Consider the following 72,089-nt stretch of genomic DNA (forward strand, 5'->3'; position numbering starts at 1 on the left):
CGTATTTGTTCCTTGGCGCCCAAGCGCCAAGTTCAGCGTCAAGACAAAATAGTACCAATCGCCTCCTAGAGCGACATGTGTAGCTCTCAGGACGCCGCTCCTGGAAAACATGCACCAATAGCAAACAACCACTCGCGGAGCACGATCTACCAATCGAAGGCTATCTATCCCTGCCAAACCTAAAAAAGTAGAAGGTACTGTCGGAGATTTGTCCCCCTGACCACAGGTATAAAAAGGTCCCTTCTCCTCCAATAGAAGGGATCGAAAAAATGCCACCCATAAACTCTTACCTAATACCTTTTCACCTTCTCTCTAAGAGACCAACTGAGTTGATTGTCGGAGCCTCGTTCCGGGACTGCCTCCCGGACGAAGACTGACGATCTTGTTTTCTTTGTTGTGATTCTCAGGCCCTTTATTTCCATCTTTCAAAGAGATGGAGTTAAGCCGTAGACATATCACAACAGTTGGCGCTGTCACAACTGGAAATTTCAAGTCCAAAAACCAAGCCAAAGGAGTCCTGTATATGTAATAGTTATAGCGATACTATTATTATGTTATGGTAATGTAAATTTTTTAAAACTATGTTACCCTAGAACTCTCATGAGCTATGAAATTATATGGGATGTTGAACTTACGTCAAATATAAATCACATAAACAGTAGAACCAACATATTAAAGTTTTCTATACATCAAGACCATGAACACTTCCCTAGGAAGTTTCCATGACCGTGAACTACTCCTTAGTGAACATGTTGGCCGTGAACAACTTACAAGGAAACACTTTGGCTGTGAACCACCCTAAGCCACTAGCCTAGGCCGTAAACATCATTTGAGGAAGGAAACCTTGACCATGAACACCATTCTAGGCCACCTTTAGGCCGTAAACCACCCTTGGTGGACCCCTTTTGGCCGTAAACCCCTTGGGGGATTCCTTTTTGAGCGTAAACCCTTGTCAAAACCCATTATGACCGTGAACCTCTTTCCAATTCAATGTGTTTACGGTGATGGTGAGCTGTAATGCGTAAATTCCCAATGCAAATCCCAGTAAAACATGCATTAACCCTTATTAATTTGACATTACCCATCAGTAATAAAAGCAAACATCCCATCCAATTCTTATCCCCATGTGATAGAGCGTAAACCTCATTTCTCCATTCACAACTTCATTTCCACTTCTGTGAATTCTCTGTAAACCCTCCCATACATTCAACCAAGTTCCAGGAACCATTTTCTGCACAATTCTTCCTAAGATTTGGTAAGTAAATTATGCCTAGTTAAATGATCCATACATTTAGTCATTTTTAATCTTCTACTTACACATAAATTTATGTGTTCATAACCTTATGCTAGCAAAAGTCCTCAAGACGTTCATCCAACACTTCAAGTGTTCTAGGCTCCAATTTCTCACCTCATCTCTCCCATTACACTATCTTCTACCCAAGGTGAGCTTCATACCCCTCTTTTGAGTTTTTCATTGTTTTTGGGGGAGGATACAAGTGAAGGGTCTCGTGAAATCATGGTATAATTGCTTGTCTATATTTGTATGTTGTGATGTATGTGTTTAAAATCATGAAACTCTCAATAGAAGTCCAAAATTCGAGATTTTGGTTAAGTCTCAAGAGCTTGAACTATTTTTCATTAATTATTGTTGATTAGAAGTAAACACTAGTATTTATATGAATTATCATTCATAAAATCTTATGTCAAAAATCACAAGGATTGCTCAAAGAAATTGTATAAACAAGAGGTTGGAACTAATATTTTGAAGATGTTAAATTATGAAAATACTAATATCTTGGGCTATTTTTGGCCATATATATATATATATATATATATATATATATATATATATATATATATATATATATATATATATATAAATCATTTTTGGAACATGGAATAAGTTTAAGTAATTAGTGAACACTTCGATTTATTAAGGATAAAAAATGGAATTATTGGATAAATAAGGACCTTTTTATATACTTCCTTAAATATAAGTCTAAAATGAGTATTTTAGAAGAAATGGGCCATTTTCAACAATCCTTGTAGTTTTGGGTCACTTATGACACTTTTCGACAAATATGGGCCTTAACTGATAATTTATAAAAAGAAGGACCATTTTTGCCAACATCGATAATATTGGGTCATTTTTGATAATCACGATTCAAAGTGGATTATTTTCAGCAAACGAAAACGAAATATCTAGTCAACAAGTACAATTATTGTTATTTATTTAATAAATAACAGATTTCAACTATTTGCACAAATATCTGTTAGTATTCTAGTCAGACGCACCTTCACGGTACCTATATATACTAGCGTACGTTTAAAGTCTTGTATGAGTTATAACCAGAGTCTCCTGGAGGGAGAGCAAGAATTTGTGTATAGATCTATACGGGGTTGACACCCCGCACCTTCGCTGTTCGCTACAGCTAGACCGGCCAGTCTAGGGTGACAAATGTCTTGAACGAATTTGGCACCTAAAGAACGTCTAGACAGGCACTCCGTCATATTAGTATGGTTATAACGACTCACTTAGAATATAACAGTATTATTTAGAAATTTACGCAAGTTACACCTTTCGATTATAAACAACTATTGTTTGGATACTTTAAACGAAGCTTTTACCACACAAGTCTTAGGGTTTTAAGACCACTATTTTGTACATTAGAAAATATAGGATTTTCTGGAGTAAACGATTTTATGCGATTTCGAAAAGGACAAACTAAAACACACATGCAACTATACTTGATTGGTAACAAGACTTACAACTGTTTTGACAAGAAAATATTGGATTTTCTGGTTTTCTAAACTATCACAAATTTTTATACAGAAATGCTTATGAGCTCACCAACATATTTTATGTTGACGCTTTTCAAACGACTTGAATTCTCAGGAAATCAGTAAGCAGGTTTATGGAACGCGGACTCAGGATTATTTTGCTGTAGTTTGGAATTTACTTACTATAGTCTCTTTTGTGTGTAATTTGAGAACAAATACATGATGTAAAACAATGTAAGTTTGTTATCTTAAGGTATGATGTTTGGATTGGCTATGTTTCATTTATATTCAATTGTTATGATACTGCATAATGACGTCACCCGCGTCCGGACGTTTCCGCCGTTCTGGTTCGGGGTTGTGACAGGCGCTATCTGGACATGCACTCAGTACGGCACAACCCACTTCACAACATCAGGAGCCGAAAATGATGGATTAAGGACCGATACGGCAGGAAGGTGACGACACTAGCCTAGTTAGACCAATGCAGTTCCTCGACAGAAGAGGTCCGTCGACACTGGAAGGGCAGCCGCTCACAAAGACACCGACGATGCCGCCAGTCGGCCCCACGGTGGAGTTCATCGCTGGTCTATGGCGACCTCCGCCCGTCGCAATGGAACATCCGGCCACGACTACCACCACAGCGCCTCAAAGAGCGCCAACCAACCAATCACAAAAAACAGAAAATCGACCACAACCATCGACGCGACAGGTGGGGACCAACGCCTGGTCCCCTGGCACCATTCTATCAGTCGCACCACCAATGCTTGCAGGTCATCACTCTTCCCCAATGGCTGCCATGTCACATATCCCGCAATTTGCACAGTAACCGTCGTTCAACCCGTATTCATACCACTACCAAGGCGTGTACCCTCAAACGCAACCACAAACCCACAACATTCAAGGCACACCAACGTATGGGATGAAGTCACACACTACGGGGCCAACAGAGTCAAGTTCGCAGGTGAATCAGCCGATACATGCATACTCCACACAGACACTATATATGCCTCAAGCAACCATGTACAACCACATGTACCATTACGAGTATGGCCATGGGTACAACAACCCATACCGCGTACAGCAGGCGATGGTCAGCGGAGCACCCATTTACCCATACATGAACAGCCTCGTAACAAGTATTAGCTCGACGTTCTGCCAAGAGCTATTACAGTATGAAATACCACATTCTGCCATGATCCCAGACATCCCATAGTATGATGGCACGACAGATCCTGACGAACACATAGACACCTACGAGTGGACAATGACATCCCTTCAGATGGACAAGAGATTTACCCGCACCTACTTCCCGATCACGCTATCGGGAAATGCTAGCAAATGGTTTAAGGCACTACTTCCAGGAAGTATCTCCAGCTTTGACCAGTTGAGGTATCTTTTCCTCCACAACTTCATGCAGTTGAGGAAAGTCAAAGGAGATGTCAACTCTATCATGGCATGCAAGCAAAAAGAGGGAGAATCCATCTGACTATGACCGGTTTACCCTCGCGACCCTGAGCGTCCCCGGTCATGATGAATTTCTAGTCACGGGCGCCTTCGCTTCTCCAACACCCTCCCTTGAAACCCTAATCCTAGTTTGAGCATTGTGAGCAAAAAGAAGGCGTTTTTAAGTGCTTTGGAGTGTTCTTGGTGTATTGGAGAAGAAGGAACTCATTGAAGAAGCGTTGGTTGCATTGAAGCTTGTAGATCTAGACCTTGTTCACCTTGATCTTTCTTTTGGAGGTATAAAGCTTGAATCTTTATGATGCATTTGTTAGATCTAGCTAGTTTTAGATGTTATGAACTTTTTGTCACTTTAGTGCATAAAGTTTAGATCTTGAAAGTTTATGACATCGTTATGGATAAAGTTGGAAACTTTATCCATCTAAGCATCATTTTGATTCAGATCTAAAGGTTGGATACTTGGACCTAATGGATTAAGTTGAAAAAGATGCACCTTTGGTCCCTTTGAGACTTAACGACTAGATCTTGTTTGTTGTTACCATTATAATGGATAAAGTTGGATACTTTATCCATTATAAAGCTATTAGGAACAAAAAAAATGTGATCTTGGCCCTTCTATCCCTTCCATGCAAGAGTTGTGATGTATTAATGGATTAATAAGTTAGGGTTTTAGCTTTTGGACCTTCCCTAGCCATGGAAAGTCATAAAGGTGGAAACTTTATGACTTAAGACAATGTTTTGAGGCTAGATCTGAGTTTGGGTGAAAAGTCCTTAATGGATTAAGTGCTTAATGAAGGAATGGGATCAGACTGTGTACGATGGGCGTACGTTGAGTAAGTTGGGCGTACTCGACTGCCTTGGACTTTGGCTTTTGTTGACTTCCATTGACCGTTGACTTTTTGACCAAGTTTGACCTTGGGTCAAACTTGAGGATTTTGGGCAATTGATTAAGATTTTATCTGGTTCTGGTGTTAGTGGATTTGCGGGAGCAAGCAGTGCAGAAGGGAGCATATCGCAGTGTTTCAAGTTTCTTCGATTCAGGTGAGTTTCACCTCACTGTACCCGTGGGTTGAAGGCACCAATGTCTACCTACTAGTTTTGGTAATCTTTAGTAGAAGGATGACATAGGGACTATATATAGTCATGTAGGATAGACTGAGGACTCTTGATCTAGGCTCTTTTACACGTTCCTTTTTTTGTTGTGGTTCCTGGTATATAGGATGTTGTTATGTTGTAGTGATCTGTTAGATTCGTATCTTAGTATATAGGATGTTGCTATGCGGTAGTGATCTGTAGATCTGTATGTTTACATGTACTTGTTGGTTATCATCTAGTGGAGTCCCCTAGGGATTGTATGTGGTCATGTAGGATAGCCTGAGAACCCGTGATCTAGGCTTTCTTGCATTTTCCTAGTTTGGTTGTGGCTCTAGAGTAGGATCATCTGTTCGGGTGGCTGTCTCACCTCTGGTTACCTATGGTTATGCATTTCATGGAGGATATCTGGTAGTGGGAGAGTGTGCCATGTGAGGATTAGTAGGCGGTAGTGAGCTGTGTGATTGTTTTTTGCCTATGTGCCTACTTGATCTTGATTGTTTATTTGTCGACATATGGTAGTAGTGGGTTGAGGTGATCCTGCTTTGTATTGTAGGCCAAGATACCCGGTGCGGTCCGGTTGTAAGCCGTAGGCACGGATGCTCGGGAAGAGCGGTTGGGGTGAGGCGGTAGGCCAACAAACCCTGGGTATTCCAGCCCAATGGCTGAGTGGACCCGATGCATGCTTGTATGTTTATCGTATGGGGTAGTTTGGGAGAAACTCACTAAGCTTTGTGCTTGCTCAGTTGTTTATTGTTTCAGGTATCATCAGTCGTCATGGGAAGGCAAATGAGTGACTGTATACATTCATCAACAACAATGAATATTCCACACTTTAATATTACTCTGATTTCAATAAATGTATTTGGAATAAATGGGCTTCTTCAAGATGGATTTATAAATGGGAAGCTCTACTTAAATAAAATGAAAATTTTTGGTTGTGAAAATGAGACATTACAATATCCAAGCTACTGGCTTTTTTATTTCTTCTTCTTTGGTTCTCACCCACATTAATTTGGTGCATACTTTTGATTCTAGCATCTTTAGACATTTCCTCTCTTAGAAATAGCTCGACTCTCCAATGTGATCTACGCTTTGGTGGCATCTACTACTCGCATATGCTCTTCTAGACTCATCCACGATTTTCCTTGATGGTTAGAGGAGGAATTAGACACATATTAGTGAATGTAGATGGAAAGTTAAATTTAGCTAATACCCATCTCAATTTATCAGACATCTGTGTAGGAATAAATTAAAATATAGACTAGAGAAATATTGTTGTTTGAGGTTGTCCGTGAAGCGATGCAGCATGTGTTTGAGAATCACTTCAGCAGAGGTAGATACATTTTAGTATTTATTATTATTTAAGGATATATAATTATGTTTAAACATTTAATAACAATTATCTACGCATGTGGACTCTATTGTGATATAACACCTTATGTTGAGACGATGTTGCGTAGGAGGATGCAAAAATGTCAATCTTGATAGGCAAGACACAATCTCTAGCTTCAACTTGAAGTTATCGATTAATTGAATATTGTAGTTGTACGTCTCGATTGCGGGATTTGTAAATGTGGGAAATGGAAAAAACGGTGTACCTTGTAGGCATGAAATAGTGGCAATGGGTTCGTTTAACATGCCAGATTTTTACGAACTAGTTAATTATAATTTGAATTTTCAGTGTATCGAACTGCATATCGAACTGATACAATTAATCCTCTGTTGCCTCCTCCTCAATGAGAATTACCAAATGATGTATCGGTCATGTTACTCCCTTTCTATTGAATAATTCTAATGAATCAAGTTTATTCTCCACTTTATCATTAAGTCTACATGTTACACCCTTATTCTAATGGAAAACACGACTTTCCGACCTCTAAATTTGGAGTGTGTTATGTCTATGGATACCCCTTGTTCCAAAGAAGAAAATGAAAAAAAAAGCTCAAACGGAGTTAGTATGTGAAGGTTATGAAAGTTCAAATTTGGGTCATTTTTCATATTTTTCACCGACTAACCTACTTTGGATCTTAAAAAGTATGACTTATTGAATTCCAAATTTGGAGTGTGATATGTACATGGATAATCCTTGTCGCAAAGATTACAATGAAAAAAAAACAGTTCAAACAAACTTTGTATGAAAGAGTTGTAAATGTTTAAAGTTTAAAAAAAAAAGAAAAAAAGATTTTCACGGTCCATATTTATGTAGTACACTACAATTTTCACATTCAAAAAATTTAAAAACCGCATCGTTTTGACAAACCTACGAAAATGATGGCTATTTTAGACATCTTTCAAATTTTGACAATTTTTTGGAAAAAGACTAGAGAAAATTACACGGTTGGTCCCTATGGTTTGGTGTTACTTGCACGCTTCGTCCCTGGAAAGAATTTTTAACTCGGACCATCCCTATAACTTTATTTCGTTACCCGCCTAGTCCCTTAGTTAACCTTCCGTCTTATTTGGGGTTAGGAACTACTCACGTGAGTGGCACGCTGGGGGCATTTTTGTCCTTTCAACCCTACAATATATTAGCGCCATTTAGAAGATGGATGGTTTTACGATTCCGATCATCGTCAAACCAAAACACACACAAACACACACTTGTCAGACGAATTCCCTTTCTTCTCTCAAACGAAAAACCCTAATCGCTAGCTAAAACTTTGTATGCTTTTCCAAATAATCAACAATGCCGGTTTGGAATTTAAGTGAAGCACGAGGTCCGATCATCAGTGAAGCAGAAGTTCGTCTTCAATATGGTAAGTCCGCCTAGTCCCTAATCTCTTTTTTATTTGCATTTGCTTCGTGAAATCCTACAACCCTAATCAAGTGTTAATCAAATTTTTTTGGGCATTTCCTTAATAGGTGATCATCTGACCATGTTTTGCATGCTATTAAACCATGGTGGAAAGTTTACTGATTTTCCTGGAAGGAAGTATGTAAACGGAAAGAGACATTACGTTGAGTTAGTAGACATCGAGACTTTCTGTGTTCACGATATTGATGACATGATGGTGAAACTTGGGTATATCGATGAAAACCTACATGTGGAGATGTACTATCATTTTCGAAGGCCACTTTGTGATTTGGATTTTGGCTTGTTTGCTTTAGCTTCAGATGATGATGTAAGGCATTTAGCAAAATATGTTGGTCAACATAAGCTAATAGAGGTGTATACAGAGCACGGGCAAACGAAATTACATACATACTCGATGTCACCAAACCCATCTAAGGTACGTATAGTTGAGATTGATTGTACCCCAAAAAGATTGTTTTTGGAATGGCATGATACACAAGTTGAGCCTAATGATGTGTCGACATTTGAGCCTAATAGAAACAACCCTCCTGTTTCACCTACTAGAAATGAGCCTTCAATTGACAATGTGGACATGGTACCTGATAATGCAATAAACATGGAAACTGAAATTGAACATAGTAGTGATGATAGTAGCAGTGGTGATGAGATCAACAGTGGTGATGATAGTGAGAGTCAAGATGGTGACTTTCTTGTGGACGAAGACAATATCATTGATGATGTTGAAGTTGACATGAGAGAATTCCACTTGAATGTTACCCAGATGTTGAGTGGATTGGAGGTGCTTCTAAAAGAAAGAATCATGTAGTTACAGAAGATGGGAATGAAGCAGACCTTGAAGTTATAGACAATGAACTTTTCTTGTCTGACTCTTCATCGGATGATGGGATAGAAGGTGAAAGAAACAAAAAGATTAAAGCTATTAGAAGGGCACATGAGAATGAGAACGCCCAAGTCAGTGAGCCTTTCTATTTATATCAGAAATTTAATTCGTCAAAGGAGTTTAAATATAGGGTTAACCAACATGCAATAGACACAAGAAGGGATTTGGATTTTGAGAAGAATGATAAAAACAGAGTAAGGGTTGTATGCAAGGGAACCATAACAAGCCTAGGTGGTGGGACCGGTCACGAAGTAGTCAACGAAGAAGGTAAGTGTCCTTGGGTTCTTTTAGCTAGTAAGTGGAAACGTGACAAGTATTGGACAGTTAAAACGTATGTTAGTGAACATAAATGTCTTCAAACAATAAAGGTTAGGGCTTGTGATTACAAGTTTCTTTCAAAGCAAATTCTACAACTGGTCAAACCCAAAAATTCCAGTCAAGGCTTTAAGGGAACAACTTCAACGTATCTACAAAGTAGATATTTCTAAGATGAAAGCCTTTAGGGCAAGAGAAGCAGCCTTAAAACTTATCAGGGGTGATTATGCCACTCAGTACAAGATCTTACAAGATTATTTGTTAGAGGTGCAGACTCAAAACCCAGACACCACTATCAAGCTTGATGTCGAAAGTGAACCAAATCCTGATGTTGAGACAAGAACCTTCAGACGCGTGTACGTGTGCCTTGGTGCTTTGAAGCAAGGATTTGTAGCAGGGAAGAGGGATTTTATTGGGGTAGATGGGGCTTTCATGAAAGGACCTTTCCATGGTCAAATTTTATCTGCTGTGGTACATTTTCTCTTATGTTGTGGTTGAACCACGTATTTTGATTTATTTTTTACTTTTATTTATTGGTTTGTATTGCACAGGCTTTAGATGGGAATAATGGAATATATCCTTTAGCATATGCTGTGGTTGAAGCTGAGACATTGAACTCTTGGACATGGTTTTTAACTCACTTGGGTGATGACTTAGGGTTGGCTTCAAATTCAAATTTTACATTTATATCAGACAGACAAAAGGTTATTTTCTTGTGTTTTGTATACTAATATCTAAAGGAAAAGATATCATTGACATAATGTATCTTTCTTGTAGGGTTTAAGTTCTGCCATCGCAGACTTGTTTCCTTGTGAAGAGCACCGTTATTGTCTTCGCCACATACACGACAATATGAGGTCACGTTGGAGAGGGGATGAGTTTAAGGAACTGCTTTGGAATTGTTCAACAACATGTACTGTGCAAGAGTTTGAAAAGGGAATGGAAGAAGTTAGAAAACTAAACCAAGAATGTTATGAGTGGCTTAAACAAATACCACCTCAACATTGGACACGTTCTCACTTTACAGGTTTGACCATGTTATATATTCTAATGTTTGATAACTATTGTTATATACTCTAATGTTTGCTAACCAATTTTACATGTATTCTATTAATTAATAGAGAGAGCACATTCTGATATTGTGATAAACAACATATGCGAGTGCTTTAATAGCAAAATAATAAAAGGACGTGATACACCAATTATCAATTGCTTAGAGTTCATCCGAGAGTACATCATGAAGAGGATTGTGAATGTTGACAAAGAAATTGACAAAGCAACATGCCCTTTGACTCCAACAGCTACCAAGCTATTGCAAAAGATCAAAGATGAGGCAGAGGATTATATAGCATCGTTTTGTGGAAATGGGAAGTACCAAGTGAGTGGACCTTGGCAAGATCAGTGTGTAGTGAATGTGAATCAACGAACTTGTTCATGCAAGAAGTGGGAAATAACTGGAATGCCATGCAAACATGTTGTATCTGCAATTTGGGACATGAGGAGAAATAATGTTGCAATTGGTATTCCAGAAACCTTTATTCATGAATGTTATTGGCTATCAACCTGGAGGAACATGTACTCTTTCAAAGTGGATCCGATCAATGGTAGAAGAATGTGGATGAAGTCACCTTGTCCAGCTACTTTGTTGCCTCCAAAACACCGTGTCCCAATAGGGAGACCAAAAAATAAAAGAAGGAAGCTAGCTACAAAAAAAGAGGATATGATCAAAGGGAATACAGTTTCTAGAGCACAAAAAACTGTTACATGTACCAAATGTAACAACAAAGGACACAATGCCAGGACTTGCAAAGGGCAGTTACCAACTGTTGGTGGTGCATATGGGAAGAAGAAGGGAAAAAAGAAGAAGGAGAAAGGAAAAGAGAAGGAGAAAGGAAAAGAGAAAAAGAACGGAAAAGAGAATGAGAAAGGAAAAGAGAAGAAGAAAGGAAAAGAGAAGGATCCATTGTAAACTCTTATATCATGTGATGCTTTTATTTTGGTTAAACTATTATGTCATGTGATGTTTGTATTTTGGTTAAACTGTATTGTGTTTAGTATCACCAAAACAATTGCAGTTGGTACTTAGACATTTGTTTTTGGTTAAACTCTTATGTAATGCTTTTGTTTTAATGTTATCTAATGGATCAATTATTGGTACTTTGACATTTGTTTTTGGTCATTTCATTTGGCATGTTTTTGGTCATTTCATTTGGCATGTTTTTGGCAGTGCATCTATTAATGTACCAAAAGATACTCTTTCTCTCCCAATTCCAACAATACAAGATGGTAATAATCCATTGTAATCCTTTATAAGACAACAAAGTGCAACTATTAATTGTACCAAAATATACCCTTTCATTAAAATGCAGCAATACAAACATGCTAATATTACCCTTGCATTAGATGATCTTCAACCAAAAACCACTACTGATATACCTAATACTACAACTTGTAAACAATTATCCCAAAAAACAAAATCCAACTGACAATTAACAACATTTTCAGGTTTCGATTTTGGATTTCAAGTTCTTCATTCTGGATTTCAAGGTCACGATTTTGGATTTGAAGTTCTTCATTATGGATTTCAAGCTCAAGATTTTGGCTTTTAGCCTCATGCGTATGATTTTCTTCATCTACCCACGAAATAAATCCACTTCTTGGTCCCTGAAGTTTTCAATAGCCTCGATTAGCACAAACTAGGGTTCATCCTAGAAATTACCAAAAAAAATTGATAACTCAATACCTGTAAAGGGCATGCATAAAAAGGCCTACCAGGGTTTCTCTTTGTTCCTGAAGTTCGTATGATCCCTACAGCTCCACACTTGCATTTCACCATAATCAATTTTGTGGATCTTCAATCTCCACGAGCAAAAGAAATGGAGTAGAAGAGGAGAAGTGGAAGCACCGATTGAGAAAATAAGGAAGGAGAAGTCGTTTTAAGTCCGTTGTAGGGTTGAAAGGACAAAAATGCCTTCAGCGTGCCACTCATGTGAGGAGTTCCTAACCCCAAATCAGACGGAACGTTAACTAAGGGACTAGGCGGGTAACGAAATAAAGTTATAGGGATGGTCCGAGTTAAAAATTCTTTCCAGGGACGAAGCGTGCAAGTAACACCAAACCATAGGGACCAACCGTGTAATTTTCTCAAAAGACTATGAGAAATTAGCTATTATGATCATTTTCTTTTCATGTAATTATTGTTTGGTAATTACATTCTCCTAGATCAATTTTCATTGTTACAACCAAATGGTAATTATTCCGATCATTTCATTTCATTGTGACTAACTTCGATTCCTTTTGACCGTCTTGTCATAGGTTGACTCTTTCGACTAGTCAATACTGTGTGTCACTTAGCGTATTCTCGGCTAAGTCATGCCAACATTCTCTACACGGTCCTGAAGACATACCTAAACTACAATTATTTTTCTATAGAAAGACGCAACAAAATTTTATCATAAGCTAAATTTACAATGTAAAAGCCAAAGGGAACTAGTATACCTGATACCAATTAAAAGATTTTCCAATATATTACCATTATTTGCTAATTTTATGTTATCTATATACTAAAAACCAAGGTCGGTCCCACTGACTTTGGTTTCATATTTTAAGTTTCTATTGATATTGTAAAATAATATTTTTCATCCTTTTACTTTTTAAAATGTCATTTTGATCCCATTGGATTTGAACTTTATAAAATGTCATATTGACCATGTTTAATTTTTAAACTTTTGTGTTTAGCCCCATCCACTGAGGTTACCACCCCTCAACTTTGTAAAATGTCACTTTGACCTCTCTCAACTTTGTAAACTGTCATGTTTACTCCCACTAATATATATAATCTTATTTTCATTAATAACTTTCGTTCGTTAAATTAAAATAACTAATTTTTTACGTGATTATTTCTATCTATGTGTCGTTCTAAATTCGAGGTGGTCAACTTCAACATAAATTTAAAACTTTCATTCGGCAATTTAAAAAAACAAATGTTTGTTAATGTATGTGTTGGTATAAATTCGAGTTTTTCTACGTTTCGATGCAATTTTGTTTACGTTTTTGTTTTTATTTGTATACACGCTTTCTACGTATGAGTCGGGTCACATATAATACGTTTTTGATTATTTGAACTTCCATTCGTTAACATAAAATATGAGTAAATTATACGAATCATCCCTTGTGCAAGTGTCAAAAGACACGTTCAATCCCTATTTTCAATAATTAATTCGTAATGTCCCTCATTTGGTTAAAGTTGCACGCCTCATCCCTTGTTAGTTTAAATTTACAGCTCCGTTCCTTGTGGGACAAGGAATGACTATTCTACCATTTTTCTTCTTCTTTTTTGATTTATTTGTTTTTCATAAAATTATTTATAAAATAAAAAACCTTCACTCTACCTTACCCACCTACTCCCCCTAAAATTCCATCCTAATATACATATATCCCTCTTTTTCTCTAAGATCTGCTCCCAAAACTATCATCATCACCACCACTGTCGGACCACCATCATCGGACCTCTACTGTCGGACCACCACTACCAAAACAACATTTTCTCTTCTATTTTGTTACAGATTCGTGAAAGAAACCTACCACACCCCACCCTCTTTCCCTATTTTGAAATCGACCATGGTTGTTTCCAGATCTGCAACTCTCTCGTCGGAAAAACTAGAGACTAAAGGGGTTGCTGTCGGATTATAGATTTATGAAAGAAAAAGAGCGAAGCTAGCGAACAAAAAATGAGATAGGAGAATATGAGAGGTAATTCTCTGTTACCATCTCTCCGGAGTGCAGATCTACAACCCTTTTTGCAGCTCCGATATCAAAATCTTTGTGTCTATCTTGGCGTCTCTTTAGGTATCCCACCTACATAAACATAAGGTGTGTGTGTGTGTATGTATGTATGTTTGTATGTTTTGGGTTTCTCTGCTCCGATGAGGTTACTGACTCTGGTGACTGACAGGAGGTTTGAAAGAGGTGCTCTACTGGAAACAGTTGAAGAACATCTGCAAACAACATTCTTGCATTCGTGTCACTTGGAGCAAGATCTGCACACAATTTCATGCATCGAACTCTAGATTCAAGAAACCGGCTAGAGTTGCAGGTTTCAACATCAAGGAGTCCTTTTATGCTGATTTTATTTGGTAAGAGTTTTTGGTGGCTTTGAAGATGTTTCCAACGATAGAACTTAAAGAGAGATGAAGAGATGGAGCGGTGGTGGTCGACGGTTTCCAGCAGATAGAAGAGAGAAGGGTTTTGTTTTAGTCAACATTGATTTTGATTTCGGGATTAGGTGTTGAAATATTGTATAAATTTAATTAAAAAAAGATAAATATTTAATAAACAATTTCTTTTAATGGATTAATAATTAACGATTAATAAATAAAATAAATAACGGAAAAACTGTCTTTTTATGTCCGTAAAGATGAAGTTTACAAGTTTTAAATAAACGAGGGACGTTCCGAGTTAATTTTTTAAAAATAAAGACTAAACATGTCTTTTGGCACCTGTACGATAGATGATTTGTGTAACTTACTTAAAAAAATCTTACTTGTTTACTTATATGTACATGTCAGTATAAATTCAAGTTTCTTTACGTTTCGACGTAAATTTGTATATGTTTTCTTGTTTATTTTTATATATGTTTACTATGTATGACTTTGGTCACATATAATACATTTTCACGTATAAATTGGAGTTGCTCACTCATATTGCCATAGTATATTTATCTACTAATAACCATGCAAATCATTTGAAAAGAACAATCAAATACCTTACCATGCAAATCATTTGAAAAGAACAATCAAATACCTTTATGTTGCATATCAAATGCTTTATATCAAAATTAAAACAACGTATTATATGGGCCAAATGACCTTACCAGAAGCCCACTAATTTCTTCTCTCTTATTGGGCCTTCTCTTTTATACCCAGTGTATCAAGTAATCAAACTGCCTAACTAGTCCCTGGCCAAACCAAAATATTCTTAACTTGACTTAAACGAGTGTGATCCTAAAACCTAATAACTAAGAGCTTCCAAAAGAGCTTATTTTAAGCCTTGCATAGACTCTCAAGGAGACTTGGCATCTTTAATCTCAATATCACTTGCAATAGTTATAATTATTTTTTTGGAACTGCTGTGTATATCAAAACTAGCTAGAAGCTAGCCAAAGGGAACAAAAACAATTAGTTTATGAGTGAGTTTTGCATATACCCATTAAAGGTTTTTCTAACTTTACGATTCCTACTACAAAACTAATTAAACGAGAAAGAAACAGTAGACTCAAAAATCATCTACTTCTTGTAATTTGCTTTTCTAAAAACAAACGCGTTTCGATACGTCCAAAGAACTCAATTTTACAATAGTTTCAAATTTGCAATAGGTACAAATTTGGTTGCAAGACCCTTAGTCTCATGTGACATAATTTAGATTGTCTAATGGCCCACGTGACACAGATTAATCTTTTAGAGCAAATTCTGTAAACCTTTTGGAAATTTTTCCATTTAAAATTAAATCAATTTTTGTTTTGTCTCTTTTTATTTCTTATGGAAATATAGAATTTCTTTTCGAAGAACCCTCACTCTTTTTTCTTTTTAAAAAGACCCTACTTTCAAACTTTTTCATTTAAATCAATTTATTTGTTTTTACTCATAATTTCTATGTTGTACTTTATTGCTATCCACGGTTTTCTTGATGGAGAAAGATAGGTGTTTGATTATATAGACGCTTGTTATTTTAAAGACTAGGGTGTGTTTGATACAGAGAAATGGAAATGCAGATAAAGAGAATTAAGCTGGAGAAAGAGAATCGATTCCACTGTTTGGTAGAACTGTGAATCCACTAGAGAAATGTTTTTGAGAATCATTTCTCTTGTTTGGTTGTATTAAGCAGCGAAATGGAAATGAGTTTTTTTTACTTTGTTTATTCTTTTTAAACAACATTTTTTAATGAAGTTACAAGTAGATTCAAACTAAAGAAATATTATCACACCACATAATGAATACAATATATCAATAAGAATAATGAAATAATAATAGAGTTGTTCAATTATTAAACATAGTTTCAACACCACATAATAAATAATGAAGTTTACATAAAAACATTGAATAAATTAATTGTTGGCACGCGTTGCACTCCAATCAGTAAACATAGTATTAGCAAGAAGATCTCGACGATCGGTCCATCCTTGCGATGTCTCTACGGTAGAAATAATGTTGTCATGTTCGTCTCCAAATTGTGTGTGACTTGCACGGATTTCTTGATCAATGGGGTCTTCGGTCATGGTTGTGCGTATGAAATTATGCATCAAACAACATGCAATGATTATGTGTGGCATAGATTCTATTGGATGGTATGCATTATCACGCAAAATAGCCCATCTAGATTTAATCAATCCAAAACATCGTTCTATTACGTTCATTGCTGATGAATGTCTCATGTTATATAATTCTTTAGCATTTGTAGGTGGTCGAGTCAAATCATTAAGATGGTAACGTTGTCCGCGATAAGGTGTTAAAAAACCTTCACCATTTGTATAACCCGCATCACAAAGGCCGTATGTTCCTACAATAGATTCTACATATTTAGTTAGACTATATGTTCCTACAATAGATTTCTACATATTTATGTTTTATGTATATCATACCATGAGGTATTTTAAGACCATTTGGTCTACTAATAGCATCTCGCAGTACTCGACTATCTGCTGTGGAACCCTCCCATCCCGCTAGTACATATATGAATTGAAGACCTTTCGAAAACACTCCAAGTACATTAGTACAAATCTCACCCTTGCGTGTTCGATAAGGTTTTCTCTTCGCTGCAAGGACTTTAACTTTGATATATGTTCCATCTAATGTTCTGAGGCAACCCTGTGCATAAAACAAATTATTTAATTAATATTGGAATTAAATAAATTTATAATAATTAATTACTAACCTTAAACCACCTCCACCTCTCGTCGGTTTCGTCATCGGGTATTGGCACAGGTTTCTTGTAGAACTCTTTATGTAATCGACATAACGCATCTAAGACTAACTTGAAATATCGACTTACAGTTTCACCTGATCTTTTGAATCTTTCTACTATAATTCTATTTTTTCGTTATGTGCAAGTACATGTAAGAACATAGCAACTTGCTCGTCAACTAACATGTTTTTGCTATTTTTCAACACCCCTCTTTGTTCAAGCATGTCACATAGTCTCGTAAATGCATATATATTCATTCTTATGTTAACCACACTTGTTTTATCACTTTTATAAACCATATCGTGAATACTATCACATCCATTATGGTAACTCATTAAGTATTTTCCCATAATATTGTAGCTTTTTCTAAACGATTCATAGCAAAATCATACATCATCCACCAACAAATCATAACATACATTGCATAAAATGCTCTTACGGCAGATGTACTAAAAATTTGTCTATTTCGTACAATCCGTTGTTTCAAATGTGTTCGTGTCATCTACATCTACATATATACAAACAAGGAAGAGTTAGGACAAAAGAGCTAAAAAAATGCTAAATTATTGTACAAAAATCCCAACAACCATTGTTTGGAGCTGCATAACTCAGTCAAAACCAAACCAAATAAGCTCTTCCTTAGTCTAAAATGTATAAAAGACAGAGGACTACAATCTGGAAAAAATAATGTCTCATTCCGAGTTCGTATGAAGATTTTATGATGCTTCTTAGTTGGACAAAAAATCAAAAAAATGTTGAAATATTATACAACATTCATAACAACTGTTTAGAGCTGCATAACTCAGCCAAAACTAAACCAAATTAGCTATTTCTTGAGCCTAAAATGTATGCCACACAAAGGACTACAATATGGAAAAAATAACGCCTCATTCCGAGTTCGTATGAAGATTTTATGATGGTTCAAAGTTGGACAAAAAAAATATTGAAATATTATACAACATTCATAACAGCCACTGTTTAGAGTTGTATAACTCAGCCAAAACTAAACCAAATAAGCTATTTCTGGAGCCTAAAATGTATACCACACTAAGGACTACAATCTGGAAAAAATAGCGTCTCATTCCGAGATCATATGAACATTTTATGGTTGTTCAAATAAGAGAAAACAATCTAAAAAAAACTAAAATTGTACACAACAAATTGCTTTTGTAAATGAAACTCAAGCACAAACCAGATGCAAATCACATGTAATAGTCAAAATTGACATTCAAATAACACAAAAATAGCATTCAAGCATCAAAAATTGGTTTTATCAAAGCAAGATTACCTTGAATTGGAGGAGGATGGTGATAAAATCGACAAAGAATAAGTGAAATCGCCAATGTTCCAATCGAGCAACGGTGAAAATCAGCAACAAATTGAAGTCGTGAATGATAATCCAATCGATGTACGGCTTTTTGTAGGGCCGATACAAAGACGTGGGCAATCGCATGAGAAATCGAGTATGCATTCGATAAAATTAAGATGTATGTTCTTAATGGGGTTTGAATAGAGGTAAACTCAAATCTCCGTTTTTTTTTATCTTATCCTCAGTCGATGTTTTTTTTTTTTTTTTTCTCCCATTTTCCCTCTTAAAAATAGAGAATTGTTTTGATGGAAAAGAAATTGATTTATTTCTTAATTTCTTATTTTTTTTATTAACCAAACAAGAGAAAAAGAATCAATTCCTTTTCCCTTGGTTTATTTCTGTGTATCAAACACCCCCTAAAAGTTTTGCGTCTACTTTCTGGCCCAAACAGAATTGTTTTTCATTTTCATGCCTACATTTCGATCTTCATAAACAAAACCCTTCACAATAAACTTATCATATCATAGATTTGCTTTTATGTGCCTTTAAAACATACAACACCATACTTACATTGACATAAAAGCAATATAAACCGATAAGCTGACAAAAAAACATTTTCAGCCTCCATTCACATACATCAATGTATTTGGGAAAGGTTTAATAAACTTATAAAAAAAACATATAATAACCATAGCCATAAATCAGCCATTTTATATATCATAAAGAAACTTACTAAAAACCTTCATGTGTTCAGCTTGTAATGAAATTGCAATCGACAAGCTCCCATCGTTAATCGGACTCGGTAACACAAAACTCAGCCCTTCATACGCAATTCCGCCGGGACCCATGAAAATCGGCCTCCCCCACCCAAAATCAGCGTCGTGAATCGGAAGTCTAGCCCAACTCGTTATCCCCAAATTAGGGCATCTAAACGAATGAGCACCACGAACAAGAGCCTTCAAATCAGGCTGTAATTCCAAGTAATCAAGCGCCGATTTCAGATAATCATTGTCCATCTTCACTAATCCGTCGTGAATTTTCCCGGCGGCGTACCATGTAGGCTGCGACATTAGCTCACCAGCAACCGCTATTGGAGTGGTTGTGAATATGACGTTTCCGAAGTACCCAGGCGGAAGCGACGGCCGGAGACGCGCGCGGCCGTCGGTGGCGATGTATAGCTTTGTGAGTTGGTCGTCGGGGAGGTTACGAGCTTTACAGACGCACCTCCAGACATGGCCGGAGAGCATTTCGTAAGAGCTGTAGTTGATTGTGTTGCCGTTTTCTTTTGATTTGGCTTTTAGGGCGTTGAGTTGGTCTCGTGTTAGTTTGAAAATGGCGACGGCGGTTTCCGGAGGTGGCTGTTCGAGTTCGCCGGTGGCGGTGGCGGTGGTGGTGGTTTTCATTTGGGGAGCGGGTTGGTATTCGACGTGGGTGAAGGTTGGGTTGGGTGGGTCCCGGGCTCGTAGGAGGGTTCGATCGATGAAAGGTGGGATCGTGAGGTCGAGCCCACGTGCCATGTCGGACCAGGTGTTGATGAAGTGTAGCCCAGACGCGCCATCTGCCGCGTGGTGTTGCATCCCAACTCCGAGTGAAACTCCACCACATTTGAAGTAGGTCACCTACATTGATACACGGCACGATTAACACAACACGAACACGATACGAGTTTTTCGTGTACGTGTTTTCAAAATTCGTGTTTATTTGTGTTTGACACGTATTTTAAATTCGTGTTTCGTGTCTTACACGTGTCAAACACGAATTTACCTGTTTAGACACGTATAAAACACGATACAAATTCGTGTTGACACGTGACACGTACAAACACGTATATACACATATATACTTTAGGGTTAAATTTTATATTTATAATATATTAGGGACCAATTTCGTAACAGTCAATAATTAATTTATAGCACTAGCTTAAAAAAGTCATTAAAAACGTGTCTATTCGTATTTTTTTCGTGTTTTCGTGTAACACGGCTAAAAAACGTGTCTATTCGTGTCGTGTCACGTGTCACACGAATTTTTTACGTGTCGTGTTCGTGTTTGTTATCCCAAACACGTTTTATAATTCGTGTCGTGTTCGTGTTTAACAAATTCGTGTCGTGTAAATTCGTGTCTGACACGAATACACGACACGTAGACACGGATTGCCAAGTCTAAGTGGAACATACCCAAATCAACCGCATTAATCCAACTACCATATTTTATGGTTATTTATTTATTATTATTATTATTAAATCCCTTTTAATAATTATTATAACATGAAAGAGTTATTCAACTATGAAATGGTCTATATCGAATACAGAGCACTGAGCACTGACTTTTATTATATAAGTATAATTGTAAACTAAAAGTACTTCTAATAGTATTTATATAAATATGTTGTACATGAAAAAACGTAAATTAAAATAAAAAAATATAACAAAATTTGTAAAACATTTGAAAAAAAGTACAAACAATTAATTTCGCATCGATTTTAAAAAGAATTTATACTAAATTTACTAAAATAAACTTAAAAATTAGACCAAAATTATAAAATTGTAATTTTTAATACGTTGTACATGATATAGTAGGTCATCGGAAAGACAATTAGGAGGAACACTTTTTCTAAATATAGTGTAATTTGTATTGATTTAATTTAAGTATTGAAACGTCATTCCTTGATTGGTGTACAATTATACCAAAGACTGACGAACACCTGATACAGAATTTAACTTTGCTGTCGTATGATTTGAGAATATATTATCCGATTAATTAATTCCATCCTGGGAAAGTTGCAGGTCTTTCTATATGATCTTTGCACGTCTTCGATAAAAAAGTATTGTAAATAATACCTGTAAAACCAGCAGAGGATACGATTCAATTCCTTGAGAATAATCAACCGCCGGAATTAGTTTCCGGAGCTCCAACGTCGGTGCAAAATCCCCGAAATCATCCACCATGCCGTCGGACTCCGCCTCCACGAACAACACACCTTGTCCTTGACAATCGATCTCTATCCTTCCATCTTCGTCTCTCTTCAATCGTCCTCCCATCGGATAAAACGGAACCAAAGCTTTACTCAACGCATCCTTCATCACATTCGGATCAAAGAAATTGGAGGCGCCGTTTGGCCGGTAGAAATACACACTCGGTGTGTGGAAATTCGGGACAACGAGATCGACATTTGAGTTCCATAGATTGATCCTCGGCGTCTCCTCCGCCGGCCTCACCATCGTCGATTCTCTCACCTCGATCTTCATCTCCTTTTTGTTTTGCTGAACGAACTGCGTACAAGGAAATATAAACCAAATTTCAATAACATCAACAAAACGACTTAATGCAGATGAAAATCGTTCCAAAAATAGAAACTCGGTGATATTATGTTCATTAAATCAATGAAACAACGAGAAAAGCGACATCAATAAGATCAGTTAGTGTTCATTAAACTCGATTTCTTCGTCAACTTGTTGCTGAAATGATTAAATCAGTCTATAAGTTTATTGTACCTTTGAAGAAATGAAAACGATCTATGTAAGGTAGGTGTTCGATGAAATGTGAGTGAAATTCAGAGAATGTGGTATGTTGTTTGGTGTTGATTTGGTAGGAAGCTAATTTGTGTTGGAGGCTTGAAAATTGAAAGCTTGCAATGATCGCTTTATATAATACTACTCGTTCTCGACTCATCTCACCTACCGCCTGCCTAATGGGGATGACCCAACTCAAAGTTAAAATTTTGACTTTGGACATTTGGTCTATAAAATTAGAATATGAAAATAAAATTTGCAAATAGATATTATAATAATGAATAAATAAAGAATCAATTATTAGTTCAAATATTGCGATCACTAACTCTATTTTTTTAAATATTGTATTAAAAGACAATTCTTTGGTAAGACTGTAAGTGATCACCACCAACCCACCGAAAAAGTGGTGACGTCTCTGCGTCACGTCAGCTTCACCACCAACCCACTAGACATAGGAAATGGTCACCACTCCACAATTTTTTTAACGATTAAATTAAATACAAATAATTTAAAACATAATAAAATATTTTATATTAATTGAAACCACGTTACATTAATTAAAAAAACATAGAAAATTAAACCTAAATTACTAAAAAAAAATTAAAACACATAAAAAATGAAAACTAAAATACTAAAAAAACATAAAAATAACATAGAAAATTAAACCTAAATTACTAAAAAAAACATAGAATCTAGTTGTCATATTTGTCGAGAACTTCTTGTTGAATTTTCATAAACACCCTTAAATTCTCCGGGTCGAGATTTGGTTGTGGCACCGTGTTTATAATTTGAAGATCGGTGAGTGCCAATTGTTGCCGACGTTGTTCCTCAGTTGAATCAAATTTTTTTTTCTAAAAAATTTAGAGTTTTGTCGATTTTCTCCGCTAGTACGTCCTCGTTGGTTGATTTTCCACTAGAAGACGCCCCCTTTCTCGCTTTGTCCCTTCCCAGTGGTCGATGAAGTTGGACGTCCGGTGGACCCTCCCCCTCGGTAGCGTCGAACTCATCATTGAGGTCGAGGTTAACACCAATGTCCTGTTGGATTAGATGTCTAAGCTCATAACTATAATTTGTATGTACTTGACCCGATATTAGCATGGTCCTTTTGGGTTGCCTTCACCATAGCAATTTGATAGGACGATTTATGGAGAAAGAGGTTAATTGTGGTTTATTAATATATTATAAGAATAATATATTAATTGAGAAATCATATTATTTAATTAGTATTGGTCAGAAATTAATTTGGAATTAATTTGGTGTTCAAAAGAGACTAATTGAATTAAGGGGACTGATATTGCAATTATCTAATAGTTGCAAAGTTGGGCTTGTGGATCCCTAAGAAGGGATGGACGAAATTCTATGTGTAGCCCACATAGAATTTGTCCAAAAGGGGGTTTGGAAGGATCTAATGGGTTGCTTAAGGCCTAAGCAGAGAATTAGAGTTCCAGTCAGAAACCCTAACAACTCAGCTATATAAGGAACCCTTAGGACTCCCAAAATCGACCACTTGCTTCCAAGAGAATACCCTAGCCGATTTTAGGAGCCTCTCACCTCTCTCTCATAATCCTCCATTGCTACTTGGTGTTTGTGACTCACTAGAGGTGCAACATTTGAGGCAATAAGTTCTTGAAGGTCAAGATTGATCAAGCTACAAGAAAAGGTATTCATCTAACTTTGTTTTATGTTATAAATCTCAAAAATTGTATGCTAGTTAGGGTTCATGTTTTGGATGATTTGATTTGTATGTATAACTTGATAAAAACCTAGATCCAAAGCATTAGGGTTGCATGTACACCATAGGAATGTTGTAGTGCTCAAAACCCATCAGTGGTATAAGAGACTAGGGTGCTTTTTCTGTTATTTGATGCATTAATGAATTGTTCAAAGCAAAAGGAAAATCGTTTTTTGGTTCTGCCTGATGAACACGACGTGGTCATAATGCACTATGACGTGTTGACTCTCCACGACGTGTAATGGCATCACACGACGTGGAGACGAGTCAGATAGTAGATTTTCGGGATTTTGGCTTAAATTAGGTTTGGATAATTGCCATAAAGTTGTTTTACTAATTAAAAATTTGAATTTTTGATATGGTAATAGATATCCTAATCTAATTGGAAGATAATGGTCAAAATTTAAGATAATTACTAGATTATCTGATAAACTAATTATATGTAAATTTTGAATTGTATTTATCTTGCAAAATAAAAGTGGATTAGGTCAAATTTAGATAATAAAATTATATGATTATTTTAATAGTTTTAAATTTGATCTAGATAGTTTTGAAAAGTTTCATAACTTGCCCTCAAGTTTTGGAATTTAGAATTTGATTAAAAAGTTTTAATTTTGAAATATTAAATTCTAAACCCTAGTGTTTTAAAAGTTTAAAATGCAACCCTTATACTATTATAATATTAAAAGTTTAATGATTATATATATGTATAAGATGAGTCAGTCTTACCGTTAGTAGGCCTCACTCACGAAGCTGGTCTATAAGGAATGTTTAAGGAAGTGGCCTATAAAATGACCGTCATTGGATATCCACTCTTACCCACCGCACTCTTGACTGGTGGAGGGTCGTTAGCTGAACGGGTAGGATAGGACATTAAATTCCTCATTAATAAGTATAATGATTATAATAAAGTAACTGAACGTTTTCATAAATTCCCAATCTTAGTTACTTTAGAAAAAATATGAAAATGATGCTATTCCATGAAATTGCACTTTGTACCTTGCCAAGTCTTTAGTGGAGCGTGTGTGGTTAACCGACATACTAACTTGGACTAACAAGGGTGGCAAATGGTAGCTCGATGTTTATCATAGATCAATGGAGCGTGTGTGGTTAACCGACACATTGATTAGGTGATAAATGACATCGAGAGTACCAAGCACATTTGCATGGTTATTCACACCTTATTTGTGATCCTCGGTATCCCAGTCACAAATTGAAGGGCATAATCGAGATTAAACATGTCATTGAAAAGTTCAATGAATCTCAAAGAATCTAGGAATTTCAATTAATTTAAAACCTAATGTTTATTTTCGTTTTTCATGGTGGAAATTGGTAAATCGTCATTTACCTACCTTCAACTATGTTGCAATTGGATTACGGCATCTCTCTTTCGAATTGTAGAATATTGTGTTGGATCATAGCCTTAATATTTCATTTGAGTGTTATATTATGGATTCTTATCTAATCTAAACTTTGTCTCTTTTCTTTTTTAGACGTCAGGCTCAAACTCCTCAAATCCACTTTCTCTTGGGCATTTGTGGGTGGGTTACATTTGTTGGATCCAATTTTAACGATTGGATTCGCAACATTCGTATAGCCCTAAGGTACGAGGACAAGGAAGACATTCTCGACAAAGAAATCGTCGAGATCAATGAAATTACTGCTACTCCCGAAGAGATCACCGAGTATAGGGCTCGATGCAAAGAGGCGACAAAGGTGTTGTGCATCATGGTAGCCACTATGACTCCCGAACTTCAAAAGTTCTACGATGACTTCTGGCCTTATGACATGCACCAAGATTTGATGGAAAAGTACCATCAAAGTGCACGTCAAGAGAGGTACGAGATTGTTGCCTCGTTAATAACAACCAAAACGAAGGATGGAGAGTCCATCACGACCCACTTACAAAGAATGCAAAGATATGTGGACTGTTTGCTTAAGCTAAATGTCAACTTCGATGAAGAGCTGGCAATTGATATTATCCTCCACTCTTTACCTCCTTGTTATGAACAGTTCAAGATGACTTATCATATGAATAAGGATGAGGTGACCTTGAGCAAACTTCAAGGGTTGTTAAGAACTGTTGAAACCGGCTTGAAAGGCAAAGCTGTCGCATCAACTCCTACTGCTGCTACCCCTGTCTTAGCAATTGGACAAGGGAAGGGGACGAACAGGAAAGCTCCTTTTAAGAGCCGCAAGGGAAAGTCTCATAATGGTTCTTCTTCAAGTGGAACCAAAGGTGGTTCTGCTATTCCTTCGTCTAATCCGAAAGATACAGAGTGCTTCTACTGTCACGATAAAGGGCATTGGAAACGAAGTTGCCCAAAGTATCTGCAAGATATCAAGAATAGGAAGATAAAGCCCACCTTCACAGGTATTTACACTATTTAATCTAATAACTCATCATATGATGGTTCTTGGGTCCTTGACACAGGATGTGGTTTTCACATTTGTTCTGATTTGCAGGGTCTAAGAAGAAGTAGGGATGTGGAGCACGTGAAGATGAACTTGATCATGGGGAATAGGAAAACATCGCATGTCACCGAGATTGGAGCTTATTATTTATTGCTTAGTAATGGGTTAGGGTTAGATTTGAACGATTGTTGCTACTCGTCGGAAATGGCGAGAAACATTATTTCTTTTCATGGTTTGTATAAACAACGTTTTAGATTTTCATTTGATAATGAAATTGGTTCTATTAATGCTTTCCTTAATGGTAAATTTTATTTTGAAGCATTGCCTTGTAATGGTATATATGAAACTGTGATGGTTGTAGACAACTTGGGAAATAATGTATTGCATATTGATTCGTCCAATGGTTTGGACAAGTCATGCTTGTGGCATTATCGTCTTGGACATGTCAACAAGAAGCGCATAGCCCAACTCCAAAAGGATGGAGTGTTGGAGTCATTTGACCCAAATTCGGATGACACGTACGAATCTTGTTTGCTTGGAAAGATGACTAAGTCACCTTTCACTGGCACTTGTGAAAGAGGTGAGGGATTATTGGATCTCATACACACCGATGTGTGTGGGCCCTATAGATCCACCACAAGGGATGCGGATCGCTTCTACGTGACTTTTACCGATGATTATATAAGATATGGGTATATCTACTTAATCAAGCATAAGTCAGAAACCTTTGAAAAGTTCAAAGAGTTTAAGCAAGAAGTGGAGAATCAATTGGGCAGGAAGATAAAGATGCTCCGATCCGATCGAGGTGGTGAGTATCTTAGTATTGAGTTCCATGACTATCTTAAGGAATGTGGAATTGTTTCACAATTGACGCTGCCTAGGACACCGCAGTTGAATGGTGTGGCTGAGAGGCGCAATCGAACCTTGTTAGACATGGTTCGTTCCATGATGAGTCGAGCTTCGTTACCTATCTCATTCTGGGGGTACGCCTTAGAGACTGCCGCCCATATCATTAATCTAGTCCCAACTAAGAAGGTTGCCAAAACACCTTACGAGATGTGGACAGATAAGGTTCCCTCGTTGTCACATATCAAGGTTTGGGGTTGCGAGGCTTTCGTAAGACGAGAGACTCATGACAAGCTTGAACCTCGAAGTGAGCGGTGTATTTTAATCGGCTACCCACAGAAGTCCTATGGATATCTCTTCTACAGACCGAGTGACAATGTTGTCTTCGTTGCAAGGAGAGGGGTTTTCCGATAGAGAGAACTCATATGCCAAGAGGACAGTGGGAGGCAAATTGATCTTGAAGAGCTTCAAGAATCAAGTGATGAAGGAACCTCAAACACTAGCGCTCAACCCAAGGAGGAAACTCCTGTTGAACCAATTGATGAGTCCTTACTTCTAAGACGTTCCATTAGAGTTAGTGTTCGACTCGTATTATATGGCTTCCATATAACTGCTGAGGGTGATACGTTTATTAGTGATAGTACACTAATAAATATGGATGAACTTAACAACTACAAGGAAACCATGGCATGCCCGGAGTCTGCAAAATGGAAAGAGGCAATGGACAGCGAGATTCAGTCCATGTATGAAAATCAAGTTTGGAACTTGGTTGACAATGTAGCAGGTCGTAAGACGGTCGGATGCAAGTGGATCTTCAAGAAGAAGACCAACATGGATGGGAATGTACATACATTCAAGGCACGACTGTTTGCGAAGGGTTTCACTCAAACTCCGGGAGTTGACTATGACGAGACCTTCTCACCAGTGGCCAAGATCAAGTCTATAAGGGTTATGCTGGCCATAGCTGCGTTTCATGATTATGAAATATGATAGATGGACGTCAAAACTGCTTTCCTTAATGGAAAGTTGGCTGAGGATGTTTACATGAATCATCCAGAGGGTTTTGTGGATACAAAGTACCCGAATAGAGTGTGCAAGCTTGAGGAATCCATCTATGGATTGAAACAAGGATCTCGTAGATGGAATCTTTGTTTCGATGAGAAAGTCAAACATTTTGGTTTTTCGAGAAGCGATGAGGAGTCCTGCGTATATGTCAAAGCTAGTAGCAGTATAGTTAGCTTCTTGGTATTGTATGTGGATGACATACTACTCATAGGAAATGACATCCCGACCTTGCAGGAGGTTAAGACCTGGCTTTGGAAGTGTTTTGCTATGTAGGATCTAGGAGAAGCTGCTTATATTCTAGGGATAAGGATATTGAGAAATAGGAGTAAGAGACTAATAGGACATAGTTAAAGTACTTACTTGGATAAAGTGTTAAAACGTTTTAGCATGGAGAATTCCAGGAAAAGGGAGTTACCAATCCAGAGCAATACCAAATTGAGTAAGACTCAAAGCCCGAGTACCGATGCTGAGATAGCAGAAATGAGTCGAGTACCATATGCTTTGGCCGTTGGCTCGATTATGTACACTATGACGTGTACTCGAGCTGATGTGGCTTTTTCTTTGAGCATGGTCAACCGATATCAAGGGAACCCTGGTAGATCTCACTGGATAGCAGTAAAGAACATTCTTAAGTATCTACGAAGGACGAAGGACTGGATCCTCGTACTTGGTGGAAATGAAGACTTAAGAGTGACATGGTATAGTGATGCTAGTTTTCAGACCGACATAGATAACTTCCGCTCTCAGTCGGGCTGGGTATTTACCCTGAATGGAGGAGCAGTGACTTGGAAAAGTTCCAAGCAGGAGACTGTAGATGATTCAACGTGCGAATCAGAGTACATAGCAGCGAGCGAAGCATCGAAGGATGCGATATGGTTAAAGAACTTCATCGGAGACCTTGGAGTTGTACCGGCCATAAAGGAGCCTATAGATATTTTCTGCGATAACGAAGGAGTGGTTGCCTTGATCAAGGAACCGAGGGATCATGGGAGATCCAGGCACATCGACAGAAAATACCACTTCATTAGACTTCAGGTAGAAGAGGGACTCCTCATAGTAAAGACGGTATCGTCAGAAGAGAACCCAACAGATCTCCTCATAAAGGGTCTGAGCAGGGTTAAGCACTTACAGCATGCGAGGAACATTGGTCTGAAGGACGATATTAGTTTTAGTGATTAGATAGTTGTTTAGAAACTTGTAATAGATAAAATGTAATTGACATTTGATGATTGATTAAAGGAATTTTGTTTATGAGTAAAGTTACTATCTTGTGTCAATTGTTTACTATTGTTTCATTTTTGCATGTTTTGACTTCCAGAATAATTAGATTATTTGAATTATCCACAGTCTATCATACTTTGGAAGTAGTTTATGAGGTTAGACTGTCATGAATTGGTTTGTTGATTGTCTAAGTGTTTGGACATAGCAAAAGTTTGCTGCAACGTTCATGAGTGCTCCTAAAATAAGATTTGAGTATTGGATTAAACCCACACTCATATGAATCACTTCATGGAATTTATCACGAGTGATTGTGAGATGATAATATCATATAATCTTTAAACCGGGATATATGAGTTGTTGTTTACAAGTTGGTTGTGCATTGATAGTGCGTAAACGCATCAGTAACTTGATGTTATAAAATGTGTTGTTGTGTACAACTTAATAAGTAAATATTACAAGCATATAAGTCAATGTTTATCTGTTAATTTTATCCTAAGAGGATTAAAAGCGATTTCTTAGGCCCCTCGATGATTTTGTGTTGACTTATTTGATGGGCCCGGTCAGGACTGAATTGATGTGTTCAAATAAGTTCTATATCAAAGAAATCAGAAATCGGGAAACAAACTGTTGGACAATCAGTATGACTTTATTCCATGTCTTTGTCCATACGATATCTTGAGAACGGAGGACTACATGATCCCTTATCTAAAGGACGCGTTATTGACTAGGTCAGAGTTCGACAGTGGCTTTTGAGAGCTATGTTTGCTAATCGGATTTTGAAGTCGTACTTGCAGTTATAGTTATTAGACTTATCCAAGTGGGAGACTGTTGGATTAGGTGTCTAAGCCCATAACTATAATTGGTATGTACTTGACCCGATAGTAGCATGATCCTTTTGGGTTGCCTTCACCATAGCAATTTGATAGGACGATTTATGGAGAAAGAGGTTAATTGTGGTTTATTAATATATTATAAGAATAATATATTAATTGAGAAATCATATTATTTAATTAGTATTGGTCAGAAATTAATTTGGTGTTCAAAAGAGACTAATTGAATTAAGGGGACTGATATTGCAATTATCTAATAGTTGCAAAGTTGGGCTTGTGGATCCCTAAGAAGGGATGGACGAAATTCTATGTGTAGCCCACATAGAATTTGTCCAAAAGGGGGTTTGGAAGGATCTAATGGGTTGCTTAAGGCCTAAGCAGAGAATTAGAGTTCCAGTCAGAAACCCTAACAACTCAGCTATATAAGGAACCCTTAGGACTCCCAAAATCGACCACTTGCTTCCAAGAGAATACCCTAGCCGATTTTAGGAGCCTCTCACCTCTCTCTCATAATCCTCCATTGCTACTTGGTGTTTGTGACTCACTAGAGGTGCAACATTTGAGGCAATAAGTTCTTGAAGGTCAAGATTGATCAAGCTACAAGAAAAGGTATTCATCTAACTTTGTTTTATGTTATAAATCTCAAAAATTGTATGCTAGTTAGGGTTCATGCTTTGGATGATTTGATTTGTATGTATAACTTGAGAAAAACCTAGATCCAAAGCATTAGGGTTGCATGTACACCATAGGAATGTTGTAGTGCTCAAAAACCATCATGTCCGACTCGGAGGTTCTCGGCCTTTTGTTGGAACCATTGGTAGATCCCGAATGCGCCATTTTCGGATAAAGGACCCATTTTGGACCATTGCGATAAACTTCCCATGATTTTTGGTTGGCAAGCGGTTTACCATTGTTGGTAATTTTGTATTGGTACAACATGGTTGATAAAATGTTGAAATCGTTGCTACCACTTCGATGCATATTTTTAAGATTGTCAAATACGCCGTTAAATTTGGTGCAAGCCGCTCGAAGGTCACGCCATTTAGCATTGACCGCGTCATATGTCCGGCTTGTTTGCCTTCCTAATAACGCATGGAAGTTGTCTAAAACACGATTCCAAAAGCTTTGACCCGATTGCGCGTTGCTGGCATCCCCGTCTTGTGATATGAAAATCTAAGCTTTAGCTAAAGTTTCCTCCTCCTCCTCGGTCCATTGTGTATTTTTCTTTTTCCTTGGATCTTTAGATTTTTTGTAACATCCCAAAATTCATGACTAAAAATTTCATTTTTAATTACGTAATCGTAAAAACCATTAATCTAAAAACATTGGTAGTGCATCCCATATCATAATCAAAACCAATACGCCAACAACCAAAACATGTCATAAGAAAACAACATCAGAGTACAACTCCCAAAGATCTCATAACACGGAAAATCATAGTGTGATGCTCTGCAATCATGTCGGCTCCTCTCCTTTCGAAGAAGAAGTACCTGAAACCAAAAATGAAAACCGTAAGCATGAAGCTTAGTGAGTTCCCCCATCATACCACATAATCACATACTACTAGGCATATCTGCGTGCCCGGCCTACCCTGTCAGGCATATCTGGGTGCCCGACCTACCCTGCTGAGCATACCTGGGTGCTCAACCTACCCATGTCAAACATATCTGGGTGCTCGACCTACCCTGCCAGGCATATCTGGGTGCCCAACCTACCCTCCGGTTTATTTCAACCGGTTACGGGGTCTATCTGACCCCTACCACTATCTCATAATAACATAGCATACAAGCACATAAATCTCTACAGATAGTGGCATACCAGACAATTATCACGAAGACAATCATCTCTACTATAAACAACTACTAGTGGGCCGACATTGGTGCCTTCGATCCACTCATACCGGTAAGGTAACTCACCTCGAATGCTGTAAAGTAGCTGAACAGTCCCCGGCTCTGAAATCAACCCAACTCAACCCCTGAACATGAAAGATCTCCTTAATTACCAATTCATACCCATAACCCCCTTCAGGGTCAACTTGGTCAAAGTCAAAGTCAAAGTCAACACCCAGGTCAAAGTCAAAGTCAACGCTCCGAGTTGACTCAACTCGTCGAGTTACCCTTCAACTCGGCGAGTTCCCATAAATCACAGAATCGTGATACTTTGAATCAACTCATCGAGTTTACCTTCAACTCGCCGAGTTCATCCTTTCACAACGGAATCGAGAAATCTCAACCCAACTCACCGAGTCCCCTTATGGACTCGTCGAGTTCATCAGTCTGCCAGTCCCTCTTAATGCATTAAGTCATTATTCTTTAAACTAAGGTCCTATCTTCTGGATCTAAGCTGGGAAAACGTCTAGAAGGGTAAAGTTTCCAACTTTACCCATTAAGAACCTCTCCTAAGGCTTAAAGCTCAAACCCTAATCCAAAAAGGCTATACTTCACTCCAAAAATCCTTATATCTTCAAGACAATGCACAAGGACATAGATCTGGACCTTAAAGGCTTAAAGGTCACGTAAAGTCTCCAACTTTACTTACATGAATGACCTTATGGAGCTTAAAAGGGACAAACCAAGGGCTTAGGGTTTGCATGGGGCTTCTAGGGCCATAAAGTTGGCACCTTTATGCCATGAGAGCCCCTCAAGACTATAGATCTGGAATGTTTAGCCTCAAAAGGACATCCAACTTCCATTACACACTCCAACATGACCAAAACAAGAAAAATAACCCTAAATTGGAGATCCAAGCATAAACTAAACAAGGTTGAAGATTAATACCTCAAGTGAATCAGAAATGCTGCCCAAATTCTGGATCTACAGTCCTTCTACACGTCCTTGCTCCTTCTTCAAGTTCCTTCTTCTTCAAAATCACCAAGAATGCAAAAAAATTGGCTCAGAACTCTCAAAAATGCATTAGGGTTTCGAGGCTAGAGTTTGGGATGATGGAGGCTGGCAATAAGGCCAGCTTATGGGGGTTAAAGTGTTTAAATAGGGTGCAAAACCCCGAAATTAGGGTTTCATTTCACCCAACCAGCTCGTCGAGTTGAGGCCTCCCAAATCGTCGAGTTGGTCACTTAAAATCCGCGGTCCAAAAAATCTCTACTCGACGAGTCTGGGGCCTCCAACTCATCGAGTTGCTTGATAAAAATGAACAAATTATAAGTTTAAATTCATACCAGGGACCAGACGTTACAATTCTTGTCTCAAATAAGTTTAAATTCATACCAGGGACCAGACGAGTCTGGGGCCTCCCCTACTTGTCTCAAACTTCATCCTCGAGGTACGTTGTCTCAAATAATACTGGATAATGCTCCCTCATCTCCTCCTCTGGCTCCCACGTCCACTCTGACCCCTTGCGGTGCAACCATTGCACCTTCACTAACTGCACAACCTTGTTCCTCAAGGTTCTTGTCTTCCGATTCAGAATCACCACGGGCTTCTCAACGTAGTTCAAGCGGTCGTCCACCTGAATATCCTCTAAGGGTACAACTGCGGAGTCATCCACTAAGTACTTCTGCAGCTAGGAGACGTGAAAAGTGTTGTGGATCTGACTAAGCTCGGCTGGCAGATCCAATCGATATGCAACCCGGCCCACCCGAGCCAAAACCTTGAACATACCAATGAACGTGGGCCCCATCTTGCCCCGATTCCTGAACCGGACAACACCTTTCCTAGGTGACACCTTCAGAAGAACCATATCCCCTACCTGAAACTCAAGATCTGACCGGCGCCTGTTAGCATAGCTCTTTTGCCGACTCTGAGCAGTCTAGAGCCTGCTCTGGACCTGCTGGATCATCTCAGTAGTCTTGAGTACCACTTCGGTACTCCCCATGACTCTCTGACCGACCTTGCCCTAACAGATTGGGGTCCTACATTTCCTCCCGTAGAGCATCTCGAAAGGAGGTCGATCTATGCTAGTGTGATGACTGTTGTTATATGAAAATTCCGCTAACGGAAGATGCATATCCCAACTCCCACCAAAATCTAATACGCACGCACGCAGCATGTCCTCTAGAGTCTGAATCATCCTCTCACTCTGCCCATCCGTCTGCGGATGAAAAGATGTACTGAAGTGGAGACGAGTACCCATCTCGTCATGGAACCGCTTCCAAAATCTGGAAGTAAAGCGAAAATCTCCATCTGATACAATCGAAAATGGCACTCCATGACGTGCTACTACCTCGCAGACGCAAATCTCGGCTAGCTTCTCAACTTATATACTCTCCTGAATTGGCATGAAATGTGCACTCTTGGTCAACCGATCCACGATGACTCAAATCACGTCAACTCCGTGCGCCGTCCGAGGTAACTTCGCAATGAAGTTCATAGTGATCTCCTCCCACTTCCACACAGGAATGTCCAACGGCTGCATCTTGTCGTGCGGTCTCTGGTGCTCTGCCTTGACTTTCCTGCAAGTCAAGCATCTCTCAACGTACCAGGCTACATCCCGCTTCATGCAGGGCCACCAATAAGTAGGACGAAGATCCCTATACATCTTCGTCGCTCCGGGATGGATAGAAAATCTCAACATGTGAGCCTCCTCCATCAAAACCTGGCGTACACCGCCCCAGTAAGGAACTCAGACCCTCCGATGTAGGGTCAACAACCCACGACTGTCATAATAAAATGAAGCCACATATCCTATGATCCGCTCATACTTTCGGCGCTCCTCCTTCATACCCTCGACCTGAGCCTCCCGAATCCGCTCCAACAGCAGAGTAATCCTGTCATCCTCAGGGATATATCTCGAATTGGACCTACGACCGCCTTGCAGCTGAGAGCATTGGCCACCACATTGGCCTTTCCCGGGTGATAAAGGATCTCATAGTCGTAATCCTTCACCACGTCCAACCAACCACGTTGTCTCATGTTCAGATTCGGCTGGTCCATCAGATACCTCAGGCTCTTGTGGTTCGTGTAAATGGTACAACGAACCCATAGAGGTAGTTTCGCCAAATCTTGAGGGGAAAACCACAACCCCCAACTCCAAATCGTGCGTCGGGTAGTTCGCCTCGTGATGCTCCAGCTGCCTCGAGGCGTAAGCGATGTCACGCCCTCTCTGCATCAATATTGTGCCTAAGCCAATGATAGACGCGTCACAATACACTACGAAATCCTCAACGCCCTCTGGCAGAGTTAATATCTGTAACACCGTAAATTTTCAAACAAAATTTTCATTTTAGAATCACATAATTCTCATAATACATTTCACAAAAATCCCATTTATTTAGTTTACAAAACGCAACTCCATAATTGTTTGATTAATAATCCAGGATCCTCAAAACATAACTCTTTCTCTGGTGTGTACAATCAAACCGACGCCCTCCTGCGATCCTGAGAAGAACCTGAGATACATATCACATAACACGGTAAGCACGAAGCTTAGTGAGTTCCCCAAAATACCACACATATCTCACTAGCCTCTCATGGCTATAATCAGATAAGACCTTCCGGTCAATGTGTCTCAGTGGGACCCTCTGGTCCCACAACTCAGCTGGACCCTCCAGTCCCTCAACTTGGTAACTCAATATAATACACAACATATATATCACAAAGACAATAACCAGGATATCTCAATACACAGTATATTCACATAAGACCCTCCGGTCACCTATAGATTACCACTCAAGGTAAGTATGGTGAGAAGACTCACCTCGGATGATGAACAACTCCTATAGATGCTGCTGCTGCACACCGGCCTCTAACACTAGACCAAAATCCATAATTACCCAATTAAGATCTAAGTCCAAACCCTCACTCTTTAGGTCTAAAGGTAATCCACTAACCAGCCCATCAATAACCTAAAACTCATTGGGCCCACCAAGGCCCAATAATGAATGGGCTCTCCGGAGGCCCAATTCTCAAGTCCAAGTGACAAGCCCGACATAAGGGCCCAAGGCATATATATAATACTTCTCTGCTCAAAATCTCTAGTACACAAGCCCAAAGATCCAGGCCTAACCCTTAAGGCCCATTATAAGATTTAGCCCAAAAAGCCCATAGCGAGGTTACGCGGGGCGTACCTCCCTTGGTACGCTCATCGTACGCAAGCATGCATGAAATCAGATTGAGGGGTCCAACCCAGTGTTGGGTTTTAGTATACTACAACATCCTATGGTGCACATACAACCCTAAATGCCTTGGATCTATGTTTTCTCTAATTATACATGTAATGGTATTTCCAAAGCATTAAGCCTATAACTAGCATGCAATTGACATAAACAATATATAATACTAGTTAGGATGACATACCTTTTATGTAGCTTAAAACCTTTTTGTATTTGGCCTTAAGAGCTTAGCACCAATAGTATGAAATGCCTCAAATGGTTCACAACACACCTAGGACAAAGGTGGCTCTTGAGAGAGAATTCCATGCACCAAAAACACCTCATAATCTCCAAGAATATGTGTGTAGGCGTTTTTTTGGCTAAGGAGTACATATTTATATGTTGGATTCCAAGGGTCATGGGTATAACCCAAATCCATACCCATGGGATTTATGATCCATGGTTCATGTGGCCCAACTCTTTATGTATCCATACATAAACTTGGTCCAACATGGATCATAAGCCCAACACATATAACTAATTACCATAATTAGTCCCCATAGATATAATTACTCTCTTTTGATCACTAAATTAATTCCAAACTAATTCTTGATCAATACTAATTATGTAACACCCTGTTCTGAATTGTGTACCTAATTCGGGACTGTGGCCTAAAGATGGGTTATCAGAAGGCTTAGGGCCTTTAGAAGAGAGAGATCTAGACCCATTTGGGTACGGACAATGTATTGGAGGTAATACGGGAGTTGGGTGGTGCATTGGAGCCAAGTGGCATATCGGTAAAGTGGCAACTCGAGGTCTTTATGGATTTTGGATTTTCGTTCGGAAGGTTTTGAGGTGAGGGTAAGTTTATAGATGCGTAGAGCTTCTCGCCACCTTTCCGTGGATATAAAGAACGTCAAAAACGGAGTTGAAACGAAGAAGTTATGGTCGTTTGAAGTTGGAGTGGTTCGGGTGAGTGATCGTTGACTTGTTGACCAAGTTCATTCAAGGCTCACAATGTGAGCATTAAGGGCTCACGACGTGAGACGCACCTGATGCACAAAAACCCTTATTTTCGGGTATTTAAAGGTATGAGATGATTAGGGTTGCTTCTACTCCGCCTCTTTTCCCTCCAAGACCTCTGGAAACCCTAATCTAAGCCTCCATTGAGCCCTTGAGCCATTGTTGGTGTTTTGGTGTGTGGTTTCCTTGAAGAAGAAGAAGAAGAAGAAGCTCTTGGGAAGTTCCATTTTGGCAAGATAAGCTCATCTTTGTGGACTATCTGAACTTGTGAGCTCCAGTAAGGTATAAAGATCCTACCTTTTTCACTTGAGGTTGCTAGATCTAGGTTATTGTGACCTTCTTTGCATGGGATCTTGAAGTATCATGCATGGGGTCCATAAAGTTAGCAACTTTATGGACCATTGAGTCATTTGCTATGCTAGAACCCTTAGATCTGGATTTTGCTGCAAGTTATGAGCTTCAAGTTTGAATCTTGATGTTTATACCTATCTTTTGACCTAACTAGTATTTAAGACATATGTGACTAAAAATCTTTGATTTTTATGATCCTTGGGGTCAAGGAAGACCCTCTAGACTGTCCCATGTTATGGCTTAACGGATTAGGAGCTTAATGCTCATTTTTGGTCAGATCTGGACTCACGACGTGAGGACTGAAGCCTCACGACGTGAGTACGTATTCGAGGAAGCTTTTGGACAGTAACCACGACCTCACGACGTGAGAATTAAGGGGTCACGACGTGAGCAACCCCTGTGAAAATTTTGGACTCTTTGATGATGGGCTAGCTTGGTTTTGGACTTGTCTTTTGGTTTGGGCTCTTAATGGGCCAAGGATTTGAGAGTAATGGACTTCTGGTTGGGCTTGCCTTGCTAGGCTTGCCCTAATGGGTCCCGGATGATGAATTGGGCCTTAGTGGGCCCAATGTATTTAGGCCTTGATTGGGCCCAATGGGCTTGGACCTTTGGGCCATCGGAAAGTCATTGGTCCAGAAAAGTAAATGGGCTTTAGGAAAAGGCCCATGTAAGGGTTTGGGCCCAATTTGGAAAATTGGGCCATTGATGGACTCTATTGGACTTTATGGTTTTGGGTTTGGACTTTAGTTATGGGTCTTGTTGACCTACGGGGGTAAAATGGTCATTTCACCCCAAGGTTGGATTATGATTCATGGTTTAGAACTTAGTTGCTAATACGATATTGTGTTGGTAATTGTTAGTTTGGGAAAAACTGTCATAGCAGCAGCTAGGGAGTTCGGGCAGCGAGTTCAACAGTGCAAGGTGAGTCTCCTCACTGTTTGTATGGGTCTACGGCCACAATGCCGGCCCATTTAGTTTATGTATGGTAGGAAGACCCGGGGGTTAGCCCTAGGCATTATGCATGAAAGACCAGGAGGAGGCTCCTGGCACACAGTATGTTATTATGTATGGTAGGAAGACCCGGGGGTTAGCCCTAGGCAATATGTATGAAAGACCAGGAGGTGGCTCCTGGCACACTGTATGCTATTTTGTATGAAAGACTAGGGGCTGGCTCCTGGCACAATGTATGTTGATTAGCTAAGTAGAGTAGTATGTATGCTAGTTGTCTTTGTGATGCTTGTATGGAAGACCAGGGGTGGCCCTTGGCACTTGTCTGTAAGACCCAGGGAGTGGCCCCCGGCTTGGCAAGAAAGACCACGTGGCGGCCCGTGGCATAATGGCAAGACTATGTTTTGGCACATAGCATTTTATTTGGTATGATATATGTATGGCTCATGGTTATGTATGGAATGTTTGGATCAGTTGATATGTATGGTATGTGGTATCTGGGGAACTTACTAAGCTTCGTGCTTACGGCTTTCAGCTATTTGTTTCAGGTACTAATGTTTTTCCAAGGAAGGAGCTCGGGCGATCGCAACGCATCACACCATGTTTTCCGCACTAGATGATCTTTGGGATTTAAAACTCTGATAATTGTTTTATTAAGAATGCTATTAAATAATTGAGCAAAATTTATTAAGCGGTTTATAATTAATCAAAACGAAATTTTTGGTTTTGAATTTTTGGGATGTTACAAGTTGGTATCAGAGCCTTGGTTTGAGGGATTCGGACATACTCTCGAGTGTGTCTGGACTCAAACTAAGGACTTGGTATGAAAAATTTTCAAAATTAAAACCATTTTATAAAAAGAAGTTTGAAAAGAGAAAAGAACTTTGAAAAGAACAAGGTGTGTGATGCGTACAATTAGCCGAGCTCAAGTAAGTGGTTCCCAAAATACCAATACATGTTTGTTATGTAACATGATATGATTATATGAATCGCATGCTAGATTATGGCTAAGGATCTAAGAGATATGCCTTTGTATGCTTATGTGAACTTGTAGAATTGCATGCTAGAACTGGTTAGCCAGTAGTAGGATGCCCTGTTTAGGTTATGCCTGATTGTATGAGCCTTTGAATTACATGCTAGTACAGACTCTTGAGTAGAGGATAGCTTGATTGGAATATGTTGGTTAGATTCTCCATTGTCTGAATGCTGCTTGCTTTGTGCTTTGTGGGATTTCGAGTGGTGGGAGTTAACTACTAGATGAATACGTTAAGTCACATGTGACCAGGGTTGAATAATCTCAAAGTTCTGGATTTGACCCTACTGCACAGCTCTCGTTTGAGTCTAACCATTATAGGGATGAGTCTTTTACTCGAAGGATTATCCGAGCCTCTCCACATGTGATGGTATTCATGTAGTGGTAAATTGACATCATGAAGAGTCTCTCAGCAGCTGAGGACTGGGTGGGTTTGGGAACCTAGGAAAGCCTAGGAGGAGAGTGGCAGAGTGCAACAGAAGTAGAAGGGGCTTGGTGAAGTCGAAGCAATCCTTGAGGAAAGTACGGATAAATGTGGAAGGTAGTATGGGCCCGTACTACTAAAAGCAGAGGATCCGTACTCGATTCAAGGAGGGTCGAGATAGAACCAGGAAACTTGTAATATGTGAGACCTTCTGAGGTTACATATGACCCTGGAAATTATGTGTTTCGTTTCAGAATGGTGATGATTACGCGACACGGAGCAGGAGGATCAGGATCCGGTTCAGGTTCAGGTTCGGGTGTAGGTTCCGAGCCAGTGGATGAGGGACTACGCGAGTTCATCGCGTCTGAGATCACGAGAGGTATCCTTGAGTCGACCCCGGTGATTTTCGGGTCGATCAAGGAAGGGATTATTGAGCTGATAGAGGATCGCCTCAGTGCGTTCCGGAGTGGCATGGCATCTAGCCAGTCTGGATCGCGCACACTGTCCTTCAAGGACTTCAGGGGGAGTGGTGCGCCGGATTTCCACGGTGTGAAGGTCCCTATTGCTGCTAGGAGATGGATTGCAGACATTGAGTCTGCACAGTTGACGAGCTTCTGTCCTGAGGGGTCGAAGGTTCGATTTGCTGCGGGATGTTTGAGGGACAGAGCTAGAGACTGGTGGGAGTCAGTTGGTGATTCCTTGGGAGCCTCAGACATTGAGGCTATGACCTGGTCTGACTTTGTGACTAGGTTTAGGGCGGAGTTTGCGCCGGCTGTGGAGCTTCAGCATCTATCCAGGGAGTTCCTAGACATGAGACAGACGACGAAGTCGGTGGCGGAGATTACCGCCATGTTCCGGGAGAGGGCCTTATTGGTGCCTCAGTATGCAGGGGATGAGGAGATGTGAAGGACCCGCTATCATGACATGTTGAGAGCTGATATTTGGGAGCATGTCAGCTTTTTAGCATGCCCGACCCTGGACTCTATGATTGCCAGGGCGCGGGAAAGGGAGATTGATTTGGAGCACATTGCAAAGAGGAGGTCAGATCAGATGTATACTATGGAGGGTCCCGGGAAGAGACCCAAGACTTCAGATCAGTGATTAGTAGGTCGGCAGGGCCGAAGTCAGTACAGCACGTGCGGAAAACTGCACGAGGGAGTTTTCCGTTCCAGGGGTTCAGGCTGCTACAAGTGTGGCAGTGATGGTCACGTCAGAAGGGATTGCCCACAGGGGGCAAGCCCATTATGTTTTCACTGCAATCAGGGGGGCCACAAGAAGGCCGACTGCCCGACGATGATGGGAGGAGCAGGGAGTGCGCCTGCCCCGACTACTTTGAGGATTACGGATGGGCGAGAGGGTAGGGCCTTGCAGTGACAGATGAGGGAGATCCGGATTACAGCAGGGAATGTTGCAGGTATGTATCAATTACTATTTTCGATTCTGTATGTATTATGATTGTTCTTACCTCGGTCTCAGGTGATAGTATGTATGAGTTACCTCTCTGCTCGTATTCGGGTTGTATTTTCAAAATGATCATATGCCAATTGCATACCAGGAACTATTAGTAGCTAGTGTAGGGTCATTTCTCACTTCGGGTTCGAAGTGTCCATTATTATCTCGGTTAAGGCCGAAATCGGTTCAGGAGCGTTACGTGGAGGTCTGTGGGCAGGGTCCATGGGGTGGTTATCCACCATCATCAGGATTCGGTGGTTTTAGTTTTGGTGTTTGGGATGGCTTTTAGAAGCATCAAGGGAAGTGGTCTATCACTGAACAGGTTGCTCTGAGCATTAGTTATTTGGACCTTAAGGACGTCAGATCGAGCACTTGGGATCATCAGTATTAGGAATTCATAAAAACGTTCATCTAGTCTTCAGTAATTATGCGGTATTTGGAGTAGGCTAGTAATGGAGAACTAGCAAGGTTAGGCGTTGGTAGTCAGGGTGCCTATCGTTTATGGAAGAAAGGAATGAGGATCCTGCAAGTCGTGTATATTTTAAGGATTTAGTCGAATCTAAGTGGGGGAGAATCGCCCAGGGATTCAGAAGCAGAAGCGGTCTTGAAACTGGGATAAGTTTCACATTCATACCAGGAAGCAAGGCAGCCCCGAGCAGCTGTAGGGAGTGAGGGTAGTATGAGTTGGAAGTTCGGAAAACTTGCCAACATTAAGGTCTCTTTCTCGTGATGGTTGATAGCAGGTCTTAAGAAATCAGGACGGGGATTTCAATCAGGAAATGAGTTCAGTTTGGGATATTAGATCGTGCATGTATGCTCGACCTTGGAGTGAATTTGGATTAGTAGGTAGCGAAAGACCATGGTCAGCGGTTGAGACAGCATGGAAAGTGTTGTAAGACTGTGGGATAGCCGTAGCATTCACTAGTAGCCAGTCAGCGTGGGAAGTGTTGTAAGACTGCGGGATAGCCATAGCATTCACCAGCGGCCAGATAGCATCACAATGTGGTAAGACTGCGGGGTGGCCCGTAGCATTAGTTGGCAGATAGTGTAGAAGTATGGTAAGACTGTGGGGTGGCCCGTAACATTAGTTGGCAGATAGTGTAGAAGTGTGGTAAGACTGCGGGGTGGCCCGTAGCATTACTTGGCAGATAGCATAGAAGTGTTGTAAGACTATGGGGTTGGCCCGTAGCATTCACTAGTTGGCAGGACGAGTATAGTAAGACTGCGGGGTGGTCCGTATCATTTGTTAGTTATCCATTGGTACATGGAAGCGTAAGACTGCGGGGTGGCCCGTAGCATTCGCCGACCCCTGTTCGGCAGTGAGAATGTGGCAGATGCGTGATTTGCTCACAGATTTCTCCAGATGGTTTAGGCCGGGGTGGAACAGCCGTACGGATGTGAGTAGGCCACAGTATGATTGGATTCGGAAAACGGCAGGTCTTTGGAGACCAGGAGTGATGTAAGACTACAGTGGTGCTGGTAGCATTCACCTTTTGTAGTAGATTCGGTGGCGACGGGTAGTCGAATAGTATGATCTGTAGGATCAGTAGGAATAATGGATCCATGAGTGGAAATACGATTGGGGCAAGTTTCGATAGCCGAAGTTCTCTTTGGAAGTCGTGGGGAGGCGACTATGAGGTTGCGCTTTAGCTCAGCAACCGAGTACGAATCCAGTATTCTGGATAGCGGCAGTAATTTGGGATTTTGCGTAAAGTAGCTGGCAGACAAGAGGATGCTAAGGAACTGTAACGACGTAAATTTTCAAAACAAAGTTATCATTTTAAATCATATAATTCTCATAATGTATTTCACAAAAATCTCTTTTATTAAGTTTACAACTCAAAAATTCATGATTGCTCGGTTAAAATCCAGGATCCTCAAAACATAACTCTTCCTCTGGTGTGTACAATCAAGTCGGTGCCGTCCCGCGATCCTGAAAAAACCTGAGACACATAACACATACCACGGTAAGCACGAAGCTTAGTGAGTTCCCCAAAATACCACTTAAACATATTAGCCACTCGAGGCTATAGCTCTGTAAGACCTTCCGGTCAATGTGTCTCAGTGGGACCTTCTGGCCCCACAAGTCTGGTAGACCTTCCGGCCCTACCATGACTTGCCTTTCGGCCCCAAACTCTGATTGCCTTCCGGCCCTGACTCTGTTGACCTTCCGTTCCCAAAACATACAACATATACATATCACATAAAGTCACATAACTCATATAAATACATAAGACCTTTTTTGTCACATATCACATAAAGTCTCATCACTCATACATACATATAAGACCTTCCGGTCGCACATAGTTACCGTTCCAGGTAAAGTATAGTGAGAAGACTCACCTCGACTAGCAGGTAACCGACAAGCACTCGGAAATCTTGGACTAGCCTCCGCCTAACACATAAGACAAGCATTTCAATCATTATCCGCTTTACTACTCATTTACTCCTTAAGTCCTCTTTTCCCTTTTCTTACCCTCGGGATGGATAAAAGTCTATTTTACCCCTCCTTGGTCCTTCCTGCCTCTTATTGACCCACCCAGGAAGTCAACAGAAAACCAGACTGAGTCAACAGTCAAGTTGACCTTGCTCGCCGAGTGCACACCTGTGACTCGCCGAGTCCACTTGTATTCTTCGCGTTCATCCTAGGGTTCACTCAGCGCACTGAGTTGACTCCCAACTCGCTGAGTTAACACTGGGTCCAGGCTACTAGGTCACACCCACTACGACTCGTCGAGTCATTCCATGGACTCGACGAGTTGGCTCCATCGGATTTCTCATTCAACCACCTGAGGTCAGATCTGTAACTCTAACTCATAGATCTGACCTCCTAATACCCAAAAGTCACATAAAGGTCCGATCTTGATATGCATGCATAGCATATTTTGCTCTATATGCCATTTAGACTCCATTAAAGCTTCCTAACTTCAAAACCTCATGTTTGCACAACAATGGATTCCTACTTTCTGACTCTCTGGATCATACAAGAGCCAGATCTATAACATACTCAGAAGAGGGGGGTTTGATGCACCCAAAACCCCATCAAAAGTGATATGAGCCCTAATTTCTCATATTCAAAGGATCTATTCAATAGAACAGGAAAGGTAAGGGCTTCATACCTTGATCTGAAGTTGAAGATGGGGATGAAATAGATCCACAAGCTCTCTTCTTGATCCTTGCAACACCCTTGATCTTCTCCCCAAGGAATGACCTCCAGTGAGTCCTTTTCCCTCTCTTGCTCACCAATGACTCTAGGGTTTCTCTCAAGTGTCGAATGACACTGATGAGGGGTGTCAAGGAGGCTATAAGTGCCTTTAAATAGGCCTATGCCCGAGAGAATTAGGGTTTCTGCCAACAGCGCTGACTCGGCGAGTCATCTCTCCGACTCGTCGAGTCCATTCATTAACCACATCACCAAGTCACGACCCTACTCGACGATTTAGGGCACCAACTCGCCGAATCCCTCCAAAATCCTTGAATTAAATACTCAAAACAATATACCTGGTAAACCGGATGTTACAGGAACTTACAGTTGTATTACATAATCTCAAAGTATTTAATTTGACGTAGTTGCGCAACGCTTGTATAAGTCTAACCGCTGTAGGGATGAATCTTCTACTCGAAGGATTATCTGAGCCTTCTGTTAAGTATAAGTATTCTGCAACTGGTTATGGTTAGTGGTATTGTTTCCAGAGGTTATATCAAGGTAATCAGGATTGGAAGTCCTATGGTTGATCAGTTGTTCGATGAGGTTCGAGCATGGTAACATTGCAGTGTAAGCGGTCCGTCAGGGAGACAGACCATTATGGAATTCAGACATTGGGAAGGCAGAAGTGGTTTACGGAAGCCTGAAGTTCGTTTTTCGGGATGGAAGTTGGGATCGGTTTCGGTTGACTTGAGAAGGTTAGTTTATGCGCAGGATCATGGGTTGCGTTTTGCGGATCAGTAGTTTCGGTTATGGGTATTAGTAAGGAGTGATTTCGAGGACGAAATCTAAGTTAAGTGGGGGAGAGTTGTAACACTTTGTTCCGAATCGTGTTCCTAATTCGGGACTGTGGCCTGAAGATGGGTTATCATAAGGCTTAGGGCCTTTAGAACAGAGAGATCTAGACCCATTTGGGTACGGACGATGTATTGGAGGTAATCCAGGAGTTGGGTGGTGCATTGGAGCCAAGTGGCATATCGGTAAAGTGGCGGCTCGAGGTCTTTATGGATTTTGGATTTTCTTTCGGAAGGTTTTGAGGTGAGGGTAAGTTGATAGATGCGTAGAGCTTCTCGCCACCTTTCCGTGGATATAAAGAACGTCAAAAACGGAGTTGAAACGAAGAAGTTATGGCCGTTTGAAGTTGGAGTGGTTCGGGTGAGTGATCGTTGACTTGTTGAACAAGTTCATTCAATGCTCACGACATGAGAATTAAGGGCTCACGACGTGAGACACACCTGATGCACAAAAACCCTTATTTTCGGATATTTAAAGGTATGGGATGATTAGGGTTGCTTCTACTCCGCCTCTTTTCCCTCCAAGACCTCTGGAAACCCTAATCTAAGCCTCCATTGAGCCCTTGAGCCATTGTTGGTGTTTTGGTGTGTGGTTTCCTCGAAGAAGAAGAAGAAGAAACTCTTGGGAAGTTCCATTTTGGCAAGATAAGCTCATCTTTGTGGACTAGCTGAACTTGTGAGCTCCAGTAAGGTATAAAGATCCTACCTTTTTCACTTGAGGTTGCTAGATCTAAGTTATTGTGACCTTCTTTGCATGGGATATTGAAGTATCATGCATGGGGTCCATAAAGTTAGCAACTTTATGGACCATTGAGTCATTTGCTATGCTAGAACCCTTAGATCTGGATTTTGGTGCAAGTTATGAGCTTCAAGTTTGAATCTTGATGTTTATACTGATGAATCAATGAATCGAGTATTGAATTAATCAGAGTATGAATTCAAGTATGAATGCAAGATTGAACACCAGATGTAAATATGATCTTGTTTCAGCTTGATTTACGCTTTCGAATGTTTACAGAGAAAATAGACAGGTATGTAAAAACTCTTATCTAACTCTAGTAAATAACCCCTATTTATAGGGAACCGAAAGCGTACAAAAAATATACTAAGGCATTGACTCTAAAGCTTCGAATAAAAGCGCCCTAGTAAAATATATTACAAAACATTCGAAGAGTACAAAATATACTTCGACTAATTACAATAATTCGACCCTTACAATCTCCCCCTTTGTAATCATAGTCGAAGTCTTCAATTCGTAAGAAGTGTGATGGAATACAGTAATACTCTTCGAATCTCCGTGTACCAGGAGATAATCTTCTTCAGCTCTTTCTTGTCTCCTTCATTGTTCTTCTTGCAATGATTCATACGAACAATCAAGTTCGTATATTGAGATGTTGAATATCTCTCTACTTCACTTGCTTGGAATAAAAACCGTTTAGCTTTTACAGCTTTGTCTTTTCCTGCGAAGACCATTCCAAAAGGCTTCAGGCAAATTTCACCATCAGCATATTTCTTCAATTCCGCCTGAGTCTTCGTAGGAGCCATCGATGCTTTTATTTCCATTCCTTTGGCAGTAGCTAATTCCACATCTGTTAGTGCCAAGCACTCATAATAGTTTTCGATAAAAATCTTGATGTGAGTAACTCCAAGCTTGAATTCATCTGGTTCAGTGTTTTGAAGGAATGAAAATGATTTGTATTTTAGAAGTAATGCAACTTGTATAAGATCATACAAGTTCATCAATGGAAAATCAGCAACAGTGAATTCGCAAATATTTCCATTTGCCCTAGCAACCACATACTTAACATTATGGACTGTGTTTTCGAAAATCACATCCTTTTTCATACTTATGACCTTCTTGATTTTTATTAAAGACCAAACTTCCTCAGGGGCTTTTCCAAGAACAGCATGAAAACAAATTTTCATGTGTGTACCTTCATCCTTATTTTTAAAATTCCCTTCTGCTTTGAACTGAGGCATGATAAACATCATTTCGTTTATGGGAAAATCCAGCTGGCTTGCATCAGTATTCGTGACCAAATAACTCTGCTTTGGTTTCTTCTTGAATGTATACATGTGATTAAAAGCAACCTTGGCCTCAATTGTTTCGTAATTATAGTGTTTAGCTGGATCACCTTTATCCATTCCCTTCGGATCACTAGCACGCTGAGTCATAATGCTTTGAATAATCCTCAGTTTTTCAATTTCAGCTTCTGCTTGAGCCTTCTTTTCCTCTTTCGACTTTTTCACTACAATTGATTTCCCTTTATCTTTCAAGGCTGGATTGACAATTGTCTCTTTTGGATTAGAACCACTCCCACCAGTCTCTGAAGATTTACCAATAACAATTCCTTTCGAAATTGGTCTTGCAATTGGCATTGTTGTTACAACAGTTGAAGTAACCAGTTCAGCAGAAACTATTACTGGTTTTGTTGTTGGGATTTTCAAAGAAAAGACTTTTCCCACAACTTTCGCATCTTCTCCACTAGTCTTCGACTCACTAGTTTTTCTTTCTCCCCCTTGCACCCCTGTGAAAACAGGTGGGGCAATCATTGTTGGAAGAAGACTTGATATACGAAAGAGAGGAGCAAGTTGCTTGTTGAGAATGGCTTCGAAATGGATAAACTTCTGTGATAAAAATTCAGGAGTGATCAAAGAAGAAGAAACCGGCCTGTCAGAAATTTCTTTTAACTCCGTGAGCAACTTAAGCACTTCCTCAAAGCTTGCACTTTCGGATGTTGAAATTTGAGTTAGTTGAGGACTCAACTTTCATACAACTTAACAAAACGTGTGACTGCATCACAAATGATATCAACCTTTTGATTTAATGATGCATAATCTTGTTGAACAATGACAATTTCTTTTTGCATATCTTCACGAAGTTCGTGAATCTGCAAATTTACATCCTCCCTGACCTTCTTCACTTCTTGCACAAAAATAACATGCCTTTCCTTTGCGACATTCTTCAAAATTTTCACATCACTAGTAAACATTGAATTTTGAGATTTGATCCGAAGTTCATTATTTTGATCATTATAATCAACCTTCTCCAGAATTCGAGACTCAGAGTCAGTAATCATTCCAGATATTTTGCTAACCACTCTGGCTTCGAGCATTTTCAACATTGAATCAACCTCCAAACTAGAAACAGATGAACCAGCCCCTAGATCTGCTTGAGATTGAATTATTGAATTCAATTTCTGATTCAGGATTTTGAACTGCTTCATGGTCATCAACATATGATCGGGAAGCTGTTCTTCTTCTTCATGAAATTCCAATTCATCAAACATACCACCAAACCCCTCATTATCAGTCTCTGTCTCTATAAACACGGTTTCTTGAACAGGTGAAGTTGGTTTGGGTGGTTCAGTAGATTGTGAAGAAAAGATAGAAGTAAAGGGTTGATCAAGAATGTGTTCGAATGTTGGGGAATCTGTGGTTGAAGTAAGAGGAGTAGTGGATAAGGGTAAAGAAACAATACGTTCGAAAGGAGCAGAAGTAACGTGACCTTGAGCTTCATTTTTCGAACCTCCTTCACGCATATCGACATTTGCATCCGTATCAGATACGTGTGCATGGATGCCTGAAGTTCGAACCGCCTCAGAAACTGATTTGGCAATCGAATCTTCAGGTGGTATGACGAATGTCTTCTCAGGAGTGGAACTTTCTGTGAGATGAGTGAACTCTGGAGTTTCTGGAATTCTTTCATCATCATCTTCTGTTGACTCAGTAGAAATCACGAGTTTTTGAGGCTTCTTCTTCTTCTTCTTCTTTGACAATCGTTTGGCCATATCCTCAGCCCTTCGTTTCTTGGACACCGGAGAAAAAGGTGCTGGCACTTCTCGAATTAACACACCTTGATGAGTGATTTGAGGTTTTCGAACCACTTTGTGTGTAGGAGACTTGCCTTTGTGAGTGGAATTCATTTTGATTCTTCGAAACATTCCAGTCTTCGAAGGAATGATCACATTCGCTTGTGATTCTTCAAGAATGGGTTCAATCACTTGAGTCTCAGCAACAAATACTTCAACAGTTTTAGGCTTTTTCTTTGGAGATTGCGAAGATTTCGAATCCTTGATTTTCTTTTCAGAAGAAGCAGGTTCAGACTTCTTTGATCGTTTAGACTTCTTTTCTTCCCTTGGCAACAATATCCAAGTCTGAACAGAAGAATCAATTGTTTGTAAATATGCTACCAAAACTGAATTCGTTGGATCAACTCTTTTAAGCATCGCATCTGGAATACGAGCAACAGTTGGAAAATCATCAGCATTATCTATTACTTCCTTCGGATAGTGGTATGATTGAAAGACAACTTTTTCTTCATCATTTGGTACCAAAATCCCTTCCTTATTATAAAAATATTGCAAAATCAGGCTCCAGTATCGTGCACACGAAATACCATGAATAGCATTCGTATGTTCTACACCCCTTTGGAATTCCTTCTATAATTGTGTAGAATAGTCCACTTGAAGATCATAATATATGCCAGCAACCATGACATAAACCTCCATTCTTCCTTTGTCTAGACCAACTGTTCTCCCAGTCAAACATCGTAGAAAAATACCAAATAAGAAATTCCATAGTCGTGGAAGACCAGATTTCTTAAAATCACTAATCTTGGACAATGGTGGCTGATATCCCATCTCATTAAACATGTAGACAATTTGAGGAAATGTGAAATCAACATATGGAGGCGAATTCGGAATAGCAAGAATTTGGCAAAAGAGTTTCTTGGATAATCTGACCTTTTTATCATTCACCAAATGAAAAGTTATCGTATCAGAAGCTTTGTTGTAAGTAGCAGTTGATCCTGCTTGAGAAAGCCAGGACAATGGAACAGAGAAAGAATTGAACATCGCCGTAGATAAAACAGAGTTCTTCAAGGCAACGATGAGCATCTTCAATTCTTCCGGGTATTGAGAAACTTCACCCTCCACGTAATAGTTAGTTGGTTGAATCTTCAGTATTGGTATGGAAGAAGCATCTTCAGTGGTATGCGAATCAACATGAGCAGAAGTCGCCATTGTTAGGGTTTGAAGATAATAATGAACAGAGAATTTGTGAAATTTGCTTTTTGATCGCGTAAACTGGCAATGAACCCTTGAATCCCCTTTTATATGTAACCCTGAAGTTTGAATTTGAAGCGGGATGTGCATTTAATGATATCCGACGTGGCACCTTGAAAGTCGGACCATTACTGCGGAAAAATAGCCATGCGTCAAAAAGTAGTTGTCACATCACCTTGAAAACCGGACAGAATACCATACGTCATTTATAAACAGCCTGTCTTGTTATCCCCAAGAGTATTGTAACCGTCAGAACCCTTCGAATGGAAGCAAGGCTCTTTCACTTTTGGGATGAAAAGCGAAGTCATTTGCCAGAAGTTTGAAATCATCAGCCTGAGTTGGTATTACTCAGAGCCTCAAGGATTTCGTGAGTGCAGTGTTCCAAAGAATATAGACGAGAAACAAAAATAAGAAAATTATGGGATATTGTGATGTCAAACCATTGACACAAAAGCAGATAAAATCCCGGGCAAAGATTACTTCATTAATCATTAAGAGAAATGATCAATAATTTGTGTGGGTTCCCGTGAATTACAGTCGAATACTTGTTGATAAGTATCGAAGGGATTCTTTTATAATGCTTCGTGGGTAGTTCAAAAATTTCGTTACATGTCATCCTAAACATAAGGTGAGAAATTGTAACAGAAATTACTCGTTTGACCAGTGTAGTCAGTGACAAGTTGGCTTTGATAAATTTTTGAAATGACAAGGATATTCGAATGAAACTTACACGGAAATCATGTTCAAGAAAAAATTTGTGTGCTGGATCTTGTTGGGTAACAAACATCGTGGGTTTCGAATGTTTGATCAAGACCACTCATTCGAAATGAATATGATTTGGAGTTTCGAATTTTGATACAGAAACAAAAGTTTCATGAAAATCTGGAACTTAGTTCCCCGTTAATTCCTTAAAAAGGTAATGAAAATTGAGTTTCACTTTCATCACGGTCTCATGATGTTAGATCATAAACACAGAGTTTTGATATGTCTAAGTCTCGATGGGTTTGATCAGAGACCTCTCGGACATATGTCTTCGTGTGTGATTGTGTAAGAACTTTATGGATGAAAAAGATTGGTGAAAGACACGAAAAGTACCTCTGTTATCTTTGGACCAAACAGTAAACTCCTAACTCATTTTGAGAAGAGTCAGGTAGCTCAGAGACTAATGTGAATATAAGTCTGATTGGGAAGAAATTTTCGTATGAAATATTTCATTAAGGCTTTCGTATACACACATTGAGTCATTGGAGGCTTTGGTCAAAATGCAGCAACATGCTTCTAGGGACAACTTAACTAGTTCAATTGAAGAAAAATTTATCGATTCATACGAAAAATGTACCTGACCCTAGAATTGCAAGCATAAGCCACTCTGTGTCTTCAAGATTATCGGCAACAAAATACTAAAAAAATAAGAATCAAAATATTTTTGTTGTTTTGAGTTTTCGAAAATAAGGACAGAACAAACGAAATTTTTTTTTGTATTTTTGAATTTTCGAAAATAAATGACAAAACAAACGAAAATCTTTTTGGATTTTTGAATTTTCGAAAATTAAATGACAAAACAAACGAAAATCTTTTTGGATTTTTGAATTTTCGAAAATTAAATGACAAAACAAACGAAAATCTTTTTGGATTTTTGAATTTTCAAAAATTAAATGACAAAACAAACGAAAATCTTTTTGGATTTTTGAATTTTCGAAAACTAAATGACAAAAAAAACGAAAATCTTTTTGGATTTCTGAATTTTCGAAAATAAAAAGTACTTGTTGCAAAAATGCGAAATTTTATCATCCCATTGTAAGTGACAAATGTACGAATTCGAAGGGGTCGAAGCGTTGACTATGAACAGTAACCTCTGAATCAACCCTTAAAATAAGTAACAAATTTACGAATTCGAAGGGGTCGAAGCGTTGACTATGAACAGTAACCTCTGAATGCTGACGGATATTGCTTTGTCTTTCAGTCAGCGCCTCTGAATCAGTCCTTATCATGCATCATTCTTCTTTTTCGCATGGAACAGAATTTCCATCGATCATTCCAAGTCCCTCTATAATTCTTACAAGGGATTTTTCATCTAAAGGTTTCGTGAAAATATCAGCTAACTGATCAATTGTTTTCACGAAATGTATTTCAATATTCCCATCCTCCACGTGATCCTTGATGAAATGATAACGAAGAGCTATATGTTTAGTCTTCGAATGCTGCACAGGATTATGACAAATTCTTATCGCACTTTGAGAATCACAATATAATGGAATCTTTTTCATATTTATTGCATAATCATGCAATTGACTTTGGATCCATATTATATGTGAAGTGCAAGCAGCAGCAGCCACATATTCTGCTTCAGCTGTTGAGATTGATACACATGTTTGCTTTTTCGACTGCCAGCTCACCAATTTGCCATCAAGAAATTGACATCCACCACTTGTGCTCTTTCGATCAAGATTACAACCACCCAGGTCTGCATCCGAATATGCTTGTACAAAGAACCCAGTGTTCGAAGGATACCACAATCCTAACGAAATTGTTCCTTTAAGATAACTAAATATATTCTTCACAGAAGTGAGATGTGGTTCTCGTGGATTTGACTGATACCTAGCACAATTACATACAGAAAACATGATATCAGGTCTACTTGCTGTAAGATAAAGTAATGAACCAATCATGCTCCTGTAAAGAGTTAGGTCAACTGTAGGTTTATCTAATGAAGGTGTCAACTTTATGCCAGTTGCCATTGGAACTCGTAACTTTGTGCTATTCGTCAATCCAAACTTTTCAAGCAGATTCTTCGTATATTTCTCCTGATTAATAAAAATCCCTTCTCTGTTTTGACGAATATTCAAACCAAGAAAATTATTGATTTTTCCCATCATTCTCATTTCGAACTTACTTTTCATCAAATCTTCGAATTCTCTAGATAAAGCAGGGTCAGTTGAGCCAAAAATAATATCATCAACATAAATTTGAACAAGCATTAGATGATTCCCAACTTTCTTTCGAAATAATGTGGGATCAACAGATCCTTGTTTAAATTTAGATTGTTTCAAAAATGAAGTAAGAGTTGCATACCATGCATGGGGTGCTTGTTTCAAACCATAAACTGCCTTATCTAAAATATAAACATGATTTGGAAATTCTTCGTTAATAAAACCTGGGGGCTGTTCCACGTAAACAGTTTCTTCAAGCTCTCCATTTAGAAATGCACACTTCACATCCATTTGATAAACATCAAAATCTTTGTGAGCTGCATAAGCCAGAAATATACGAACTGCCTCGAGTCTTGATACAGGGGCACAAGTTTCTTTATAGTCGATTCATTCTTATTGTGAATAACCTTTAACAACAAGTCTGGCTTTGTTTCGAACAATATTTTCATCTTTGTCGGTTTTATTTTTGAAAATCCATTTTAACCCGACAATCGAAACATTTTCAGGTTTAGGAATTAATCTCCAAACCTTGTTTCGTTCAAATTCAGACAATTCAGATTGCATTGCAACAACCCAATCTGAGTGTTCTATTGCAATCTTAACATTTTTTGGTTCAAAATTCTTGAACATACAAAATTCTTGATGAGTATTCAATACCTCATTCTTTGCGTGAATTTGAGCTCTTGTTAAAACTCCCTCTTGTGGATTCCCAATTACTTGATCCTTCGGATGATCTCTTGTCCACTTTTCCATTGGCGGATATGCTGGATCAAATTCCAAAGGTGCATCTTCGTATATATTTTCATTTTCTGAACCTGCAATCGAACAAACATCATCTAAATCATCATTATTCTTAATGTTTTCTAAATGCTCCCCCTCAACATTATGCTCCCCCTCATCATTAGCATTCACTCTTCCATTCTCCCCCTCGAAAGAATGCTCTTCCTCAACTAGAGTATTCGAATCCAATTGCTCCCCCTCCATTGGATTGTTTTGCATACTTTCGCTTTTCTCTGTAGAAGTTGATGTTGAATCATCAGTAAGCTTTGTGAGTTCAGAGATATGATTATCATTTGCATGTATTTCAGCATTAACAGCATGATCTGAAATTCCAAAAATTAAATCGTAATCAACATCTAATGTTTGTGAGGATTCAGATTCATCTTGTATTTTTGTCAGAATAGGATGATTTTCAAACTGTGATGTTGTTTGTTTAATGTAGTAATCATCAAATGTAAGATTAAAAGTTTCTTCAACTCTTCGTGATCTTCCCATATCCTTTGACTTGACATTTTTGATTGTTCCCAAACTTCACTACTCCAGCATTTTTGAGACTTCGAAAATCCCGTAAATTTTCCTTCTTCCCAGTCATGTGACGAGAGCAACCACTATCGATGTACCACTTGTTATCATATTGCTCGTCACATAGTACCTACATTCAATGGAAAAATTTAGGTACCCAAGGCTTTTTGGGTCCTTGGAAATTAGATTTCAATTTCGAATGCAATGAAGAACTTTTAACCCAATCACAAACTTTTGTTTTGAGACTATCAATTAAGTTTACATCTTCATTTAAAGGAACCGAAACATAAGTTTTTGATTGTTTCGAATGTTCACTGACATTACCCTTCGAATTCTGAGTTTGTGAATGAACATTCTTTGCTTTTATTACTGGTTTCCAAGCTTTGACTGAAATGTTCGAATCCTTAGACGATGAATTGCCATTTGATGAATTATTCATATACTTTTCATATGCTTCGTGAATTTGCTCCTTTGAAAATGTATTTGACTGATACATCTTTCCTTTGCCTTCAAGCCAATGATCAATGTTCTTCCTTGACGTTATTCCTTTTTCTCGTGAAGTTTTCATAGTTTCTTTCTTCGTTTGATTTGGAAAATTTGGCTTTTGAGGAACAAAATCAACTTTTGGATTTGTTATAAAAGATTTCGCATATGATGTATCAACTGTTGATTTAAAATGTTGACGTTTAATGAATTTTTGATTTGGATTTGGGTTATTTGAAAATTTTCTTGGAATATTAGTTTCTGAAACTTTCGAAAACCTTGGTTGATTATTCATTTCAGACTTTGAATGATTTGATTGAGATAAATGTTGAGGTTTTGTTGAAAAAGATGAATTTTTAGCTTTGAAAACATTTTTGGGTGATTGTGATCCAGACACCTTTTGAGACTCAACATTTTGCCAAAATATTTTCTTTCTTGCTTGTCTTTTTGAAATGTTGTTTTCCTTCGAAAATTTGTCAATTTGATCTTTGAATTCCTTGGAGTTTAATTTGACAACTTTTTCACATTCCTTTTCAACTTGTTTTGAATTCTCTTTTTCAATTTTTGATTTTTCAACCCATTTTCTTTGTGGTTTTTGACGTTGGAAAACGTACGAATTTTTTGTTAAGTTGTTTTCAACTGTGCTTTGATTTGCGAAAAAGCCTTCATCAGTTGTTTTTGAATTATCCTCTTCAACTAACTTCTTTAATTCTGGTTTGATTTTCTCAACATTTCCAGTAGTTACAAAAACTTGATTTGGAAAAATGACATCATCTGTACATTTGAAATTTGGATAAACCACTGTATTCGTTTCAAGATAGTGTTCATCTTTTTCATTCATCACTTTTTCGAACTTTTGTGTATCACCATACACCTGATCAACCACTATTCGTGGATTTTCTTCTTCCTTTGAAGATTTCTTTTCCTTCGAAATTTTCTCTTCATCTTCATCATCACTATCATCAGTTTGACTGTCTTTGATATCCACGAAGTTCACATCACTAACTTTCGACGTTGAGGGTATATCAGTTTCATTTTCAACCATCAAATCCTTAATTTTTTCTTTCCCTTTAGATGTTGATGCAACATTAATAACAGACAACTGAGAACAATCAACATCTTCAAGTTCACTAATTTCACTAATATTGTCAGAATTATCTTCAATATCAGCAAAATTAGATTGAGAATCAGATGTTGAATTCTCAGTCTTTTTCAAAATTTGAATTTGTTCAGTTTTAGTCAAAGTATCATTCACGATGTTAACTAATTCATTTGCATCAAGACATTCATCAATTTTGATAATTCCATATTTATATCTATCATCAGGAACTTTGTCAAAATCAGCTATTATTTGCTCACAATCATACAAAATATTATCTACCTTAGCTCTTTCGAATGCTAGAAAAGGTAGTAATTTTCTATGTTGCTCTTTACTTATGTCACTTGAATGATGTAAATCAGTTAATTTGCCATAAAGTCTTTTCGCAGAATTACAGTAAATGTTTCTTTGTGCTAGCAAAAGTTTGACATCACTCGTTAAAGTATCTCTATCACACATAATGTTTGTAATTTGTAATTCCAAACATTCAATTTTGCTTATTTTTATGTCTAATCTCTTTTTGGTCTCTAACAACTCCATGGACAATTTGTTGGCCTCATTACTAGCAGACACAACAATTGAATCAAAATAAGTAACCGTTTCATCAAAAGATATTAGTTCAGAATCATAAGCATGAGTAGGAATATTAAAAGATTCGAGAATTTTACGTACCTTTGTTGTCATTGGAGATTTGTCAGCCGCTTTGGATACGAAGCATCGTCCCCTCACTTCGAATTCCTCATCATCTGAGTCCTCCTCCATTTTCGCATACAACGCTCCATGTGTCGGATTTCACATTTCTTCATCATCTGATCCAGATGACCAGATTTGATAAGTTCCATCTTCATCCTCATGCTCACCCTTTGCAACCAATGACAAATTCTTTGCTTTAGCACGAACCTCCTCAAGCCTCTCTGCATAGTATGCCTCATCTTTGACTTTATTCTTCCTCTCATCCTTCTTTCGAAGCATACAGTCATTTGCAAGATGATTCGCACCGTTGCAATAGTGACAATCTATTCCAGCATCACCTTTCAGCTTCTTCTCACCCTTTCCTTCAGCTATCTTCGAATCTTGCTTCTCAACTTTCTTTTTCTCCTCAACAACATTTTTACTCACATAACTTCCTTTCACCTCAGCAAGCTTAGTCTTCGAATTGAACGGCTTTTTGAAAAATTTCTTAACACGATTATTCGAGTAAAGTGCTATTGCTTCATCATCCGAATTCATGATGAATCCTTCTTCTTCCTCATAATCACCATTTTCAGCTTCTTTCTCCGAAATCTTTGACACAAGAGCTAATGGACCTCCCAAATTCAGCTTCGATTCCTCAGCAATTTCATTTACCTCAATTTCGTGTGTTTTCAACTGATTGTACAAATCATTGAGAGTTGATGTATCAAAACTTTGTTGATTCTTCACCATCATACTCACACTTCTCCACTATTTTCGAAGCCCCATTAAAAAGATGAGATTGAATTCCATTGAAGTCCTGGTAAATCCATAGCGATTGCAACGATAGATTAACTCGTTCAGACGATCATAGTAAACTTCAATTGTTTCTCCTTCTTTTTGTTTGAAATCTTTCAGTTCAACCAAACACTGTTTGACTGAATTGATTTTTGTTTTCTCACTTCCTTGAAACTTATCTTTTAGATTGTTCCACACCTCCTTTGCAGTTGTACAACTTCTAACGTAATTGTACACAACTGGAGGTAAAGCACCTCGCAGTTCCCTCATACACCTCTTCTCCAGTTTCTTCAGACGATCAGATTGATTATCAACTCCAGAATTTGTAGAAGATGATCCAATTGGTTGAACATTCACTGGAACATTGACATTTCCAGTGATACATGACCATAATTCTTCATCCAGACCATTCAGATAATCCTGCATACGATCAGCCCACTGATCATAGTATTCAGGGATTAGCATTGAAATTTTGGTTGATGAACCTAACAGATGAGAAAACGAGGTCATCGAATTGAGATTGAAACTCGCCATTGTTGTACGGAAGATGATTTTGAGAAGTTTGAAAAGATTTGAGAATTTGAAAACAAACTAGATGAATCAAATCGAATTGATGAGAATAACACTCGATTCAACAATTCAAATGCAGAATCGAATCACAGACTAAGATCTAGACAATTTTTCACTTTCAAAAAGTGCGGAAACTTTTGAATCAAAAAGTTGATTCAAAAACTTTTTGAATAGCATGAAAATTAGATCAGAGATATGATTCCTGCTCTGATACCAATTGATGAATCAATGAATCGAGTATTGAATTAATCAGAGTATGAATTCAAGTATGAATGCAAGATTGAACACCAGATGTAAATATGATCTTGTTTCAGCTTGATTTACGCTTTCGAATGTTTACAGAGAAAATAGACAGGTCTGTAAAAACTCTTATCTAACTCTAGTAAATAACCCCTATTTATAGGGAACCGAAAGCGTACAAAAAATATACTAAGGCATTGACTCTAAAGCTTCGAATAAAAGCGCCCTAGTAGAATATATTACAAAACGTTCGAAGAGTACAAAATATACTTTGACTAATTACAACAATTCGACCCTTACATATACCCATATTTTGACCTAACTAGTATTTAAGTCATGTATTGGACATATGTGACTAAAAAGCTTTGATTTTTATGGTCATTGGGGTCAAGGAAGACCCTCTAGACTGTCCCATGTTATGGCTTAATGGATTAGGAGCTTAATGCTCATTTTTGGTCAGATCTGGACTCACGACGTGAGGAATGAAGCCTCACGACGTGAGTATGTATTCGACGAAGCTTCTCGACAGTAACCACGGCCTCACGATGTGAGCAGCCCCTGTGCAAATTTTGGACTCTTTGATGATGGGCTAGCTTGGTTTTGGACTTGTCTTTTGGTTTGGGCTCTTAATGGGCCAAGGATTTAAGAGTAATGTACTTCTGGTTGGGCTTGCCTTGCTAGGCTTGTCCTAAAGGGTCCCGGATGATGAATTGGGCCTTAGTGGGCCCAATGTATTTAGGCCTTGATTGGGCCCAATGGGCTTGGACATTTGGGCCATCGTAAATTCATTGGTCTAGAAAAGTAAATGGGCTTTAGGAAAAGGCCCATGTAAGGGTTTGGGCCCAATTTGGAAAATTGGGCCATTGATGGACTCTATTGGACTTTATGGTTTTGGGTTTGGACTTTAGTTATGGGTCTTGTTGACCTACGGGGGTAAAATGGTCATTTCACCCCAAGGTTGGATTATGATTCATGGTTTAGAACTTAGTTGCTAATACGATATTGTGTTGGTAATTGTTAGTTTGGGAAAAACTGTCATAGCAGCAGCTAGGGAGTTCGGGCAGCGAGTTCAACAGTGCAAGGTGAGTCTCCTCACTGTTTGTATGGGTCTACGGCCACAATGCCGGCCCATTTAGTTTATGTATGGTAGGAAGACCCGGGGGTTAGCCCTAGGCATTATGCATGAAAGACCAGGAGGAGGCTCCTGGCACACAGTATGTTATTATGTATGGTAGGAAGACCCGGGGGTTAGCCCTAGGCAATATGTATGAAAGACCAGGAGGTGGCTCCTGGCACACTGTATGCTATTTTGTATGAAAGACTAGGGGCTGGCTCCTGGCACAATGTATGTTGATTAGCTAAGTAGAGTAGTATGTATGCTAGTTGTCTTTGTGATGCTTGTATGGAAGACCAGGGGTGGCCCTTGGCACTTGTCTGTAAGACCTAGGGAGTGGCCCCCGGCTTGGCAAGAAAGACCACATGGCGGCCCGTGGCATAATGGCAAGACTATGTTTTGGCACATAACATTTTATTTGGTATGATATATGTATGGCTCATGGTTATGTATGACATGTATGGATCAGTTGATATGTATGGTATGTGGTATCTGGGGAACTCACTAAGCTTCGTGCTTACGGCTTTCAGCTATTTGTTTCAGGTACTAATGTTTTTCTAAGGAAAGAGCTCGGGGCGATCGCAGCGCATCACACCATGTTTTCCGCACTAGATCATCTTTGGGATTTAAAACTCTGATAATTGTTTTATTAAGAATGCTATTAAATGATTGAGCAAAATTTATTAAGCGGTTTATAATTAATCAAAACGAAATTTTTGGTCTTGAATTTTTTGGGATGTCCCATGTTATGGCTTAATAAACCATAAATAACCTCTTCTCAAAAGTCCATCCTAACAAATTGTCCTGATGATATGCAACCCAAATAGACCATGCTACTCTCGGGTCAAGTACATACCAATAATAGTTATGGGCTTAGACATCTAATCCAACAGTGTCACACCCCCAAACCAGACGGTAGAAACGTCCGGGGGTGGATGACTTCATTTGTAGTATCACAGAACATGCATTATAGTAATCAGAGTACAAACAACCACTGCATTTAAAAAGTATAAGTATTTACATGTGTTTCATCATTGTATACTGAAACCAAATAATTATACAAAAGAAGAAGATAAGACACAAAAATAGCTCCATCTTCTCAAAAGCTCGGGGAGTACCTGTCTACTGTTTCCCTGAGAATACAAGTAATTTGAAAAGAGAGTATCAACATAAAGTTGAGTGAGTGCATAAGTATTTATGTTTGAATGAATGTTTTCTGTTTCTTGAATATGTAAACTGTTCTAGAAAATCCTATATTTTCTGTTGTATATGAAAAGTAGTTTTAGTTACATAAAACCGTTCTGTTTGTAAACCAATGTTCTGTATTTGTATTCCTTTTGTAAACTTGTAACTGAGAGTGTGCCTGATTTCATCAACTGTTATTGTAAACTATAATGTAATACTGTAAATTGTATCTTGTAAACTAGTACTTTGAAAATATACTTATGCTTACTTAATTATACACTAACGTATTGTTAATATCTTTTATATGAGTTATTATAACCACACTGACTAGATGGCCTGACCCAACGCTATGAATGCGTTGAAAGCTGTTGATAACAACTGTCACTCATAGGCGTGTATGGCTGACTGTAGCCAGCAGTCCGAGTACGGGGTTGTCAATCCCAATGTAGATCTATACACACATTGTTTCGATCCCCTGCTGGAGATTCTAGTTATAATGTCAGGACTTTAACTATATTTTTTAAATGAATTAAACAACCTGTATCAAATGACTCAAAAAAACATATAAACATTACATGTGTAATAGTTATGAAAACCTAATCATTCTGAAATAAATGATTGACAGTATGTTCTTGAATTAGTATTCTTAACATGTATTTGAAAGTTGTATATCCTTGATTAGTTTTGAATCAACCTTTTTTCTTGTAAAACAATGTACTTTAGTATACTTGAATCGTGAATTAATGTTCTGTGAATCATAAATTATACCTATTATAATTTATATGTACTTTCTAAATTGATACGGAGTATTCATGAATGCAACCCCTTGCTCAACATGTTACAAAGGGTAATTGAAACTTAATGAACTAACTTTTATAATTGTATACTGATGCGGGCCCTAGTGTGGAGGATCGGGCACTTGCGTTCTTAGAGGCCCACGATCGTGTGACTAAAGGGGCTTCACGGAAACGACCATAACTTTGGCTACGGATCTCCGTTTTAGGCCTACGACCAGTCAAATCGAAGCTTGAAGCAAGGAGCACGTCTAGATAAGTCCCCAAAGGGGACTTTCCCATTTTTGAGTCCAGAAATCGCTTTATAAATTGGACTTATGGACATTTTTGTGTTTTTTTCATAATTTTTGGACTTTGTTTTTGGGTTTGTGTTTGGCCCATGTCTCTTTAGGGTTTCTTTTAAAATTCTGCTTCTTATTTAAGTCTTTCTAATGTAATCCGGATGGTCATTGATCAGTTTAAAGAACTTTCATTTTTCTCTCAAAATTTCGTGTGTGTTTATTGAATTTTGAAGCCCATCCCACGGTATTCATAGAATCAACATGGTTTGGGCAAGATTATCCTGGGTATTCTTCTAGAATCAACAGTTTTGGTCTTTGGTCATTTGTTCGCCGCATAATATACATAAAAAATATATATAAGTAAAATTTAAATGACACACGTACAAATAACTGATACTTATAATCCCACATCCAAACAAGGAAAAGGAACAAAAGTGGGTTATCAGTCCTAAGCCTTTTAAATCTTATTTATATAAATATATATATATATATATATATATATATATATATATATATATATATATATATATAAGTATGATTTCTGGGAGAAATATAAGTTTATAAAAACATTTAAAAGAAGTTTAATAATTTGAAATACATTTTGGTGACTTGATGTCATTTTGATACAATCATTGAAAACTATTTGATTTGATGATAACTGAAATCCATTTTGATAAGATATTTGAAACCATTTCTTTATAACACAAAATATTTGTGTTAGACTTGTATTCCCCCCCCCCCCCCTTAAAACAGTAAAAACTATGAAAATACGGGGGTATGAACTCACCTGTTGTGAGTGATTCAAATGTAAGATCGATGTAGGATGCTAAGTGTCAAGTGAAGTCCCGAGCACAAACGGATCACTTTGGAGGATTAAGATGAAGAATCTTGATGATACTTGAGAGAGAACCGATTTTCTTGACTTGAATGTGTGAGAAAGTGTGAAAAATGAAGTATTAGCTTATATATGGGCATGAGTTCATGACTATTTTGGGTGTACGGCCGTACACTCATGTGTACGACCGTACACTCCTCTTAAAGGAGTGTTTGGCTCGAATGCAATATGAAGAACATAAGATAAATCATCCCTAAACCCAAACCTTGAATGCACTAGGCTTAGAACACCCAAACAGACCCTAAACAATGCTAAAAGATAGCAGAAACGAGTCTGATTGTGATTGAATTGAATGACTGTACAAGATAGAAATTTCGGGTTGTCACATCATCCCCCCGTTAGACAGATTTTTGTCCTAAAATTAGAGTTTAAGCATTTAAGCAATTACAAATAACTAAGCAAAAAGATGAGGATATTTCAGTTTCATTTGATCCTCGCGCTCCCAAGTGAATTCAGGTCCCCGCTTGGCATTCCAGCGAACATTCACAAATACGGCTTTGCTTTGTTAGCTTGACCTCTCGGTCCATGATCTCTACTCGCTCTTCCACGAAGTTGAGGCTCTCGTCGATCTCGATTTCGTCGAGTGGGATTATAAGAGTCTCGTCGGATAGAAACGTTTTCAAGTTCGTGACTTGGAAAACAGGGTGTACGTTACTTAGTTCTTGAGGTAGTCGGAGTTTGTAAGCTACTGGACCGATTCTAGCAAAAATCTCGAATGGTCCTATGTACCTTGGATTCAGATTGTCACGCTTTCCAAAGCGTATCATGCCCTTCTAGGGTGAGATCTTCAACATGACGCGGTCACCATCCTGGAATTCCAAAGGTTTTCTTCTTTTGTCAGTGTAGCTTTTCTGTCTATCTCTGGAAGCTTTAAGTCGCTCCCAGATTTGTACAATTTTCTTCGTAGTTTCGCGAATGATTTCCGGACCAGTGAGAGTACCGTCGGGAACTTGACTTCTAGCTAGCTGCGTGTCACCCACTTCAGCCCAACACAAAGGTGATCTGTACTTGCGGCCATAGAGGGCTTCGAAAGGAGCAACCTTTATGCTAGTGTGATAACTGTTATTATAAGAGAATTCGACAAGGGGTAAATGAGTATCCCATGCCTTTCCAAAGTCTATCACGCAAGCTCGTAACATATCTTCTAGAGTTTGAATCATTCTCTCACTTTGTCCGTCAGATTGTGGATGGTAGGCAGTACTCATGTCCAGCCTAGTTCCCAAAGATTTTTGTAAAGACTGCCAGAAATGAGAAGTGAATCTACTATCTCGTTCATAAATAATAGATATTGGCACACCATGCAGTCTAACGATTTCCTTGAGGTAAGTTCTTGTTAGCTTCTTCATCTTATCGGTCTCTTTGATTGGTAAGAAGTGTGCGGATTTGGTTAATCTATCGACGATTACTCAAATAGTATCATAACCACCCGATGTCTTGGGTAACTTAGTTATGAAATCCATTGTAATCTGCTCCCACTTCCATTCAGGGATTTCAGGTTGTTGCAATAAACCTGAAGGTTTCTGGTATTCTACCTTGACTTTGGCACAAGTAAGACACTTGCCCACAAAGGTAGCAATTTTGGCCTTCATGTTAGGCCACCCGTATAGTTTCTTGAGGTCCAGATACATCTTGTCTGAACCTGGATGAATGGAGTATCGGGTTTTGTGAGCTTCATTCATCACCACGTCTCTGTAACCACCGAACTTTGGTGTCCAGATCCGGTTCATGAAACAATAGACTCCATCATCCCTGACTTTGAAGTTTTTATCCATTCCTCTCAAGGTTTCACCTGCCATGTTTTCAGGTTTTAAGGCCTCGAGTTGAGCCTCTCTGATCTGTATGGACAGATGTGAATGGATTGTCATGGTCAACGACTTTACTCGGCGTCCCGAGTATTCTTTTCTGCTAAGGGCGTCAGCTACTACGTTAGCTTTACCAGGGTGATAAAGAATCTTACAGTCGTATTCGTTCAGTAGCTTCACCCACCGTCGTTGTCTCATGTTCAGTTATTTCTGATCGAAGATATGCTGGAGACTTTTATGGTCCGTGAATACTGTGCATCTCGTGCCATATAAGTAATGTCTCCAGATCTTCAGAGCAAATAACACCGCTCCTAGTTCAAGGTCATGTGTTGTATAGTTAACTTCATTCGTTTTTAGCTGTCTTGATTCATAGGATATAACCTTTTCTCTTTGCATAAGAACACATCCAAGCCCTTGATTAAAAGCATCACAGTACACTATGAAATCCTCTGTCCCTTTAGGAAGAGACAGGATCGGTGCACTACACAAAGCTCGCTTCAGCGTTTGGAACGCTGTTTCTTGCTTTTCTCCTCAGCTAAAAGTTACACCCTTTTGCGTCAGGGTGGTAAGAGGCTTAGCTATTCGAGAGAAATTCTGGATGAATCTACGATAGTAGCCAGCAAGACCTAAGAATTGACGGATTTCTGTAGGAGTTTTGGGTGCTGACCAGTTTTCAATTGCCTTTATTTTGGAAGGGTCGACGTGTATTCCTTCTGAACTGACCACGTGACCTAGGAAATCAACCTTCCGGATCCAAAATTCACACTTTGAAAACTTCGCATAGATTTTCTCTGATGTAAAAGTTTGCAATACTTGACGAAGATGTTGGCCATGTTCCTCTTCACTTCTAGAGTAGATAAGGATGTCGTCAATGAATACTATGACGAATTTGTCCAGGAATGGATGACACACTCTTTTCATTAGATCCATGAAAACAGCAGGTGCATACGTCAATCCGAATGGCATCACTACAAACTCGTAATGACCATAACGAGTTCTGAATGCGGTTTTGGGAATGTCATCCTCCAAAATCCGTAACTATTGATACTTGGATCTTAAGTCTATTTTTGAGAAGTAGCTCGCACCTTGAAGTTGGTCGAACAGATCATCAATGCGAGGCAGAGGATATCGATTCTTGATGGTAAGTTTATTCAGCTCGCGGTAGTCTATGCACACACGGAATGATCCATCCTTCTTCTTCACGAACAAAACCGGTGCTTCCCAGGGTTAGAAGCTTGGTCTTATGAAACATTTGCTAAGGAGTTCGCTAAGCTAGCTGGATAATTCCTGCATTTCAGAAGGTGCAAGACGATAGGGGGATTTGGCTACAGGGGTAGCCCCAGGGATTAAGTCGATTATAAATTTGACTTGTCGTTCGAGATGCACTCCTGGAAGATCATCGGGAAAAATATCGGGAAAGTGCAGACCTCAGGAATGCTCGCGATATCTTTCACTTCTTGCTTTTTGTCTACCACGTAAGCTAAGAAAGCACAGTACTCTTTGCGAAGGTACTTCTGTGCCTTGATGCAAGAAATGATCTGAAGGTTTGTTTCGGGTTTGTCGCCGTAAATAATAAGAGTTTCGTTAGTTGGCAAGTTCAGATGAATGGCTCTTTCATAGCATAGGATGTCAGCATGGTTAGAGCACAACCAATCCATACCCATTATGATGTCGAAACTCTTGATAGAGACCGACATAAGGTCTATTGGGAAAGAAAAGTTATTCAAGGTAAGACTACATCCTATGAATATATCGTTAGTGGATTCGGATTTCCCGTTAGCCATTTTGACTGTGAATGTTTCTTTTAGTGGTTGGGAGTTTTGATTTAGCAAGTGTTTGAAATTATGGCTCACAAAGCTCTTCTCAGCACCACAATCAAATAGAATGCATGCATAAGTGTTGTTGAGAAGGAACGTACCCATGACCACTGCAGGGTCTAGCACCGCTTCTTCGTGACCCAAGGCCAAAATTCTCCAAACTCCACCGGCATTTCCAGCCTTTGGACAATCTTTCTTGAAATGCCCCACATCACCACATTGGTAGCATGCTTGACCTACTCCAGCGGCAGGTACTTGGTTAAGTGGTTGAGGTGGTGATCTACAGAATCGGGCAGTATGCCCTTTTCTGTTGCAGTTATGACACTACATTTCCCAGCAATTTCCGTTATGGTGAAAATTGCACTTTTTGCACTTAGGGAGATTACCAGCATAAGGCTTAGCTGGTGCAGGGTTAGCAGGAACATCAGCATGTACAGTAGTAGCATTGACTGCAACTAGTCGTTGCTTCTTTGAGGATTCCTGTGAAGACTTGCCCTTCCTCTTGTTCCAACCCTTCTTCTTGCCGTTGTTGTTGTTATTGTTGTTGTTGTTGTTTCCCTTCGGTTGTTCTGGTGCAGCAACCACCGAGTTTTGATGGGCTCCGTGGTCAATAAGAGATTCTGCCAGCTCTTTGGCACTGTCAAAAGTAATATGCCTCGAAGCTAAAACACTTGACTGAATTTGGGGCGACAGACCCCAAATATATCTCTCAATCTTTTTGCTCTCCAGAGCAACCATATCCGGACAAAGAATTGCCAATCACAAAATCTACTGCTATAGGTTGATATGTCAGAACCACTTTTTGAAAACCAGACCGGACCGGCCGGTTGAACCAGTTTAACTGGGAACCGGCTGTGATACAGGTTTTTTAAGGCCTTAAAACCGCTTTTAAACCAGACCGGAAAAAACTGGTGGTTCAACCAAAAACCGGTGAAAACCGGTGTGGTCTAACCGGAAAAAACCGTTGGTTTTAGAAAAATAGATATAAAATTTGTATTGAGTGAAAACCAAGGGGAGGGTCCCATTTTTATTTGAGACGTCCACTCTTTGTTTTTATGCATCCTTAGTACTCGGCTCCTTTATATAGAACTCTAAAATCCCCCATCTTAGTTTTTTCGCGATGTGGGACGTGGGAGCAAACTAAATAAACATAAAACAAGTACGATCGAGTCTCCTTATTCCTCTCTACACTCAATACTACGATAGTTTTTTTTTTTCTTTTTTTTCTATTATCTTTATAACAAACATTTAAGAAAGAATCATATAAATTATTAGAACACAAAACTTAAAAATGTGTTGTTTTATTTTAAATCGTAATATATATATATATATATATATATATATATATATATATATATATATATATATATATATATATATATATATATATGACGTCATCCGGTTCATCCGGTTTTCGGGACCGGTTCGACCGGTCGAACCAATTGAACCATCGACCCGGTGGGACGGCCAGTTCGACGTCCGGTCCGGTTTTCAAAACATTGGTCAGAACTAACCATTGTAAGACCCGAGAGCTCTTGCTCGAGTTTCTGAATTTCCCCTCGCAGACAGTATTCCCGCATAAGCATGGCTTTTAAGTTCTCCCAGCTTATCGAGTTAGCCACTACCAGAGTCAGTGACTTAACATGGCCATTCCACCACGTTAAAGCTCTATCCGAAAAGGTACAAGCAGCGAATTTGACTTTGCTGCTCTCTGGACAGGAGCAGATTTCGAAAATTGCTTCTGTCTTTCCAATCCACTGTCTTAATGCCATAGCTCCTCCAGTCCCATTAAAGGTCCTGGGTTTGGCATTATAAAAATCTTTATAAGTGTACTCTCGCGAGTGCCCATGACTCTCGCCATGGTTAGAAGGATGTGTACCAGCTCCCGACCGACTAGCACCAGGAGTATTGATATGAGACATGGCAGCAGCTACAGCCGCCGTGACCGCTGCTTGGAACATAGCAGCGTCGAACTGGGGAGGTGGTGGCGGAGGTGGCGGAGGTGCTTCATTAACATTGTTACGTCTTGGATTTCTACGAGGAGGCATCTTTCTCTATAAAAGTTAAAAGATATAAATATGGTAAGATATCAAGAGTGAATATGAATTTGATATCTCTGAACTAAGACATTTAGTTCAACATGAATCTTGTAATGAATTGGAAATAGAAGTCTACAACAAGTACAACTTGCAATAGGATGATATGAAATTGAGTGGTTATTTTTCAAAGAGTATGAAAAATGCATGTCTATTAAATTGGCATATTGAATTCATAAAGTCTGGAAAACTTGACCCTAAACAGGTCTACAATATACCAAATTCTAGGAAAAACATCGACATCATACTGACCTACCGAAAATGAAATTTTCGCGGTCTTACTGAAAAACATGAAAAATAACGGTAGAACATATCCGTAGACTTTAAATATAATCAAAAGAGTGAACAGAGAACGAGTAGAGTATTATCCCTTTCTTAATCAAAAGAAAGGATGAGTAGAGCATCTCCTACTAGCGACGGGTATCACTTGGACGAAACCTCAACTCAGCCAGATGACGCTCCACAGCAAGAAGATGTCTTTAATACACTGTCAGGCATGCTCGGAGCTCTATGACTTCAGCTCGAGTTACGGCTAACTCTTGTAGCAGGGCCTCATTGTCTCTCATAGCTCTCTCACGAGCGTCTTCAAGACGACGAATGCGGACTGTATTAATTCTCGTATTGGCATCAACTTCCATGACTCGGTTGATGGCTGACCTACCCTGCTCTTCATTTCGAGTAACCCTGCGAACCAAAATAGGCAGGATTCTGTCAGCTGAGCCTCCCTCGCTCAGGTTGTAGAAGCTTCTGTCTCCGTTGTATAGCATGGGTTGACCCTGCTCTTGACTCCATGTTCCCAAGTTTTCTGCCCATGAAGGCGTAGGACCTTGGAAATTTTGTCGTGGATTAGGATTCTGGGCAACTAGTGGTGGATTATAGGCTTCTGGTTCGGAATCATTGTCTTCAGGAAAATTTTCTGCAAAATCATCATCTAAGGGAATTTCATGATTTTCTTCTGGCTCTGCATCTTGTCCTTGATCGGGGAGGTACGGGTCTCCGGGTAAATGAACTCCCGCCATTGTTATCTAAGCGATAATAGGGGTAAGAGATATAGAATATAGTTAGTAACGATAGATTAAAGATACATGTTTCTATGAGAGAGACTTACAGTTAACAAGTAATGTATTCTGTATGACTTGTTCTAGGTATTACTATAACTACAAAGTGTATACTAATTATATATAACTTGAGTATAATTGACCTTTGATTAAATGACCCGACTCAAAATCCACAACCAAACAAGGAACAGGAAATGAAGCTAGATCACATATTCTAAGTCTATATAACTTTAATTATATATAACTGTAATATACCCTTAATATTTATAGTTCTACCCTCAATTGTTCTATTGTTTTCACATGTTTGTTATTAGTATATAGTGCCTAAAATACCCCTATAGTATTTTAATCTTTATGTTCTGTTCTAGAGTTCTTCCGAATATGTATGGTTGGTAAGTTTTAGACATGTCGCAACACCACTATCACTCCCAAACACATGTTGGTCATATCGCAAATCAATATAGTTGATCAGGTTATATTAATTCCAGATATGATTACATAACTGCCCAGGTTTGACTGTAATGTTCAACATCCAAATACTTTTAAGTTCTTATGACTGTGATACTGTACTTGTAGGTATGAGTGTTAGTATACTTCTTGTAAAAATACTTAAATTTTTAAAAAGTATACTTGTAGTCAGAGCTCTCAGCCCCAAATGTCTTTATAATTTGTATATCTTTTATGAATTGATATACTGAGTTCACTATAAACAATGCTCTGATACCAATCTGTCACACCCCCAAACCAGACGGCGGAAACGTCCAGGAGTGGATGACTTCATTTGTAGTATCACAGCACATGCATTATAGTAATCAGAGTACAAACAACCACTGTATTGAAAAAGTATAAATATTTACATTTGTTTCATCATTGTATACTGAAACCAAATAGTTATACAAAAGAAGAAGATAAGAAAAAAAATAGCTCCATCTTCTCAAAAGCTCGGGGAGTACCTGTCTAATGTTTCCCTGAGAATACAAGTAATTTGAAAAGAGAGTATCAACATAAAGTTGAGTGAGTGCATAAGTATTTATGTTTGAATGAATGTTTTCTGTTTCTTGAATATGTAAACTGTTCCAGAAAAATACTATATTTTCTGTTGTATATGAAAAGTAGTTTTAGTTACATAAAACTGTTCTCTTTGTAAACTAATGTTCTGTATTTGTATTCCTTCTGAAAACTTGTCACTGAGAGTGTGCCTGATTTCATCAACTGTTATTGTAAACTATAATGTAATACTGTAAATTGTATCTTGTAAACTAGTACTTTGAAAATGTACTTATGTTTACTTAATTATACACTAACGTATTGTTAATATCTTTTATATGAGTTATTATAACCATACTGACTAGATGGTCTGACCCAACGCTATGAATGCGTTAAAAGTTATTGATAACAAGTGTCACTCATAGGCGTGTATGCATGACTGTAGCTAGCAGTCCGAGTGCGGGGTTGTCAATCCCAACATAGATCTATACACACATTATTTCGATCCCCGGCTGGAGATTCTGGTTATAATGTTAGGACTTTAACTATATTGTTTAAATGAATTAAATAACCTGTATCAAATGACTCATAAAAAGCATATAAACGTTACATGTGTAATAGTTATGAAAACCCAATCATTCTGAAATAAATGATTGACAGTATGTTCTTGAATTAGTATTCTTAACATGTATTTGAAAGTTGTATATCCTTGATTAGTTTTGAATCAACCTTTGTTCTTGTAAAACAATGTACTTTAGTATACTTGAATCGTGAATTAATGTTCTGTGAATCATAAATTATACCTATTATAATTTATATGTACTTTCTAAATTGATACGGAGTATTCATGAATGCAACCCCTTGATCAACATGTTACAAAGGGTAATTGAAACTTAATGAACTAACTTTTATACTTGTATACATAACAATATATATATATATATATATATATATATATATATATATATATATATATATAAGTAAAATTTAAATGACACTCGGACAAATAACTGATACTTATAATCCCACATCCAAACAAGGAAAAAGAACCAAAGTGGGTTATCAGTCCTAAGCCTTTTAAATCTTATTTATATAAATATATATACAAGTATGATTTCTGGGAGAAATAGAAGTTTATAAAAACATTTAAAAGAAGTTTAATAATTTGAAATACATTTTGGTGACTTGATGTCATTTTGATACAATCATTGAAAACTATTTGATTTGATGATAGCTGAAATCCATTTTGATAAGATATTTAAAACCATTTGTTTATAACACAAAATCTTTGTGTTAGACTTGTATGCCCCCCCCCCCCCTTAAAACAGTAAAAACTATGAAAATACGGGGGTATGAACTCACCTGTAGTGAGTGATTCAAATGTAAGATCG

The 72,089-nt window shown here is 38.7% G+C and overlaps 1 protein-coding gene across 1 annotated transcript; it reads right to left on the reverse strand.

Moving 5' to 3' along the window:
- Positions 1-19,116: 19,116 nt before the first annotated feature.
- On the reverse strand, positions 19,117-22,222 carry LOC145107815 (shikimate O-hydroxycinnamoyltransferase-like). The gene is made up of 3 exons (XM_079044771.1): positions 22,107-22,222; positions 21,453-21,884; positions 19,117-20,234 (listed from the first exon to the last, which is right to left on the reverse strand). Exons 2-3 carry the CDS (start codon positions 21,858-21,860, stop codon positions 19,326-19,328), a joined length of 1,317 nt encoding a protein of 438 aa, XP_078900897.1. The 5' UTR covers positions 21,861-21,884; positions 22,107-22,222; the 3' UTR covers positions 19,117-19,325.
- Between the last annotated feature and the right edge of the window lie 49,867 nt (positions 22,223-72,089).

The sequence above is a fragment of the Lactuca virosa genome, chromosome 4, assembly GCF_052849685.1.
Source record: "Lactuca virosa cultivar CGN04683 chromosome 4, Lactuca_virosa_CGN04683_v6, whole genome shotgun sequence".
NCBI classification, from domain to species: domain Eukaryota; kingdom Viridiplantae; phylum Streptophyta; class Magnoliopsida; order Asterales; family Asteraceae; genus Lactuca; species Lactuca virosa.

Bases quoted from the DNA above. Each gene is read 5' to 3' on its own strand.
- LOC145107815 (XM_079044771.1), bottom strand. From the start codon at position 21,860: ATGAAGATCGAGGTGAGAGAATCGACGATGGTGAGGCCGGCGGAGGAG. The intron at 20,235-21,452 runs GTATTATTTACA...GTATCAATGTAG, and splicing joins ATCCTCTGCTGGTTTTACAG to GTGACCTACTTCAAATGTGG.